Genomic DNA, 66,391 nt, shown 5'->3' on the forward strand with positions numbered 1-66,391 from the left:
TAAAACTAAAATTAGGATAATTATAATTTATAATAATTTTAAGAATAATAATTAAATATATAGCCAAATTAAAAAAAAAAAAATGTAGATAGACTTCTGTCGTCGATAGATTTTTATAGTTTCTCAATAATATATCAATATTGTTGATGGACTTCTAACTAAAATGTTACAATATAATAATTGTTATATTTACCACTATCCCATCCCGTTAAATTATTTTCTAAGAATCTACCCAAAATAATTACATGTATATCTTCTCTTTTGTATAATGATTACATTATAGACTACTAATTGAAATAAATCTATAGTAATCTAGAAATAAAATCAATACACAGATTTAGAAGATTTAGGATCTCTTTCAATAATGATATTATTAAAACAAAATGGAAAATTATACTAAATTATATGCTTAGATACTTTTGGTTTTTGAAAAATATAAGGATGGGTAATAAACACAAATTAAAATGCATCACTTTGGGGGTTTATAAGATTGCATGATTTCAATATATAATTGCTTTAACAAAATTCGAAATCCAAACTTTGAAGAGACAAATTATGGAATGAAGGAAAGGAAAATGACTCATAAAATAGAATTTGTGGAGTAAATTAATTTGAATGTGTTTTCCTTTTGATTGCATGCTTAGGAAGTCCCTTGGAATTGTGAAGTTTTTAATGTTGAAAAGCTACAAGAAAAGAAGTGTGTGGGAGGAGGATTTTAGCATTCTTATACCCAAAAAGTGGTTTTTAAATTTAGGGAAAACTGATTATTCTTAAGTCCTTTGATTAATTTTAGGAGGAGATGCATTTGGTCCCTCACCAACATTTCAATTTGGCCACTTTAATTCCTCATTTTTTTAAAACTAGTCTTAAAAATGTCACTTTTCCTATTTTCTACAACAATTAACTAATTTTACAAATAAAATATTATATTGAAAATTAAAAATTAAAAACTAAAAATACATTTTTTTTCTTTTTCACTGCTAATCATCTCTCGTCTTTCTTCTCCTCTCTCTAAAACTACAATACTCTCCTATTGTTAAACACTCAAGCCAACCGATTATAACGAAAGCTTGTTAAAATCATGATTTGAATTGGGTCGAATCCAGTCCAAAGTCCGCCTCAATTCAGATCAAAGAAAAGTTTATGCCCAAACCCAACTTTAGCCTAAACCCAAGCTCAATTATTTTAGGACCCATCAAAGTTGAAGGTGTTTTTTGGATAAATACCAATTTTTAATTTAGAATAATAAAATAACAAAATTGAAAAATATAGGGAAAAAAAAAAAAAAAAAAAAAAGCTGCTTCAATGATATCTTAATTTAGTGACAAACTTGCATATCAAATATAATTATTCCACGCACAACACAACAAATATCTTATACTCACTCAAACTCTCAAAAAAACAATTATTACATCTATCCTATAATTTTTTCCTATCAACACAATCAAATCAATTAAAACCTATCAAAATCTTAATTTCCCCCAAAAAGCCGAAATTCATCTCCATCAAAATTCCAAATTCAAAACATAATTTCGACAGTCGTTTCATATATTCTTCAACTCATGTGAGAAAGAAGGTTATCATACGTTGTCAAACCTTTCACGCCTTTTAAACCCTTCAAGCATTCAAACATTCAGCAAAAATAAGGTCACTAAAAATGATTCTTCAAACCCTTCAAAGCCAAAAGGATTCCAACTTCGTTCTTTGTAGAAACAATTCCAGCTTTGTCTCCTTCAAACCTTCAAACTCATCATACATTAGGCGTAAAACAAAGAAGTATTCGGGTTTTTCTTCTTGCAGAGGAGATTTGTCCTCTACAGAAACAATTCCAGCTTCCAGCTCCGTCTCCTTCAAACCTTCAAACTCTTCATACATTAGGCGCAAAGCAAGGAAGTATTCAAGTTTTTCTTCTTGCCGAGGAGCTTCTTCATCAAAAGAATTCCAAATTCGGCGCAAAGGTTTGTTTTCGCCTTTCTTCTTTCGTTCGCTTGAGTTCTTAATGCTTGGAAAAATTGATGCTTAACCTCAATACTTCGCGATTGTGGCATGCAAAGCAAGAATAACGGTAAATCGTTCACTATTATCACGAATCACATCCAAATGATCTCTGAACTATTTCTAAGGTTAGAAAGAAAAATGTAAAAATGTAAAAGAAAAATGTAAAAATGTAAAATGGTTGTTTTCGTTTTTAATATATATATATATATATATATATATATATATATATATATATATATATATATATATATATATATATATATATATAGATAGATAGATAGATAGATAGATACCCTTGTGAATCTAAATTGTTCGTTTTTTATTATTATTATTTTAAATTACATTACAATATATCAACAGATATTCCCTTGATCTTAGTAAAAACAACAAAAGTTGGTTTTATATTTATAAACATTATTCCATTTACAACTTGTAGCAAAATTAAAAATGAAAAAAGAGAGGGGAGAAGGAAGAACAAGAGCCAACAACAGATTAAGAGCTCTTGAGGAATTATTGGTTCCAAAAAATCACCAACAAAGGAGGTTGAAAATCTGTCAAGTTCGGACGAGGAATTAATGTAAATTTCTTTTCAATGACACAAAGCCTCTAAATGCTGATAAATTATTAAATGAATACCTACAACAGAGACCAAAAGATTCAACGGTTGAGGGATCGGGAAGCAAGTCTGGAAGTGTTAAATCTTCAAAGAAGAGGGGAAGGAATGAACCTTTAAAGGAAGAGAATGTTGTAAAGAAAAAACCAAGGATGAAGAGCTTGGTAACCTGTTTTATTTAAATTTATTTTTTAAGCAATACAATCCAATTTGTGAGATTGAGGTATGTGTAGGTTGCAAAAAAGAAATTCGTGAGACTGACAGGTGAAGAAGAAGAGGAAGACAAGGTATGATATCTACATTGTTGTACTTCAATTAATAAAATGTACTGTATTTAGTAAATTGATAATAGTAACTTTAACCAACAAATTTTGCAGAACAAGAGAATAGTACTAAAAGTGAAAATAATAAACAAGAAGAAGAAGACGAACATAAAGAAGAAGATGAGACAAATAACGTAGTTCAAAAACAAAAGAAATAAAGGAAGAATCAATAGACAATAGTAAGAGAAAGAAGGTTACGTTGAAGGGAAAGAAGGTGACAATCTATCACTTCTGATAAATATAAAGGTTTTATGGAATATATAAATCAACTGACAGTTTATAACAAATCATACGTAAAAATGGCTAAAAAAGAAGAAAATGGCAAAGAGGAGAAAAGACGCAAAAGGAAAGCACCAATAACACATGAAAACGCGGAGGTATATGTGATAAATTACAGAGTATTTGTGCATTATGTATACGTAGAACATATTGTATGTGGTTTCTGTTTAGGATCAATTACACTATATTTGTGTTCCATTATCTTGTATTTGTGAATATTTGTTGCTTATGACTCCATTTATACTAGAATATGAGGAATCTATTTGTGGTGAATTACACTATATTTGTATATTCTAGTTGTGTATGACTCTATTGGCAGTGTTATATGTTAGTTGAAGTTATGGATTGGAATATCTTTGAAGTGTACCAAACGTATAAATTTTGTTGCATTGTTTTGTTTGACTGACTAATAGTTTTGCTATGCCTTATTTAAGTCTAACTTTTCTAGGTCAATGGTTGGCTAGGTTGTTATGAAGTATACTTAATTATATATATTAACATCTTTTTTAATATGAGTGGCCTTTTACACTTAAAATTTATTACACATCAACATTAGGACTCTGTATATCTGATGTGTTCTGAAAGGAGAAATGAACTCCTGAAGATAAATCTCCAAACTAAGAGCACAGTAATTGATAAAATAAAGGAGAAGCTTGGAGATGCACTGACAAACAGATTTAGATAGGATTTTTTGGACATTTCCTTGATTTCATCTATCACAAACCAGTCCTCTCAACTCCTGCTACACTTCATTAAAATGATGTACAAACCGAAATCAACAAGCCCACTTAATTTCTTAATAGGAGGGAGGGTGTTCAAATTTGGGTTGAGAGAGTTCATACTAGTAATTGGACTGAACTGTCATGAAGTTCTAGAGATTAATAAAGAAGATATTAAAGGGGTTGATAGTTGAAGAGAGTGTACTTTGAAAGCCTAAAAACTGTTACCAGACAGTACTTAAGCGTTATGTTTAATGTAAGCACTGTCGAAAATGATGATGACCACCTAAAGATGGCGAAGTTGTATTTTCTTGAGAGCTTTCTGATGCCAAAACAAGATAACCTAAATATAGAGTGGGATCACATTCTAATGGTTAATGATGATGAGTTTTTTGTTCACCCACGGTATGTAATTCTTCAATAAATAGTTAGTACCTCTACTTATTCCTTATTTTGATACTTAGAAAATAATTTTTTTTCTTTTTGTAACATCTTGAAATATGGCCTATGCTTGTTACACCCGATGAAGTGACATACTTTGCACCCTTCCTTGAGCCCAAAAAAAAAAATTCTACAAAAGACTGAAGATGAAATTAGAAAGAGCTAACCAACTGACTGAGTGGCTCAAATGTCATTAAATAGAGGCATGCCCTCTACAAGTCAGATGGACGGATTGACCAAACTTGTAGAAAGAATTAAAAAAACAAAAAAAAAAGCCAAGAGAGGATGAAAAAAAAATATGGGAGAGATTTATGAATTTTTGAAGTCTGTAGTGCAGAAGATAGATAGAAAGGATGAAAAGCTAGGAAACAAATTGAATGACATTATTGAACAAATGAAGAGTCGACAAAGTAGTTCTTCTAGTGCACGACAGACTTCCGAGTATATGGTAAGCAAGTGATATATATTGTAAGTGTCTTTGTCTGATTATGTATATATTTAACATGATTTTAAAATACATTGTAATTTGGACATAGGCAACAAGAGACCTTGAAGAACAACTAAATAGAGAAGAGAAGGACAAAGAAGAAGAAGAAGAAATGGATCTAGAATCAAATGAGCCAACCGTGGTTAGGGAAAAAGTTGAGGACAAAGACGATGAAGGGAATGGAAACAAAGCTGCAAATCCAAACCAAACTTCGAGAGTGTCATATGATGGACCAAGTAAATTAAACACATTAGAAAAAACAACTGACCAACAAGGAAAAGGTGGAGAGGGCTCACCATACAAGGTAAATAAATAAACCAGATATTGAAAAATATGTTGACAATGGAGCAGCACCAGGTTATAACTTTCTTTACCGATGAAATAAAAGAAAACCAGAGTGAATGGATGGAAGAAGATCTCTTGTTGAAAGATCTTACTCAGTAGGGAATTAGACCTAAACAAAGACCATCCAAGAAAGAGGATCTCAACCGCTTTCTTGGAGAGATAAAGAAATGCAGTAGGATTAGTTCCATTATGGAAGTTCTTGTCTCAGTAGTGCCTGGTGTTGACGCTGCCCACTAATGGTTAACGGTTAAAGGATTCATACCATTCTCCCCAAAAAAAGGTTATTGTCCGCATCTATTATAAGAGATTGAACATAGATTCTCGTCATACTCATTGGACACCACGGAAAAGAAAGAACTTGGAAAAGCGCGCTCTCCCCTCGACCCCTCGCTAACCTTCGTCGAAGTGAGCTCTCTCCCCCTTTTCCTTGTTGGTCAGTTGTTTTCTTTGATGTGTTCAATTTACTTGATCCCCCATCCGGCACTCCGAAAGTTTGGTTTGAATTTGCAACTTTGTTTCCATTCCCTTCATTGTATTTGTCCTTACCTTTTTTCCTAACCATGGTTGGCTCATTTGATTCCAGGTCCATTTCTTCCTCTTCTTCTTTTTCTTCTTCTTCTTCTTTATCATTCTCTACTCTGTCTAGGTGTTCTTCAAAGTCTCTTGTTGCCTGTGTCCAAATTACAATGTATTTTAAATCATTTTAAATATATACATAATCAGACAAAGACAATTACAGTATATATCACTTGATTACCATATACTCGTTAGTCTGTCGTGCACTGGATGTCGACTCTTCATTTGTTCAATAATAGCGTTCAATTTATTTCCTAGCTTTTCATCCTTTCTATCCATCTTCTGCTCTACCAACTTCAAAAATTCATTGATCTCTCCTATATGTCTGTGCATTATCTCTTGGCTTTTTTCAATTCTTTCTACAAGTTTGGTCAATCCATCCATCTGACTTGTAGAGGGCATGCCTCTATTTAATGACATTTGAGTCACTCTATCAGTTGACTGGCTCTTTCTAATTTCCTCTTCGGCCTCTTGTAGATTTTTTTTTTTTAGACTCAAAGAATGGTACAAAGTATAACATTGTCACTTCATCAGGTGCAACAAGCATATGACAAACTTCAAGTTGTTACAAAAAGAAAAAAATATATTTTCTAAGTATCAAATTAACAAGGAATAAGTAAAGGTACTGACTATTTATTGAAGAATTACATACAGTGGGTGAATAAAAAACCTTTTGCTTCAGGTCCTTCCATTTTGGTTGTGTATCTAAAGCCCAATTAATGATTCTAGGCACCTGATTTGAAATCCTTCTTGTAAAGAAATTGGGCGGGGTAATTAAAGTTGGGATTACCTTGTACGCCTAAACAAGGATTGTGAAAATAAACCCTCCCATTGAAATTCTTGTCTACCCCTTGCTAGACGCACCTCTATTCATAAATTCGACCAGAAGGTCAAACGCCACCCTTCCCCATGGATACCTATCAAATAGCTCATCATCATCAACCATTAGAATGTGACCCCACTCTATATTTAGGTTCTCTTGTTTTGGGATCAGAAAGCACTCAAAAAATACAACTTCGCCATCTTTAGGCGGTCATCACCAGTTCCAACAGTGCTTACGTTAAACATAACGTTTAAGTACCATCTTGTAACAGTTTTTAGGCTCTCAAAATACACTCTCTTCAAATGTCCAACCCCTTAAGATCGTCCTTATTAATCTCTAGTATTTCATGATAGTTCAGTCCAGTTACTAATTTAAACTCTCTCAACCCAAATTTCAACACCCTCTCTCATATCAAGTAATTAAGTTGGCTTGTTGATTTTGGTTTACACATCCCTTGATTATGGTGCAGCAAGAATTGAGAGGATTGGGTTGTGGTTAAGAAATCAAGGAAATGTTAAAAAATTCCTTGCCTAAACTTGTTAGTCATTGTATCTCCAAGGTTCTCCTTTATCTTATCAATTGTTGTGCTCTTAGCTTGGAGATTTATCTTCGGGGTTTCATTTCTCCTTTCAGAACACATCAGGTATACAGAGTCTTAATGTTGATGTGTAATAAAGTTTAAGTTATCATTGTAAAAGGCCAATCATATTAAAAAAGATGTTAATATACATAAACAAGTATACTTCATAACAATCTAGCCAACCAATGACCTAGAAAGGTTAGACTTAAATAAGTCATAGCAAAACTATCAGTCAGACATACAGAACAATGCAACAAAATTTATAAGTTCAATACACTCCAAAGCTATACCAATCCTTAACTTCAACTAACATATAACACTACAAGTAGCAACCAGAATGCACAAATATAGTGTAATTCACTACAAACAGATTCCACATACTCCAGTATAAATATAGTCATACGCAACCAATATTCCTAAATACAATGTAATTGAACACAAATTTAGTGTAATTGATCCCAAACAGAAACCACATACAATACGTTCTACGTATACATAATGCACAAATACTATGTAATTTATCACACATACCTCATCCTTTTCATGCGTCATTAGTGCTTTTCCTTTACGTCTTTTCTCCTCTTTGCCCTTTTCTTCTTTTTTAGCACTTTTTACCTATGATTTGTTATAAACTGTCAATTGATTTATATATTTCATACAACCTTTATATTTATCAAAAGTGATAGATTGGTACCTTCTTTCCCTTCGTTGCATCCTTCTTTCTCATATTATTGTTTATTGATTCTTCATTTGTTTCAGTTATTTCTCTGGTTATTGAACTACGCTCCTCATTCACATCTGTCTCACCTTCTCCTTCTTCGTGTTCGCCTTCTTCTTCTTGTTTATCATTATCACTTTCAATATGCTCCCTATTTAGTAAGATTTGTTGATTAAAGTTTGTATTATCAATTTCCTAAATAGTACATTTTATTAATTGAAGAACAACAATGTAGATACCAAATCTTCTCTTCCTTTTTTGCTTCTTCCTCTTTTTCTCCACGTATCGGTCTCACAAATTTCCTTTTTGCAACCTATACATACCTCAATCTCACAAATTTGACTGTATTGCCTAAAAATCAATTTAAATAAGATGGATTACCAAGCTCTTCATCCTCGGTTCTTTCTTCATAGCATTCTCTTCCTTTAGAGGTTCATTCTCCTTACCCTCTCCTTTGAAGATTTAGGACTTCCATGCTTGCTTCCGGATTCCTCAACCATTAGATCTTATGGTCTCTATTGTAGGTATACATATAAGAATTTATCAACATTTAGATGTTTTGTGTCATTGAAAAAAACTTTACATTAATACCTCATCCGAACTTGACAGATTTTCAACCTCCTTTGTTGGGTTTTTTTTTTTTTCTGAACTGGTAATTCTAGCAGCTCTAATATGTCGTTGGCTCTTGTTCTTCCTTCTCCCTTCTTTTTTGTCATTTTAAATTTGCAACAAGTTATAAATGGAATAAACGTTTATAAATATAAAACCAATTTCCGTTATTGTTCCCGGAATATCTTTTAATATATTGTAATGTAATTTAACATAATAATTAAAATAAATAAATAAACAATTTAGATTCACAAGTGCATCTATATATATCTTATAATTAAAATAAAAAATAAACATTCTACATTTTATATTTTTCTTTCTAACCATAGAAATAGTTCAAAGATCACCTGAATGTGATTTGTGATAATAATAAACGATTTACAGTAATTCTTGCTTTGCATGCCACGATCACAAAGTATTAGGGTGTTAAGCATCTATTTTCCTAAACATCAAGAACTCAAGTGAACAAAAGAATAATGGTGAAAACAAACCTTTTGCGTCAAATCTGGAATCATTTGGATGAAGAAGCTCCTCCGCAAGATAAAAAAAAAACTCGAATACTTCCTTGCTTTGCACCTAATGTATGAAGAGTTTGAAGGTTTGAAAGGGGCGAAGCTGGAAATTGGAATCCTTTCTGCAGAGGACGAAGCTCCTCCGCAAGAAGAAAAACCTGAGTACTTCCTTCCTTTACGCCTAATGTATGAAAAATTTGAAGGTTTGAAGGAGACGAAGCTGGAATCATTTCTACAGAGGACGAAGTTGGAACTCTTTCCGATTTGAAGAGTTTAAAGGGTTTAAAGAATCTTTTTTCGAAGACTCTATGTTTGTTGAACATTTGAATACTTGAAGGGTTTGAAAGGTGTGAAGGATTTGAAGGGTGACAACGTATGATAACCCTCTTTCGCGCACGAGTTGAAGAAAATATGAAACGACTACCGAAATTATGTTTTGAATTTGAAATTTTAATGAAGATGAATTTCGACTTGGGGGGGAATTAGGATTTCAATAGATTTTAATTCATTGGTTGTGTTTATAGGAAAAAAATTAGGGTATAGATGTAATCATTGTTTTTGGGGAGTTTGGCTCAACTATAGGGTATTTGTTATTTGTGGAATAATTGTATTTGGATTGAAGTTTGTCATTAAATTAGGAGCATTTAAGACATTACAATTTTTTTCCATATTTTTCTATTTTTCTATTTTATCTATTTAAATTAAATTTTGCTATTTATCCAAGTTAACTTTAGATTTTGCTATTCTTCTTATTAGCCCTAAATAAAAACTTCTTTTAACTATGGGGTGTTGGAAGTAGTTAAAAGGTTGAAATTTTAAAGGATGAAGCTTCTAAGCCCAAAAGTTGAGGCTCGAAAGATCTGAAGAATATACTTTTCTTCAAGCTTTGAAGATCAAGACAAACTAAAACTCCAAGAAAAACCTCTCCTGAAGGTCTAAGGATAAAGCTCACAATAATTCCAAAAGATTAAACTCTATGAAGCTATTGAAGTCCAAAACTCCAAAGGTTGATTCTAACTGATAATGAAGTCCAAGGATACCCAAAACCAAGCTCAAAGATCGATCCTACAAGAATCAATACATTCAAAGATCGTTCATCCAAAAACTCAACAAATGATAAACTTCAAATGACCAAATATTAGAGTTTGTACACATTACTTAAATCAATACAAATACAACTTTTAAATTCAACGAATAAATTTTTTTCGAAAATCTAGCCAAACAATGTTGCATGAATAAGCTCTTATTGTCAACACCTATTCCGAATATTTAGTTCTTTAGTTGGCTTCTTGATCTTTTGTCAATCTTTCCGTTGTTAGAATGCAATTAAAACTCAACATTGGGTTAAAGAAGGAAGTTATCATGAGTATATCAGTGTGAACAACTATCTCCATTGATGTGAACCACGATAATATTCGTCTAAAATAAACAATATTATACAAGTGTAGAGGGGTTTGCGTCGTTATCAATTGGTATTAGAACCTTGGTCTAGGCCCAAGCGTGCAGGTGAAATCCTCCTTAGATTTTGAACAAAGAAATTTGGTGGGCCTTCTTCAAGTTTTATTTGAAGAGAGGTTGAAAGGGGTACTTCGTTCAGGGAGAGGATTGTTAGGAAAGTGAATAAAATTCCGTGTTAAATAAGAAAGTGTGAATAACTATCTCCATTAGTATGAATCATTTTAAGGTGCTATCAAAAGCAAGGTCTAGAAGATTATCAATTTCCATCATATTTTCATTTCCATTCTAACCTAATCATGTTTCACATTCTTACTATTGAAGCCTAGTTTAGAGCCATATTCATATGGTGTTTTTCTATATAAAACGCTTGTCCTGAGAGAGATTTCAAAGGAAGAGAAAGCTTGTGCAAGACTTGGTGGCATTGAGTAATAGAGAAGATTGGAGATGCAAGGGATACAGGGTTTGGAATGCATTTTCAAGTCTTTGATGTAATAGATAACATAATTACAATATTTGACGATTTAAAGTGTATTCTAAACTGTTTTCATCGAAGTAGTTTAAATAAAAATAAAAAAAAAGAGTTTCTTAAAAAAAAACATTTTTTTGTGAAGTATATCCAAACGGAGACCCTAAATATGGTTGAGATAGTTTTTTCCAAGTAAAAGCCAAAGCACTTTTAACATGTGAAATTCAAACCTAGGATAAACTTGGTTTTCTGGTAGTCAGGTATAAATATTTGAACTAAAATGAAAATTTTATACGTTTTCACAAAAATAAGGTTTTCTTACACTTTCAAGTTTGAACAATCATTTCCTTGTCTCACAGTCAAACAATCAACCATTAAAAATGTTGGGCCGGGACAGAGAACCATAAGCAAGATTGAACATGAAGATTAAAATAAAACCTACCGATAGTTTTATGAGATATTCAAACCCAATCAAACATTGGAAGATTGGGGTAACTACAACGTAGGATATGAAGAAAAATCGAGAAATCAAAATTCAAATCCAAACTATAAATCAGAATAAGTATCATTGAAAAGATCATCAAATAACAAATATCAACTTTTTGGCACTGCAACACAATGTTGCAGAGGAAACACAATACGGCAACTATAATAAAATGATTTCGACTTTAAGATTTGAAATGAAAAAAATTGATTCAAAGGTCAAAAAATGAACTAAACTAAGAGCCATAAACTAAGATTTCTTTTTCATAATATAGTAAAGATCTTTGCTTTAAAGTTAAACTTTCATCTCAATGAAAGAAGACACGCAGACGACAACTCAACCTAGAAAGGTCTGGAAGTAGTCAATAATGCAGGAAGAAAAAATAGAGTGAGCACACAACAAAAGAAGAATATGACCCACGGTTTGTCGGCTGGAATGCAAGATAATTACAAAACTCATTGCAAGCATAAACTCGCAGAGGTATTAAACTTAAAACCAAAGTCCACACCTCTTCAAAGCCTCTCAACATCTTATTTTTATAAATTGTTCAATTCAGCTCAAGCAAAAAACTTCGAAGAGAAGCAAAATAAAGACTCACGAAAGATCCTCCCTCTCATCTTGACATGGCAGGTGAAAGAGGACATCCTCTATCATTGAACACCAAAATTGTGGCAGAGCCATCTTCGCACCTCAAAAACATTTTGCATGAAACAAAATGATAGGAATGGTATTAGAGGAATATTAAGGATAGCTTAATAATTAAGTAATCTTTTAAGATGTTTGGTTGTAAACACCAATATGGAAGGAGGAAGTTTGGTTCTATCAATTTGATTGAGATATATTGACGGAACACGGATGTACTGAAAAATATAAAAGATAATAGAAACACAAGGTTTTGTGGTACTTAGGCCCTCTCAATCTTGAGATACTCTCAAGCTCTAATTCGTACTCCAAAATATTGTTCATCTTCTCCTACTCACCGTATTTGTGGCCGAACTTTCCTAATTAACGACTTCACTAACTACTAATATACCCTTAATATCCCTCTAATATCAGTCCTATCACAAAACACCACTCCACTGCAACCTCAACAGTATGACAGAGTTCCTGGAAATATGATTGAACTGCTGCACATCCCATGAATCTTGTCAAGCAAAAAAGCTGTCTTCTTCAGGAGCCTAACCCAAGGTGAGAAATACAACCAGGCAGGAGGAGGTGGGAGTTGCAAAAAAGAGAGAAAGAACTACCAAAAAAACACCTTTGAAGAAATGGGGGCCTACAACTGGAAATCTTTGTTTCCAGGACAACTGAATATGAATCACAGCATTTATAGTTCCCCTAAATGACGTGCCAAGTAGAAAATTGTACGTTCTTGCAGTTGTAGTCTTCCACGATAGGGAAAACAAAAAACGACAAGAAGGGGGCCGATGGACGTACAAGAACCCCATTTGAAGGAGACGGATACCACAACAGATCTTTCTGTTCTACTTCAAGAAGAACAATGAAATGCAATCAAGAAAAATGACCTTCTCTGTGATTCTCTCTTATTTTTTTTGTATAAACAAACACTAAAGATGACTATCTTTATGTCAATTTCGTCAGTCTCCAAACTCCAAAAAATGTCCCCTTCCAACGAGATGGAAATGTTTATGTACTGGAACTTAACAGACATTACATCAGTGTATCAGAATGCATACCTGATCTGCGCCACATAAAAAGATGGTATTGGCACCAGTCAGTCAAGAAACTAAGAATAACTACACCAGTCAAGAAAGTATTGAACAAGTCTTTACTTGTGGTTTTAATGAGTATTGTCAAAACAGGTTACCTTAATCTTCCTTCATACCAAATGATCATCAAGCGAAAATTCGTTTCTACACCAACAAACCACCAAAGTACTTATTTCTCAGAACATTTGAACTTCACCATTAGCTCATCATACATAGATTCCTTTCTAACTTCAAAAAGGCTATGTTTTAGTTTGGCCAAAGTTGAGTTTTTCAACTTGATCGGTCTATCCATCATCTCGTGAGCATATTTGACAGCTTCTGGCAACCTCTTCTGATCTTGGAGCCATACAATCAAGAAATTACCAGTCTCTTCAAGATCTGAATCATAGTTTTTAAGCATGCATTTCCATACTTTTAAGGCTCCGTTTGGATCTTGACTTTCAATGTAAATCCTGATTGCAGCAGTACAATTAGCATGACTTGGAATAAACTCATTTTTTATCATTTCATCAAGGATAGCTGAAGCATCCCTTAACTTTCTTCCCTTTAATAAGAACTGAAATAACAAATTGTAAGTTTCCGCATTTGGGAATGCCCCATAACATATCATCTCATCTAACAGCCTTCTTGCTTCATCAGTATCATTTTGATGACAACAAAGAGCTATCATTGAATTGAACATATATGTATCAGGCTGAAAATTAATACACTGTATGATTTCATTCCAAAGATACTTCCCCGCTTTGATGTCGCCACACTTTACGCACTCATCAAGCGCAAGCTTGAAAAATTTAAATCCTGGATAGCACATCTTATCCTTTAATCTTTCGAAGGTCACTAATGCCCGTTGTAGCCCATTGGGATCCCTCAACAATACACACAAAAAAGAATTATAGGCAGGGGTATTGGTGGGATCCCAACCAATCTCCTCAATCATCTCTCCAAAAGTTTGCTTGGCACAGACTGTATTTCCTTCACTTTCCCACCCTTCTAATACAATGGCATAAGAATCAGGGTCAGGCCTAATTTTTCGCTTAGCTATTTGCAAAAACTCATCTGCATCCTTAGTGTTTCCATCCCTACAAATAGCACTTAGAAGGGAATTCAATGCAACTACATCGTGAGGACAACCATAAGTATCCATAACCTCAAAAGCCATAATGGCATCCTTAACACGATTAGCAACAACATAACTACTGAACACAGAAGCAAAAGTGGCCAAAGAAAGCAACCCTTCTGACTTCATGGACTTAATAGCATCCCACATTGGGTCGAAATATAAATTCTTACCCAACATGTCGATGATCAAATTCCAAGCATAGGGGCTGTGTTGGTCGTTGAGTTTGCGGCCGGACCACCGGAAGAATTTGACAGAGGAACCTGGGAAGCTGTAAGATAATTTGAGAACCTCCTCAACATCTTCTTGAGTAACATGAATGCCAGTGTCTTCCAAAGCCTTTTCAACGTTGAGAGAAGGGGAATTGGCGATGATTTCACACATTAATTTGATCTTAAAAGGCAAATTAGGGAAATCGAGATAGGAAAGAAAATGTGGGGTCGAATTCTTGTGGGGTGGTTGGGGAGAGGGATTGTGGAAATGTGTTTGATGAGAAAGTGAGTTTGAAGGAATGGGAGATGGAGTAGCAGAAGAAGGGGAAGATGAAGGTAGATGCTTCTTACTGCGTTGGTGGGTATGGTCGGAGAGACGTCGTTTGTTGGTCTCTCCCATGAAAGTTGAGATGAAAATGTAACAAAATGTTAGGGAAATGAAGGGTTCCACAACAAAGAGAATAGAATCAGAGACACATAACAAAGAGGGGAATTCTGGGAGGAGTGTGAAGTGTACAAATAGGTAGAAGAGAAGAGAAGAGAAGTGAAGTGAAGTGAAGAGAGTTGAAATTGTGGTTGTTTCTAGGGTTTTGGATTTGGAGGAACACGAACAGGGGATGATGGGTGATTAAACAGTTTTCTTTTCTCTTCTTATTTCCTCTTTTTAAGAGAAAGAGAGAGAGAAAGGTGATTAAAGAGTTAATCGTAAACAAACAAAAACAAAATTAAAATGGTTTTTGTCCCAAATTTCAAAATTTTGCCATTTTAATTGTATCCTCCACATATTTCATATCAATATAAATTGTTCATCGAATCATCCTCAAAATATTTCATTTCAAATGGAGAGTGAGATTACTATTGCTATTATAAAAAGCTTTACCTCATGTTCTCATCCCTAAACTTTTTAATTTATTCATATTTTGATCTTTAAACTTGTTAATTTGTTCTATTTTAGTTCCTCAACTTTTACAAATATTCATTTTAGTATTCAATTTTTTAAAAGAACATATTTTAGTTTCTACCGTTTTTTAGTTAAAGGCTAAATAGTAAATTGATATTTTATTGAGTTACAAGTTGTTAGATTTTGATCATCATCGTCATTCTTGTGCATTGTCATTCTACTTCACTCTATCAATATATTTCATACAATTCAACGACATATATTTTTTTAAAAGGACGAGTGTTGAAGACTCCTCGAACAGAAAATGGTAATTTTGCTATGTGTCCATTCAGTTGAGGATTTTTCTCCATTAAGAACCGAGTTTTTCTCTTTTTTTTTTCCATTTTATTTGTTATTTTTCTTTTCAACAATGTTTATTTTTCACTTTTTATCTCATTTTTTAATTTTATTTTATTTTCATTTAAGATGATAAATATTTTGTTAGAAATTTAAATAAAGAAAATAATCCATAGATACACAAGATTTAAATAAAAAACCACAAGTAAAAATGTTATTTGTAGCAATATTTCGATATTAAAAAAATTAACATGAGATAAAAGTTAATTTTCATAAATCTAACAAAATACCAAACTATTTACCTTCGGCCTAACAAAAGTTACTATTTTTTAAAAATATTTTAGGTTTGCTTCTCCGTCTCTCTTCTCCGCTACCTTTTATGTCTTTCTTTTTTCACTGCTATTTCTTTTCATCGTCTTCTTTCTTTACTATTCTTTTTTTACGTCATTTAATCTTCCTCTTTCTTCTTTTCCTATTATTTTTTCACGTTATTTAATCCTTTCATTGTCTTTCTTCTTTTCCTTTTCTTTTTTTCCATTTTCAAAATTATTCTATACAGTGTAAATATTTTGCCGCTTTATTATATTTTTTAAAAGACTTCTTAGATAAATTCATAATAAAATTGAAGTTTTAATTTTTATAGATATATATTGAAACCAATATGAAACTAAAAAAAATGAAAAATATTTTTTTATTAGTTTTTAAGAGGATTAGTGTACAGTTTTAGGGGTTTTTTGTAACTTTTTTTATATTTGATTTGATACTTATTAGTTTATTAAAATTAAAAATATTGGTTTTGCTATTTGATTTTTCTAATGTGAACAGTGAAATGATACAATAGGTGATCGAGTGTTTTAGTATTAAGAGTCATGTACCATATAAATTAGCAGTACAATATTGTATGAGAGAATTATGCTTCAGATTACTTGGGAGCCATACAAAAGTCAAAATTATGATAAATAGTTTGTTCAAGATAGACATATGACAAATCGTAAGAAAGATCAAGAGATATGATAAACGAAGAATCTTCTCATATGATTTCACATTGTATTGATATAAAAAATTTTATTTTACCTTTAAGTATTTTTCAATTATAAATAACTACTAAAAATACAATCGTAGAAATTATACTAATATACTATTTAGCCCTTACTTTTATGCACCTTGTCTATGGACACACAACTCTCAACCAATATTTTAATTAAAAAATTAGCTTGGTGAAACAAATATAGATATATTTAAAGATTTTGTTGCTCAACTTAGATAATATAACATTATTCGAAGATTAACCACCTTGGATTTAGTTGTGATTTCTAAATTTTTTTTATTTTTATTTTGATTATTTTTCTTTAATTTGTTAAAGAACATATTTGATTTGGGACGGTAAAAATAAATTGGTGTTAGGTCAAATATTTAACACTCGATCTAAAAAACAAATTGATTTTTTTTTTTTTTTTGAATCTTAAACATAAAATCCATTTTAATTCAAATCTAAAAACATATTCTACACATTACAAATTTTGTTAAGATTGTATAATTGACACACAGTCATAATCTATTTATATTTACAAACACATCCTATGATTCATAACATATCTAAGTTTATTTAAAAGTAAGAAAAAATAAATTGTTGTTAGGACGAATATTAAAAGGAAAAAAAAACAAATTAATGATTATCTAAAACACAAAACAAAACAAGTTAGGTCCTAAAAATTGGGAAAAGAAAAACAAATTAGGACCTTCTAAAAATAGGAAAAAAAAGTTGAAAAAAATTATTAAAAAAGGTCGTAGATATCTAAAATTTGAAAAATAAATTTTAATTACTAAAAATTTATCACCTTCAATTAATACAAAACGAATGAATTACGTAAATATTCATAAAAAATGATATTAATATAAACTAAACGAATTACTAACATAAATTATACGTAATGGAATTTCGATTAATAGTTGGTCATTACAAATCTATCACGTCAAAAAAACGTAAAAATGAATTGAAAAATTAAAAAAAAAAAAAAAAGAAAGAAAGAAATTTCATCAATTTGAAATTACAAATAACACTTTTTTAATAAGTTTCAATAACAACAAAATCAACCCATTTTTTTCATAAAAAATGTGAATAATGGTAGATTTTTTTCGTTGCAAACATAAATAAATGAGAATTGAATTAAAAAAACAACAATTTGAATTTTACCTATAATTGAAAGAAAGAAAAAGGAAAAATAATATTCAAATAGAATAAAAGAATTAAAATTTAAATGAAAAAGAAATAAGAACAAAAAAAAATTGGGTCCAATCTTGAAGACTCTACCAAAGAGAGAAGAAAAAAACAATGAGAGAGAAGAAAAACAACGCTATTTTGATAAATAGTTATCAAACAACATTTTGATAAATATTTTTTGAAAGTACTATATTAATATAACTTTTTTTTGTGCATCTTTCTCTCCCTCCTGGTTATTTTTTTTTAGTTTTATGATTCATCCTAGAAATATCTTCGATGAATTTATTTTAAACAAATGTTTATTTTACCTTGTCATGGATCTTAAACAACAATACATCAGTTATATTTTTTTTATTTTACTCCACGATTCTTTTCATTTGCTTGAAGATTTTAATTTGATAAATAAATAAATAAAAGGTTGGGGAAGAGAGGTAAGAGATTTAAGATCGGGAGAAAAATAATAAAATTAGTTTTAAAATTAGTTTTATTTAATTTGAGTGCGTTAATTGTATGTATATGTTGGCATAAAAGAATTATAAAATAAATTTGAAAGATTTATTTGTATTTATTAACTTAATAAATAGGATGAATAAAGTCTAATTATTCAAATATAGAAAGTTAGGCCATCAATTTGTTAAAGAGTTAATTGAAATTTTAACGCGCGCCAAGTTTTTTTTCAATAGTTTTGGGATCAAAACAAACACTTTTAAAAGTTTAGAGATCAAAATAGAACAAGATACAAAATTTAAAAGTTTAGAGACCAAAATAGAACAAGATACAAAGTCTATGGATCAAAATAGGATTTTAACTTTTAAAAAAATTAGACAAAACTAGTGGATTCTAAAAATATTAGAGGAAATGGGTTTTTTTTTTTTTTATCTTTTAATGAATTTGGAGACGAATTCACACAATTTTTTTTAATCTTTTATTCTAGATGTGACTAGATAAATAGCAAAAATTAAATGTTTACTTTAGATAAATAGCAAAAAGAAAGTTTAATTATTAAAAAGGTAAAATTGAATAAATAATAAAAAATAAAAGTGTGAAATTGTCAAAAATACCCTCATTTGCATTAAAACATACAATGTCACTAAAATAACCTATTGTTGACGGTGACGGATGCAAAAAATTTATGTAGGCGCACTATATAATAAACACACTAAAAAAATGTTTAAAAAATATTAATAGTTTCAAAGGTTAATTAATTAATTTAATACGTATTACAATTGTTCTCTACTAGTTTTCATGTTTTAAAATCGATCCATGATAAGTTTATTATTCAACTTATCCCATAAATCTTTTTCAATATAAGCGATAAGACAATCACATAGATTGAAAAGTATTAAAACTAAAAAGATTAAGAAGAATTTGAACTTACTTGTGAATTGATATGATACATATATTCTAACTATGAATGGAAAAGATTATCTTGTAGCCTATACTTAGTGTAAATGTGAATTTAAAAATTGCATAAAAAAAACAAAAAAAATGGAAAAATGGAAAAAGAAAGAATAAAACCTCTTTCATGGAATATTGTTGAAAGAGTGGAAGTTTAGATCACATATTTTATTGCATTTGATATAAATATTTGTTAGATAACAAATGATGGCTAGGAAATAAGTTAGAGTTTTGTTTTTTCCCTCTTTTCAAAAAATTTAGAAAGAAAATTATTAATGTTTGGAATAAAATCTCTTTTGTGACACTTGTCAAGTAAATCATTGAAATTTAGGAAGAAATTGGATATTTGGAAAAAGAAAATTATTGATGTTTGGAATAAAACCTATTGTGACAATTTAGGAAGAAATTTGATATTTGGGGAATAATTATTGATCTTTGGAATAAAATCTATTTTATGAAACTAATTGCAAAATACAAAAATTAAACTCATGCTTTGATAGTTACAAGGTACAAAATATAAAAATACAACTATGCTACAGTTATAATTTGTCTAAATTAAAGCATTATTTAATATATATTGTAATGTGACACTTCAAAACTAATATTAAAATACAAAAACTGATAATGTGAGGAGGACACGTCGTGCTCCTACTTGCCTCTTAATAAATCCTGCAATGATTGTTGGATCGGTATGGAACCTAAGAGGGGGTGAATAGGGTTTAATTAAATTTTTTAACAAATAAGCCTAAATTAAACTAATTAAATAATTTTTAAATTAAATAAAAAATTAGCAAAATTATGTTAAATAGTAGGGTTGATAAAAAGTATGTAATAGAATATGCAATCAAACTCAAGAATATGTAACTAAAATTAAATGAAAAAACAATTTGAAAAAAGTTCAGAGAAGAAGCCACCGTAATTTTATAGTAACAAACAATTAGAAACAAACTCGACCTACATCCACTTTTCCAGGTAGCTATTGGGATTTTGATTGAAAATCTTCTTTTAACTCTTTCCACGGATTAGAGTAGAATTGCTACTTACTTCTTTTCGGACTCAAGAGCAAACCTGATCCTTTCCATAGGTCAGGATCCAAGCGTCACAATATGTTGAAGTTTTAAATCACATAAAAGAAAACTCTCTAAAATAGTTGTATACAATTTTAAGCTCACAATAATTAATTCTCACAATACAATAAGAATTTTCTCAAGTACAACATGAAAAGCAATGAAAATTGGAAGCTTTAGAGATAATAACAACGGTTGCTTTTGCACTTTTTGAGAATTGTAAAGTTGAACAAAGTTCTTAAAAATTTGGGGGAAAATAAAGTATTTAAAAAGAAGGGGAAAATATTGAAATCCAAAATCATTTTGAGTCATTGCACGTAAGTAAAATAAAATTGAATAGTTGAGATTTAAACTCAATTGGTCGTTAGACAAAAACACAAATAATAGTATAATAATGTTTCTTATTTAAAATAATTCGTTTAAAGCCCAATAAAACAAGTTTACCATTTTTTTTAAAAAAAAACACTAGTCGTTAGACACAAATATGAATAATAATATTAAATTCATTTTCCTTTTAAAAGTCAACAAAAAAAAAAAAAAAAAAACAAAAGCAAAAACAAAAGCCACATGTGTTCCTACTCCATTGCTCTAAGTTGATTTTTCTAATTGGTTCAAATGATCACTTGGTCGCCATGTCACAATCTCAGGTATTTTTTCCGTTAAACTTCTTTTAGCAATATTTTCTTTGTTTGAACTCCGATTTCGGTGATTCACGAGGCGTCAGAATCATTGTTCCAAGCTCTACATTATGGACTATTCAAAATAATAAAATTGTCAATAAAAAATTCAAATTTTGCTATCATTAAAACATTAATTAATTAATTTGAGATTAAGGGCCAAAAAGTTAGCACCTATAACTAGGTAACCTGATCAACCCGGATTACCCAACACCATAAAAGTTGGGTTTGGTTGGGTTAAAAAATTAGAAAAAAAATTGAGTCGGGTTGATCAGCCCAACACGATTATGTATATATATAACCTTAAAACCTAAAAGTAAACCTTCTTTTGAATAGAAATTATTGCAATTTGAATGTATAATATATATATATATATATATATATATATATATATATATATATATATATATTATTGTTGGAATTTCTGTACTAAAACTCGTAGTTTGTAATCATATTCTATTCAATAAAGTCATTATTGAGAAATTGAATACTATAATCTTAGATCCAAGAAACTAAGATCCCAAGGCTATTTTTGAGTAAACTTAACTTTATGTAGAGACATAAACATGGATTAAGTTCGAGTAAATAGTCTAAATAGTCTATATTATATGATAAAGGTTGGACGCCTTATTCAAAGATACTATGGATGCGACCTGCTTTGTAGTTAATACAAACGATGTAATATTGAATCGTTCATGTAGAGACATGAAAGTGGGGTATCATATGTAAAAGGTTTACATAAGACATAACCATGAAATAGTCATTTTTACGTTATAACACCGTTTACTGTTTAAAAATGACTATCTCGATTATTAATGACTTAGATAACTTAATCTTAATCCTGAGTTAATTGTGAACTCCTGTTCACTTGAAATTATACTTAGATCTGCATAGGTTAGGGCAACTCATTAGTGTTGGCCTAATAAGCCTCCCATTTCAGAGGTAAGATCGGGTGGATAGTTGGGAACATAGGGTGCAAGACGGAATTCACTCCTACTCGCTTTAGGGTTAATTAGTAGATAGGTTGTTTCCTTAAGGACTGAATCCAAGTCTTGAATAAATGGGTCTCACCCTCTATTTTGCCCGAGAGGGATTCGATTTATAGGCTGAACCTTAAAACCAATTGTTCAATAGTGGATCAGTGGGACTTAAGGAGAAGATGTAGTCTTGGAGGCAAAACGATATTTTTTGACCCAACCAAGCTTACGAACAACCTATGAAGGATTAACTTACTAATCATGGTTATATCAAATGGACACAAATATATCTATAGTGAAGAAAGTGCAACTACAGGACTTTAGTAGAATGACATGTTAGTTAACAAATATTGATTACCTCGGTATAAAAGAGTTTAGCCAGTTAATCTCGAATCGTTGGAGCTAATGATCTATAGGTCCATTAGGTTCTCCTACTAGCTCATATGGAATAAACTTAGAACAGTATGACAGAATGAATCGAGTTATTCAATTTCTGAGATGAGAGAGAAACCAACAAGTATATGTGATATAACCATCAATTTTTTTTAGAATATCAATAAAGCTTTATGCTTAAATGTGATTTTAATATTAAAGATATGAATGTGGATTCATACTTGGAAGCTCGAAAAAGATGGAAATAGTCAAAGTTGTAAAAAGTCAAAATGTTAACTTTTGACTTTGAAAAGTTAAATTTTGACCGACAATATATTCAAATGTGATTTGAATCTTAAGAAAATAAATGCGAATTCATGCTCGGAAGGTTAAAATTGATCAAGACGGAAAAAATTGTAAAAAATCAAAATGTTGACTTTTTGGTTTGAAAAGTCAAAGTTTGATTTTGACCAAATGACAATTTTACCCTTTGACCTTAGTTAGTGGGAAAATCCAACATTTTGTTAGATAAATCTAATAACTATTGCGGACTAGGTGTTAGCAAACTATGAAAACATTAAGCCCACTAATGATTAGTGGGTTATGTGTTGTTGACTTATGTGTTTGCATGTAAATTCTTTATAAATTAGGTTTTTAGGGTCTCAAGGAAAAGAATTTTTTTTTCTTAAAAACAAAGTTGGGCTGCTGTATTAATAAAATAAAAGCCTAATCATTTTTTTTTCTATATTTTATTTTTCATCTTTTTTCTCTCTCTCGATTTCCTTCATCTAATGGGTCCTACAACCTAGTTCTGAGACTATAGAATAGTAAGTTTTTCTTAAAAAATTGAAGTTTCGAACGTAAGTTTTTCTTAAAAAATCTTATATTTAATCTTTTTCGATTTAGGATTTTTTGTTAATTATTTGAAATAAGGGTAGAATTTTGGTCTTTCTTCCACAAGACTCATTTAATCTCTATCATATATATGTATATATAATATATGTATAGCATATATATAATATATATAGATGTGATATATATAATATACATACAATATATATGGCAATTTGTCTAAACTATGGAGAGATGAAAAGAAACCAACTTGATTTGGGTTGGGCTGGGTTGACTCGTGCATATTGAACCGATAGATTTCATTTTTTATCAAACCAAAAACTTTAGGTTGGTTCATAAATTTTCTCAAACTTGGTCTAACTCTGCTTATGTACACCCTTACTTATAACTAAACCAAATACCAAAGTAATTAATACATCTACCAGACATAAAAACTACTGTATTTAAACATTTTATAAGAAAAAAAATTAAATACTACCCAAATATATTTAGTACTTAAAGACAAAGAAGTTGTCACTACAAGAAATTTTAGATCTTTTGGTATAACTTTACATCATTAGGAAATAGTGTAACGCCCTAATTTTTCAGACTAAGCTGAGGTAATTATTTTAACACAAAGACATTTCGTTAAGCATAAAAGTTTGTAAAGCTGGTTTAAACTCATATAGACATAAAAAATAAAAACTATGTTCGGGCCCTATTTCAAATAAAATAAAAGTTCACAAGTATCGTTTTTAAAATCACCAATAAACAAACAATTGTTCTAAACATGAAACTCATTTCAATCATTAAAACTTAAAAATAGTAAAAACGTTAATCGAAAGCATTTGAAAGAGTGTTTTTTTTAAAAAAAGGTAATTTTATTATACTACAACAAGGAGGACCTCACATCCCGAGGTCAAGGCAACAAAGCATAAAATTCTAACAAAACAAAGATAGACTCGAATCATAACAAAAGTACGTACCAGAAAACCACAGTCACAAAAGGACAAAAAGACCACCAACTCAAAATAGTCCCACCGTATAGGGAAGGTCAACATAACAGAAAAAAGAAAAAAAAAACCCCACAGCCTGGGAACAAGCAGAAAAAATCAAACAAAAACAAAAAGATCAAATTAAAAAGGAAGATTAGCATCTTCCCGCCAAGAGCCAGCACGAGCACGAATCCAGGTACAAATAAGATGGAAAATGACAATAGGATCACGAGCCTGACCACCATGTAGACGATGATTCTGCTCGTTCCAAATGAAGTAGATAGTTGCGCACCAAAGAACGCGCCACAACTTCCTCCTCACACCTTTCCCAATACCCCGATGACAAATCCAAGACAACTCAACCCCCCAATGCCCAATCCTATGAGAGGAAGCCATGATCCGAAGAACCCTAGACCAAACATCCCCCATACGGACACGAAAAGAACAAGTGATCGCGAGACTCCATACCCCCCTGACAGAGAATACACGACATCAGTACTGAGCTATCCCACCTATGTAATCAATCTCTAGTGTCCAACTTATCTTTAATGGCCAACCACACACAAAAGGAATGCTTATACTTCCCCCACCCCACAATAAACCCGTCCAACGAACTCGACCACCCCTAGGACGGATAACTTCCCATGCACTCGCAATAGAGAAACCACCCTGACGACCAAGAACCCAGACCCATCTATCCCTAACACTAATACACGGACTAACCTCCTGAACCCTGTCCCATAAATCAATTAACTCTATAGACACTCGCGGCCAATGCCAATCCCCATCTGGTCCAATAAAATCAGAAAGTCTAGCCCCTCCCTCCGACTTGCTGCATCATAAAGCACTCTTTCCCCAACCTACTCAAGAATGGGACCACCCTGTAACCACGGATCAAGCCATACTCTACATGTACTACCATGTCTCACCTCCATCCTCACTTGATGCTTCAGCTTCTCACGCTTACGTAAGATCGCCCGAAGACACCAAGACCGACCCACCCTACTATCCACTTCCCACAACGACCTCCCCTTTAGAATATAAGCCTCCACCCAAGCCACCCAAAGAGAGCCCGAATTTGTCAACATTAACCACAAAATCTTCAAAGTACTCGCAAGATTCCATGAAGGGCCATCTCGAATAGCAAGGCCACCCTCCTCAAAGGGTAGACACACTTCTACCCATACCACCTTAACACCTCCTCTTCCTTCCTCCTTATCCCTCCAAAGATAAGACCTTAGAATTTTGTCCACCTTGTTATGCACATACGCAGGAAGAACAAACACACTGGCCCAGAATACTTGAAGGCTACGAAGCACAGAATGAATAAGCTGCAATCTACCAGCAAATGAAAGAACTCGAGCAAACCAAGATCGAATACGACTAGTGATACGTTGAATAAGAGGAGCACAATCACTAGAACGTAACCGACCAGAAAGAAGAGGAAGCCCAAGATAACGAACAGGGAGATTTCCAAGGACAACCCATACTAGCAGCCAGATGAGAAGCAACCTCACTATTAACTCCCGCAACAAACATAGAGCTAACCCGAAAGTTCACCAAACTTTTGAAGACACTCTCGAATAAACCTGAGAGAAGATTCATCAGCAGCACAAAATATCATAAGATCATCAGCAAAGGTCAGGTGATTTAACTTCACCTTTTCACAGCGATGGTGAAAAAGAAAACTCTGTGGAATCTTGTTCAACATACAAGAAAGAACTTCCATCATCATAACAAAAAGGAAAGGAGATAAAGGATCACCTTGTCTTACACCTTTCCTGCCATGAAAAAACCCCTCCAACAAGCCATTAATCATAATAGAGAACATAGGTGAAGTAACACAGGCCCTAATCCAACTCACAAACTTCAAAGGAGTACCAATAGCAATCAACAAACCAAACTATAAATCCCAATTAACAGAGTCATAAGCTTTTTGAAGATCAACTTTCAAAGTACATCGAGGATTACCAGAATTAAGATGATAACCCCCTACCAGCTCCTGTCAAAGCAGGATGTTCTCAATAATACTCCTCCCCGGGATAAAAGCAGACTGATTACTACTGATAAAAGAAGGAAGCCACACACGAAGCCTATCAGCCAAAATTTTAGAAATGCATTTGTACAACACATTACAACAAGAAATAGGCCGAAAGTCCTCCATACGCTCAGCCCCACTACGCTTAGGAATGAGGGTAATAGCAGTAGCATTAACTCCTGATGGAAGATAACAAGTCTCAAAGAAATGCAGAACCGCATCGCAAAAATCTTCTCCCACCACAGTCCAGGTACCTTTGAAGAAACCTGAAGAGAACCCATCAGGACCGGGAGCCTTTCCATTATCCATAGAGAATAAGACTCTCCTAACTTCGTCCCGACTAATCGGTAACTGTAATGCCTGACAACACTTCTCAGGCCACCGAAACTGAACAATATCATCAATTACAGGGGTCAATTCTCGATAGCCGAACCTGAGATCCCAAACTGTTACGAAAATAATTAACTGCCAGCTGAGCACCCCATCATGAGCAACCCTAGATCCATCGGAATCAACTAAAGAAAGCAGAGAATTACGACTCATACGCGAGCGAACAGATCGATGAAAAAAGGCCGTATTTTGATCACCAAGATTTAACCATTGAATTCTGGATTTCTGACGAAGCGAAGCTTCTTCCAATCTAACTGCTGTCCAAAAGGATTCAGTAGCAAGGCCTGCTTGACGACTCAAAACATCCGACATAGGATTACGTTCTACCTCTCTCTGAGCCCTATCCATGCCCTCCTTAGCAATGCGAACCTCCTCACTAAGTCTCTGGATGTGTCTACCAAAACGCCTACGGAGGGCAGGTTTGAGATTATGGAGATTTCTCATAAGGCTCACTAGAGGAGAGACACCCTCATGTCGACTCCAAATCCTAGCAACCACCTCAATAAAAGAAGGATCCTCCACCCAATGATTGAAGAACCGAAAAGACACCACTTTACTATTTAATTGAAAGCTAGGATAGAATAAAATAGGAGAATGATCTGAAATACCCCATGGTAGCACATTTACCAACAAAGTAGGCCAAGTAGATAACCAAGCATCATTCACTAAAATACGATCCGGGCGATGCAACATCCCAGACCCATGAACCTTATGTCCACGTAAACCAATTTCCCTGCACCGAAGGCTCTACTAAATTAGCATCGCGAATAGCCAAATCAAAATCCTCCATCTCATCCCGACTAAGAGATCCCCCAAATGCTTCAGAATGAACTCTAATAGCATTAAAATCTCCCATGACAACCCCTGGTCTCGACCAAGCAGCAGTAATCTCCACTAACCGACGCCATAATAATCGTCTCTCAATATTACTGTTAGAGGCATAAACACAGAACACCTCCACACAAACACCGGATAACAGATCTGTTAACGTACCTGTAATAAACTGCTCATCCACCGCACAAGTAGAGAAAGAAAAGCGATTCTTCTTCCACATCACCCAAATCCGACCCACACCACTATTACTGTAACTACAAGAGTAGTCCCAAGAATTACCAAACCTTCTAGAAATAGGAACAAAATTACTTTATCGAACTCTAGTCTCTAAGAGGCAACAGAACCCCACAGAGGAAGACCCTAGAAAATCAAAAACAGCCTTACTCTTCATCTGGTGGTTTAGACCACGAACATTCCAAGTGCACCAACTAATCATGAGGATTATTAAGCATAGGTAATCCTTTAGGACCAATAATAGAACTACCACCACTTAGAACATCATTACCTTCATCGACCTGTAAGGGTGGCGGTGAGCCCTCTATTATATTTAATGCCCATTTGTCAGCGTCACCCACCTCCAAGAGACTACCAAAAGAGTTTGGCATAATCACCTCATTTCTCTTACCACGATCTTTAACAGAGACTAAGTCACTCTTCTTGCGAGTTACAAGTGTAAATTCATCACTTTTCCCCACCTCCTTCTTCACTTGACTACTATGTCTATTAGGAGAGCTTCTAATTTCACCTTCCTCTAACTGTTTGAACGATTCTAGAACAACTTCCCCACATGGTTCACTATCTAGACCATCCCCTTTTCCAGGTACAATCTTATGCACAACCTCCTCCTAAGTGATTTTACTCTTCACACTTCTAGGACATTTACTACCAGAATGCCCAAAGGCACAACACAAATTACACTTCCGAGGTTTCCATTCATAATTAACCGAAACATTAAATTCCACTCCTCTGAGACTAACAGTAATTTCAGCAGGCATATTTGACTTTCCCTTTAATTCAACACAAACACGAGCATATGAGAGCCTACGATGCTCTTTTGTGGCCAAATCTAAAGAAATAGGTTTACCCACAGCACTCGCTACAACAGCCAACCCAGCTTCTATCCATAACTCCATAGGTATTTTCCCTAATCTAATCCAAACCAGAACTGAATTAAACACAAAGGATTCAGAACAATACCTGGAGTCCATTTTCTGAGTAACATAGGCTTACCACCGAGATGCCATGGTCCACGAGATAGAATCTACTCCACTGATTGTGGCCGTCTAAATTGAAAACATATGAGGTCATTTTCCAAAATAGTGATACTGGGCATTTCAATTTTCCCCCAAATTTTCTCAATCAGCCGATGAATAACAGCATAAGGTAGCTTGGCATCTATTAGTTGACCTACCAAGGAGTTTTCCCACACTTTAATTCCCTGATCAATAACCTCTTCAGTTGGAATGACAACAATTTTTTATCCCCAATAGTTTTGGGTGGAGTATAGAGAAGAGATCCTTCCGAAGAGGTCTCAAATAGCGAAGCCCAAGTGCATTTAGAATCGGTAGACTGCTTGTTAATTCCATTCTCAACAACAATATTAACATTTGCATTCTGAATTTTCGAAATGCAATCAGAAATGTTCGGCTCTTCTCCTCCAGGAATTAATAATTTTTTAGCTTCAATTTGCAGCCCATTTGACTTCTGCCCACCAAACGGAGATCCACGGAGACCGTCTGCCACACCATCTATGCCAGGCCCATTTAGATTAGGCCCAGAATCAAACGGCCCATCGATCGCATACCCAACGTTACGGAAATTCGGCGCATTCAATTGGTCCTTCTGAGCCGGTCGGTTCAGCGAAAATCGACCCGCCCCTAGGTCAGTCGTCTTTCGTTCTCTTGTCGCCGCCTCGTGTACCTTCTGCAACCCTGCCAACGCTCGTTTACGAGCCTTTAAAGCGTCTTCAACCAACAAATCGCTATTAACAGACATCTTCTCACAGTTAAATGACAATATTAATAAGGCTTAATTCACAGATGCCCCAAAAAAACGCCGATTTCCAATCAGAAGCATTTCTCAAACAGATGAAATTAAGCAACCAAACTCCAGATCTGATTATTTAACAACTTAATCGGCACAATAAACCATTCAAATAGATATCAATAACTTTAGTTCACCCAACGTAGCAAGTTCGAACTTAAGTGCAGAGGAATGTACTGAGATTTCACCGACAAACCCAGATCGACGGCCTTCAGCTGAACATAAAATCAATTGAAATTTCGATGAACACCAACCCAATCGATAATAAACTTGAGGGATGATGAAATCAATGATAACCCAACAAAACTCAGTGGTTGAATCGGAAGAAGTCGCCGGAAAAACGCCCCCGCACGCTACGAGTCGCCGGTCGCATGAATGCCAGATTTGGAATTGTAGAGAGACGCGCGTGTTCCTCACTCGCCCGCGTTTTGGAATTCTCTTTTTCCAGGACGAGAAAACTATTTGAAAGATTGTTCCCATATGGAAATCACGAGTCCTTTTTGTTCCTCGTCGATCTACCTTTCGTATTACGTTTGCTTGAAAAAGTTAAACACAAAAAGGATGAGTATAAAATATACCAAGTAAGAGACCCATTACTAGTTCCTTTAAAGCTAAAAACGGTTAGCTTCCTATTAGGAGGTACCCTGCATTATAATAGTCTTGTGATCTCGTAGGATACACGTCAATCAGTTTAGTGATCACGTAAGATGCACATATCAATCGAGTCACCCCGTAGGATGCATATATATCAGTCTAGTGATCCCGTAGGATGCACATATCAGTCTAGTGATTTTGTAGGATACACATATCGGTCTAGTGATTTTGTAGCACACCGTGCCTACAAGGTAGGATACCTCCTCTAAATATAGCAAGTAAAAAATAAACACATTAATGCATATCATAGTTCGATCAACAGTATGAGCCATAAATATATTTTAAACTGCGCACAACATTCAACCCATCTCAGTTCAATATAAACCATCAACATATTCTAATCTACCTATAGCAGTCAAGTCCTTTCAATCAATACATTCGAACTTCCATTCTAACTTCATTATAGGGTTCGTTAGTAGAAATCCTTTACCTTAACTTTACCTAAGCTCCTTGATCGAATTAAAGTCCAACAAACCAAACCTAAACATAATGATAAGAAAATCAAACACTTTCATAAACAAATTGTAATGACCCAACTCTTTATATTAAGTTGGGGTTATTATTATTAAAAGAAATAAAAACTTTCTTAACAAAATGAGGAATTAACACTAATTTTAACTGAAAACTTGAAATTCTCGTTATAATTATAAATAAATAAAAGCATGAAGAAATAAGATCTAAAAGAAAATCCTAATTCGGGCCCTATCTAATTTTAAAGAAAAATAGTCAAAGAACAAAAAAAAAAAAAAGATAAAAAAAATAAAAATAAAAATAAAATCAAAACTGAAAGGTAGAGGTGGAAACAAAATATTTCCCTATGGCAAGTCGATGTGACTTTTGTCATTTGCCAGGTTCCTCTACCTCTATGTTAGGGTTATTTTAGACCTAACATTATTAGACTAATTTTTCCTAACCTTTATCTATTTACTTACTAAAATGTCATTTTTATGCAGAATATGAAACTTCACCCTGATACGAGTCCAACGCCACTGAAATCACTTAAATCGAAGTTGTAACGAAGAAGAACGGTAAGAAACAAGTTTAAGGGCAAAACCGAGAAATTGGAAAAGATCGGACGAACCAAATCGCACCACGTGGCATCACCAGATCACGCCACTCATCTGCCTCAAAGTCGCATGTTCGCAACCCGTGCGTAGTCTGCCACTTGTCGAGCCCTCATCCGAGCGCGCCTCCCTTGTCGTGAGTTCGAATCTCAATAGCCGCGTTTCCTTTTTTTTATTTTTCTTTTCAATTAGGCCAACCCAAGACCCGACCCAAGCCCATTCGTGACCCAGTTCATCATCTTCCCAAAAATTAATTGCAAAATGGCAGTTTTTAACCTAGTTTCATTTTTTTCTCCCTTTTTCTTTTCTATAAAAGCCCTCATATTTTTTGGGAGAAAGGGGAGAAATTCGAATGTAAAAAAAAAAAATCCTCTTTCTCATTCAATTCTTGTAGCAAAATTCTTGAAACTTTATCAATAAAAAATTACTTTTGTCAAAGAAATGAATTCTTTTCTCAACAACTCTTCAAGAATTTCATCAATCTTCATGGGCTAAGGTAATCTTTTGAGACTTTTTCTCGGGTTAAATTACCATGTTTTCTTTGGGAATTAAATTATTTTCTATATCTTTTCAATTTTTTATTTGATTGCTTGTTTCCCTTTGCAATTTCTTTTGAAATTTCAGTAAAATAAATAAGTTTTTCCCATCAATTTCCATTGAAAATTTCTTTACAAACTCTTAAAGTGCTGAACTTAAATTTTGATTTGCAATGGTTTTTTATGACGAATTAATTGTTGAGATTGTCTTTAATTTTCTACTGATTGATTCTTGCATAACAAGTTTGAAGTGGGCATTAATTTTGCTAAGGGTAGTGGTTATCCCCTCCTTAGCAAATCTTGAATAGGATGAATTAAACATAGAAAGAGTGGGTATAAACATATACTCAATAAGGGACCTACTACTAGTCCCGCTAGGTGTCTGTTAATTTTCCATTAAAGTTCTGTAAAGAAGTACCCCTAAACTGGCTCGTTCTCAAACATACGCAATCTAATGATCCCGTAGAAACACATCTGATCTTCGGTGAACCCAAAAGAATACCTAGGAAAAAACTGGTCTTCGGTGAGCTCGAAGGAACACCTAGGACAAACTGGTCTTTAGTGAACTAAAGGGAATCGGCTCGAGTGGCTAGGCTCATGGCTTAAAATGAGGCACGGCTCGTGCAGAGAGCACACGACTTGCTCTCGTCTTGGTGACTGGCACACGTGGCTCGACAAAAATAGATGGACGACTCATATATGCGTGCGGCTTGGAAGGAAGGAACTCGGCTTGGGTATGCCTTGGAGTTCGCGTGTGGCTCGGGCTACAAGGATGCGCTCGAACCTGAGGAGATTGACTCGACAAGAAAAGATAAACTTAGATATGGTAGAGGAGATGTGACTGGCGGCGTGCAGTAGCATTGACGAAGGAAGATGAAGACGCATGATGATCACTTGTGACAACTTTCTTGACGACTAACGAAGGGAAGACGATAGAGATGAGAGGCGATGGACTAATCGGTTTGGCAAAGAGGTGACCGTGACCGTGACGATGGACTAATCGGCTAGGATTTTCTTGAAGGAGAGATGAAGTTAGGGTTTCTCAATGAAAAGGATGAAGTACACGTTTCCCAAGGAGGTCTATTTAAATAAAAATAAAAAATAATATTATTATTTTATTCTTTTCTATTCCTTTTCTTTGAAAAGGTAATACTATTATACAACAACAAGGAGGACCTCACAGCTTGAAGCCAATGCAACAGAGTAGAAAACGCTCACAAGCACAAGGAGAAACAGAAAGCATAAAAAAGAACCAAAAGAAAGAATAACTTCATAAAAAGACACAAAAAACAACAAACTCAATACAATCCCATAAAACAGGGATAAGCAACAACACAAATAATAATAAAAACCCCACAGCCTGAGGACAAAGCAAATAAAAATAAAAAGAAAACAAGTTAAATAAAAACTGGAGCATCCTCACACCAAGAAACAACACGAGCACGAATATAGGTACGAAGAAGCTATAATAGGACAATAGGATCATAGGCCTGACCACCATGAAGATGATGATTAAGCTTTTTCCAGATAAAGTAGATAGTAGCGCACTAGAGAACGCGCCATAGCTTCCTCCACACACCCTTCCAAATACCCTGACTGCAAATCCAAGACAACTCAACCCCTCAATACCCAATCCTATGGGAGGAAGCCATAACCTGTAGGACCCGAGACCAGACATCTCCCCTAAAGGATACAAAAAGAACAAATAATCTCAAGACTCGACATCCCCTGGCAAAGAATGCATGACAACGAAACCAAACTATCCTACCTATACAATCTATCTCTAGTGCCCAATCTATCTTTAATGGCCAACCGTGCAAAAAAAGAATGCTTGGGGACATTCCCCCCAGCCCACAATAAACCTGTCTAATGAACCCGACCACACCGATGACGAATAGTATCCCACGCACTCGTAATCGAGAAACCACCATAATGACCAGAAACCCAGACCCATTTATCCCTCACACTAAGACAGGAACATACAGCCTGAACCCTATCCCATAAATCAATCAACTCTATAGACACTAGCGGCCACATTCATTCCCCATCTGACCCAATAAACTTAGAAAGTCTAGCCTCCCTATAACTCACCGCATCATACAATACTCTCTCCCCAACCTACTCAAGAATGAGACCCCCCTGCAACCACGGATCAAGCCACACTCTACATCTCCTGCCATCCCCCACCCTCATCCAAACATGTTCTTTTAGACTATCACGCTTATGCAAGATAGCCCGAAGACACCAAGATCGACCAATCCCAGTATTAACTGCCCACAGCGACCTCTCCTTAAGAATATAAGCCTTCGCCCAAGCCATCCAAAGAGAAGCTGAACTAGCTAGCAGCAACAAAAGAATCTTCATAGTACTCGTAATATTCCAAGAAGGCCCATCACGGATAGCAAGCCCACCCTCCTCAAAAGGAAGACACACTTCTGCCCACGCCACCTTAACGCCCCCTCTACCTTTGTAACAACCCAACTCCTTATACTGAATTGAAGTCATTACTAAATATAGAACAAGTGGTTTAAGTCGAAGAATTTTATTAAAAAGCATACGGTTCAAGAAATTCATTTATAAAAATGTAAACAAGGTAGTCATGCAAAAAAATGCAAAAACGTTCTGAAGTCCTACTCGGGCCCTATCTACATAAAAGATAGTGAGAAATGAAAAGTACTCAAACTCAAATGCTAAAATCTGAAATAAGAAATAAGCGGAAGCGGTAGTCCCTATGGCCCTCCTCGGTCTCACTTCGGGTCGCTCGCCAGCTTGCCCTTGCCCTTGCCTCGTCCTCTACCTGAAAACATAAAATGGAGAGAATGAGTATAAAAATACTCAGTAAGGGACCCACTACTAGTCCCACTAGGTGCCTGTTAACTTCCTGTTAGAGTCCTGATAACTGGTACCCAATCTCTGGCACGTTCCCGAACACGTGCAATCATGCGCTCCCGTAGGAACGTAACTCTGGTCTTCGGTGCCCGGGGGACACCTAGGACAGTCGGGATGCGAGGACCCCGTCGAGTCACTCGAGTCATGTCTATATCCATGCTAGACTGGCGTCCCGTCGGACCACACAGTCCTCAATAGGTGGTGATCCCGAAGGACACCCATGCAGGTACGACTCTAACAGAATCAAGCTAACAGGTACCCTAATTGCAGTATACATACACATGGCATCAGCATATAACATGTCACATAAATCACCTCTACACTCTCCGTCCCGACATTCGTCGTAACCATAATAGATCTTGCCACACATAACAGGCTATAGCACAACTATATCGTCATTTGCATCATACTAACATTTATTTCAGGCATCGTACTGTCAAATTCTCAATATGCAACATAGGGGCATACACAGTCTCATACTTCTAAACATGAAACTAGTAGTAGAATCTCTTACCTGGAGATCTACTTGTCGAGTCCTAACCGCGAGGCAGTACGCTTTCCAAGCGACGAAGTCCTAACTGTTTAATAAGTCAAAATTTGTAAATAGGTCGCCAACGACTAACGGTTCGAGACTCAATTGAAATAACTTACCCTAGAAGGAGGTTGCAGTGCTCGAGCCCCTACTGAAGAAATCCCGCGCTGCAGTAATTTCTTGGTCCAAGACGTCCCTTGAGAAAATAATTTAATTTAGACCCAAATTAATTTAACTAACGTCCGAGCATGGAGTCTTACCGGAAAAACCACAATAATTAATTAGATTACCACAATTTAGGTGGATGGAGCCAAATTAGTCCTGGCGGCTCGGCTGGAAGAAGACAGGACCGGCTCGGCTCGGGCAGACGCGGCTCGGCTCGGTACAGGAATTACGCGTGCGGCTCGGCTTGCAACAGGGGGAGACGCGGCTCGGCTTGCAACAGGGGAGACGCGGCTCGGCTACACAAAAGCGCGCGGCGCGGCTTCACACGCGGGCGCGGCTCACGCACGGATGCACGCGGGCGCGGGTCGGGTTCCGGAAGGTGGCGCGCGTCGGTTCGGGTTGCGGGGCGGGTCTTCGGTCGGACCTTTGCGCGCGAGGCTTCGGCTTCCGGATTTCGGGTGGCGCGGCGGCTGCTGGTGGTCCGGCTACCGCGGCTTCGCTCGGCGACGGCTACCGACTGGCGTTTCGGCTGCGCTTGCGTCGGATCGAAGCGGCGCGACTCGGCTGGCTGACGGGTTGGCTGCGGACGCGCGGAGGCGGCTTCGACTCGGCTTCGGCGTGCGAGAGACGGCTGCTCCGACGGACGCTCGGCTGCGCAGATCGGCTTGGACGATTCTCCCGGCGCGGCTGGAAGCTCGGCGACGGCTCGGTTGCGACTGCGGCTCGGCTGCGCTGCTGAACAGAGAGGGGTGCTTGGCGGCTCGGGTTCGCGGCGGCGGCGGCGGCGGCGGCGTGCGGCGGCTAGGGTTTCAATAAGAATTTTTTTTTTCCCTTTTTCTTTCTTTGAAAATTTTTTCCTCTTCCTCTTTACGCACGAGTCCCAAGGCCTCTTTTTAAAAGAAATAAAAAATAATAAAAGGAACCTCTAAAACCCTCTTTCCTCTCTCCTCAATTAACCACCTTTGACCCTTTCCAAGGCCATTTATTTGTTAAGCCATTAATTTATTTCACCCCCTAACTTCAAAATTAATACATAAAAACTTTAGTTTAATACTAATAATAAACACACTTAGTATTAATGTTAATGGTCAAAACAAAAAGGAAACCGAAATTGTTGGGCGTTACAATCTTCCCTCCTAAAAAAAACTTTCGTCCTCGAAAGTTCTAATCCTCGAACAGCTCGGGGTACTGGGCTCTCATATCCTCTTCTTTCTCCCACGTTGCCTCTTCCACTCCATGGTTTTGCCAAAGGATTTTGACCAGTGGAATTTCTCGACTGCGAAGCTTCTTGACCTCCCTTGCCAGGACCTCGACAGGCTGCTCCTCGTAGCTCAGATTCTCGCTAATCTGCAGTGGCTCGAAGTCCACCACGTGTGTTGGGTCTGCAACATATTTCCTCAGCATGGAGATATGGAATACGTCGTGCACTGCAGCAAAAGATGGGGGTAGCGCCAAGCGGTAAGCCACGGGGCCAATTCGCTCCAATATCTCGAACGGCCCTACGAAGCGTGGACTCAGCTTCCCCTTCTTCGCGAACCTCAGAACACCCTTCATAGGCGCTACCTTCAGAAAGACCATATCTCCCACTTCAAACTCGAGGTCCTTACGTCGTACATCAGCGTAACTCTTCTGTCTGCTCTGGGCTGTCAGCATACGAGCTCGGATCTTCTGTATGGCTGCGTTGGTCGTCTGCACTAACTCGGGGCCTAGCATCCTCTGCTCTCCAACCTCGCCCCAGCAGACAGGGGATCTACAGCACTTGCCATACAGAGCCTCGAACGGTGCCATACCGATAGTAGCCTGGTAGCTGTTGTTATAGGCAAACTCCATCAGATGCAGATGAGAGTCCCAACCTCCTGAAAACTCTAGTACGCAGGCTCGCAGCATGTCTTCCAAAATCTGGTTCAATCTCTCTGTCTGACCATCAGTCTGAGGGTGGAATGCCGTGCTGAAGTCCAACCTTGTACCTAATGCAATTTGAAGTCCTTTCCAGAACTTCGATGTGAAACGGGCGTCTCTGTCTGAAATGATGGATACGGGTACTCCATGTAGTCTCACAATCTCTGTCATATATAGCTGCCCCCACTTACTGGCAGTGTAAGTGGATTTCCCTGGCACGAAATGGGCCGACTTCGTGAGTCTGTCGACCACAACCCAGATCACCGTGTAGCCCCTTAGGGTCTTGGGCAGTCCCGTAATAAAATCCATCGACACACTCTCCCACTTCCACCCTGGCACACTCAAGGGTTGCAACAACCCTGCTGGATGCTGCCTAGGTGCCTTCACCTGCTGGCACACCAAGCATCTACTGACAAAGTCTGCCACATCCCTCTTCATGCCCCTCCACCAATAGACACTCCTTAAGTCCTGGTACATCTTCGTACTCCCAGGGTGCATGGTAAACGGGGAACTGTGAGCCTCAGTCAAAAGCTCCGTCTTAACTGCGCTGTCTTCCGGCACACACAGGCGTCCCTCAAACATAAGGCCATCGTCAAAGGATATGGAGAAGCCTTCACCTTGCTCTGTCTCTACCACGCGACGCTTCTCTGCCAAGTAAGGATCATTCAGCTGAGCAGCAATGATCTTTTGCCTCAAGGTTGGTTGAACTGTCAACTGAGCCAACTGTGCGGTAACCTCACCTATTGAGACTGCAATCTCCGCCCTCTCAAAGTCCCTGAGTAAGGGGGTCTGCTTGGTGATTAGCGCTGCTGAATGTGCAACTTTCCTACTCAGCGCATCAGCCACTACATTTGCTTTACCTGGGTGGTATAGGATCTCGCAGTCGTAGTCTTTCACCAACTCAAGCCACCTCCTCTGCCTCATGTTCAACTCCTTCTGGGTGAAGAAGTACTTCAGGCTCTTATGGTCGGTGTAAATCTGAATCTTCTCACCGTACAGATAGTGCCTCCATATCTTCAGTGCAAAGACTACAGCTGCCAACTCCAAGTCATGGGTAGGGTAGTTCTGCTCATGGATCTTCAACTGGCGGGAGGCATAAGCAACTACCTTACCCTGCTGCATCAGGACACAGCCTAGTCCCTTCTTGGAGGCGTCACTATAGATTACAAAGTTTCCCGAACCATCGGGCACTGTCAGGACCGGTGCAGTCACTAGCTTCTGTTTGAGCTCCTGAAAGCTCCTCTCGCAAGCTGGGCTCCAGACAAAAGGGGTTCCCTTTCTGGTCAACTGGGTCAACGGGCTGGCTATACGTGAGAAGTCTTCCACGAACCTCCTGTAGTAACCTGCCAAGCCCAGAAAACTTCGAATTTCACTAACCGTGGACGGTCGAGTCCAGTTGGTCACTGCTTCAATCTTTGCGGGATCTACTGAAACTCCCTCACTGGAAACCACGTGGCCAAGAAACGTCACCTTCTATAACCAGAATTCACACTTGGAGAACTTGGCATACAACTTGTTGGCTCGAAGGGTCTCCAAAACCTGGTGTAGGTGCTCCTCGTGCTCCGCCTCAGTTTTTGAGTAAATGAGGATGTCGTCAATGAAGACTATGACGAACGAGTCTAGAAACTCCTTAAACACCCTGTTCATCAGATCCATGAATACTGCAGGAGCGTTAGTCAAGCCGAAAGACATCACAACGAATTCGTAATGTCCGTACCTCGATCGAAAGGCCGTCTTGGGGATGTCACCGTCCCTAATCCTCAACTGGTGATAGCCTGATCGCAGGTCGATCTTGGAGAAGACGGTGGCTCCCTGCAACTGATCGAACAGGTCATCAATCCTGGGCAAGGGGTAGCGGTTTTTGACTATCACCTTGTTCAGCTCTCGGTAGTCAATACAAAGGCGCATTGACCCATCCTTCTTCTTCACGAACAATACTGGGGCTCCCCAAGGCGACACACTGGGCCGGATGAAGCCTTTGTCCAGCAACTCCTGTAACTGGACCTTCAACTCCTTTAGCTCGGCTGGAGCCATTCTGTAAGGGGCCCTCGAAATTGGGGCAGTGCCCGGCTCTAACTCGATGGCGAAGTCTACCTCTCTGGGAGGCGGAAGTCCTGGGAGTTCGTCTGGGAAAACGTCGGGGTACTCTCTTACCACTGGTTCGGAAGATAGGGAAACTTCTGGCTCTCTCACATCCACTACGCTTGCCAAAATACCCCAAGTACCCTGGCTGAGTAGTTTACTAGCCTTCATGGCTGAGATGACCTTGGGTATACATACCATACCTGCCCCCCTGAATTTGAAACTAGCCTCGGAGGGAGGGTTGAAGACAACTTCCTTGCCATAACAGTCTATATTTGCATGGTTGGCTGACAGCCAATCCATGCCTAGTATCACATCAAAATCCTGCATGTCTAACACTAACAAGGTCACGTCTAACATACGATTCGCTATCTCTACCCGACATGCCTTTATTTGTTCTTTGGACAACAGGACCTCCCCGGATGGAGTAGAAACCGACAAAACACTACCCAAAGGCTCTACCTCCAAACCCACATGCTGAACGAAAACGGAGGATATAAACGAGTGGGATGACCCAGAGTCAAATAGCACAAAAGCATAGTGCCCCAAAATTGGGAGCGTACCTGTCACCACAGTGCTAGCTCGCTCGGCCTCCTGCCGGGTAGTGGCGAAAACTCTCCCCTGCTGGGCCGCAGAAGGCTGGGGCGGTGTCGTCTCAAAGGGTTTCCGAGGACACATATCAGCAGTGTGCCCCGGCTGTCTGCACCTGAAGCAGACTCCACTTCCAGCCAAGCAACGACCTCCGTGGACTCTCCCGCAGGTAGTACAAGCGGGTAGCTCTCTCAGAGTCCTCCCGGCTGCTGCAAGCTCCCGTCGGTGTCTCTGGAAGACACCTCCTGACCTCAATGTTCGCTGCGGTGCTACGTCAGACTGCGTCTCAACCTTTCTCTTCTGTCCCAAGGCTGACCCTCTGCCGGCAGCCTTAGACGCATCGGCTCTCTCAGGCAGGCTCAAATCCAGTGCTATACGTAGTGCATCAGCATGCGTGGCTGGGCGGAGGGCTCTGACAATGCCCTGAAGGTCTAGCCTGAGTCCTCTAACGAATTTCTCCGTCCTGGCAGCCTCATCTCTTACCATATCGGGAGCAAAGCGGGACAGCATATCGAACTCGGCGTCGTACTGCTCCACCGTCATGTCGCCTTGCTCCAAGTTTAGGAACTCTTGCAGCTTGGCGTGCTTCACATTGGCGGAGAAAAACTTAGCATAGAAGTTCTCCTTGAACTGCTCCCAAGTTATTTTGCTTACATCGCCCCCTAGCATTCTCTCCGCGGTCTCCCACCAGGCGGTGCCCCTGTCCTCCAAGAAGAAGACTGCACACTGCACCTTCTGGTCTTCTGGGCACTTCATGTACCGGAAGATAGTCTCTATGGACGTCAACCACATTTGGGCCTTTGTGGGGTTGTCCATGGATCCGTCAAAGGTCTTGGGATTATACTTCCTGAAATCCCGTAAGTGTTTCGCCTCGGCCGACAGTTGAACTGGTACTGGTTGAGCTTCCTCAGGGGCTGGAGGAGCGACGACCTGAGCCTGAACAGGGGCGGCCTGGGCCTGAGCAGGGGCGGCCTGGGCCTGAACGGGGGCGGCCTGGTTCTGCTGGGCGGCAAGGAAAGGCGCCAAAGCAGCTTGCAGCATGTCCTGATAACGCTGCTCCATCGCGGCGAGATCCGCCTGGGTGACCGGTGCGTTTGGGTCGACTGCCGGTGCAACAGGTGGCGCCTCCGGCTGGCCACGACCGGCTCCTCTGCCTCCCCTACCACCTCCTCGGCGTGTACCTCTACGTGGCGGCATTCTCCCTAAAATTCACCAACAAACTTTTCACCACAAGAACTTAACACCCTATATCTAGGTCTTAGACTATTCAGGCAAAATTGTAATCTTAACATTAGCAAGGCTTTAGACATACCTGGCGAGTGCCGAAGGACCGTATAGCCATAGGGTGAAGTAAAAACCAAAACAAAAATGACTTACATCGTAGGTCAGTCTACAGAACCTAAAACACTGCGCTCTGATACCAACTGTAACGACCCAACTCCTTATACTGAATTGAAGTCATTACTAAATATAGAACAAGTGGTTTAAGTCGAAGAATTTTATTAAAAAGCATACGGTTCAAGAAATTCATTTATAAAAACGTAAACAAGGTAGTCATGCAAAAAAATGCAAAAACGTTCTGAAGTCCTACTCGGGCCCTATCTACATAAAAGATAGTGAGAAATGAAAAGTACTCAAACTCAAATGCTAAAATCTGAAATAAGAAATAAGCGGAAGCGGTAGTCCCTATGGCCCTCCTCGGTCTCACTTCGGGTCGCTCGCCAGCTTGCCCTTGCCCTTGCCTCGTCCTCTACCTGAAAACATAAAATGGAGAGAATGAGTATAAAAATACTCAGTAAGGGACCCACTACTAGTCCCACTAGGTGCCTGTTAACTTCCTGTTAGAGTCCTGATAACTGGTACCCAATCTCTGGCACGTTCCCGAACACGTGCAATCATGCGCTCCCGTAGGAACGTAACTCTGGTCTTCGGTGCCCGGGGGACACCTAGGACAGTCGGGATGCGAGGACCCCGTCGAGTCACTCGAGTCATGTCTATATCCATGCTAGACTGGCGTCCCGTCGGACCACACAGTCCTCAATAGGTGGTGATCCCGAAGGACACCCATGCAGGTACGACTCTAACAGAATCAAGCTAACAGGTACCCTAATTGCAGTATACATACACATGGCATCAGCATATAACATGTCACATAAATTACCTCTACACTCTCCGTCCCGACATTCGTCGTAACCATAATAGATCTTGCCACACATAACAGGCTATAGCACAACTATATCGTCATTTGCATCATACTAACATTTATTTCAGGCATCGTACTGTCAAATTCTCAATATGCAACATAGGGGCATACACAGTCTCATACTTCTAAACATGAAACTAGTAGTAGAATCTCTTACCTGGAGATCTACTTGTCGAGTCCTAACCGCGAGGCAGTACGCTTTCCAAGCGACGAAGTCCTAACTGTTTAATAAGTCAAAATTTGTAAATAGGTCGCCAACGACTAACGGTTCGAGACTCAATTGAAATAACTTACCCTAGAAGGAGGTTGCAGTGCTCGAGCCCCTACTGAAGAAATCCCGCGCTGCAGTAATTTCTTGGTCCAAGACGTCCCTTGAGAAAATAATTTAATTTAGACCCAAATTAATTTAACTAACGTCCGAGCATGGAGTCTTACCGGAAAAACCACAATAATTAATTAGATTACCACAATTTAGGTGGATGGAGCCAAATTAGTCCTGGCGGCTCGGCTGGAAGAAGACAGGACCGGCTCGGCTCGGGCAGACGCGGCTCGGCTCGGTACAGGAATTACGCGTGCGGCTCGGCTTGCAACAGGGGGAGACGCGGCTCGGCTTGCAACAGGGGAGACGCGGCTCGGCTACACAAAAGCGCGCGGCGCGGCTTCACACGCGGGCGCGGCTCACGCACGGATGCACGCGGGCGCGGGTCGGGTTCCAGAAGGTGGCGCGCGTCGGTTCGGGTTGCGGGGCGGGTCTTCGGTCGGACCTTTGCGCGCGAGGCTTCGGCTTCCGGATTTCGGGTGGCGCGGCGGCTGCTGGTGGTCCGGCTACCGCGGCTTCGCTCGGCGACGGCTACCGACTGGCGTTTCGGCTGCGCTTGCGTCGGATCGAAGCGGCGCGACTCGGCTGGCTGACGGGTTGGCTGCGGACGCGCGGAGGCGGCTTCGACTCGGCTTCGGCGTGCGAGAGACGGCTGCTCCGACGGACGCTCGGCTGCGCAGATCGGCTTGGACGATTCTCCCGGCGCGGCTGGAAGCTCGGCGACGGCTCGGTTGCGGCTGCGGCTCGGCTGCGCTGCTGAACAGAGAGGGGTGCTTGGCGGCTCGGGTTCGCGGCGGCGGCGGCGGCGGCGGCGTGCGGCGGCTAGGGTTTCAATAAGAAATTTTTTTTTCCCTTTTTCTTTCTTTGAAAATTTTTTCCTCTTCCTCTTTACGCACGAGTCCCAAGGCCTCTTTTTAAAAGAAATAAAAAATAATAAAAGGAACCTCTAAAACCCTCTTTCCTCTCTCCTCAATTAACCACCTTTGACCCTTTCCAAGGCCATTTATTTGTTAAGCCATTAATTTATTTCACCCCCTAACTTCAAAATTAATACATAAAAACTTTAGTTTAATACTAATAATAAACACACTTAGTATTAATGTTAATGGTCAAAACAAAAAGGAAACCGAAATTGTTGGGCGTTACAACCTTCCTCCTTACCCTTCCAAAGATAAGACCTCAATATCTTATCCACCTCATGATGCACATGAAGGGACGAAAACTCTTGCACAATGGAATAAATAACAGAGACCATAACTCAAATTACGTTAGGAACCTAAAAATACCAGTACATTGGCAAAATCTAATTTACTTATGGCTAAACATGCTTTCAAGAAATAAATTACAAAGAATGAAGAACAAGAAACTTACGCACGTTGACGTCTCTGGATCTACAAAACTCTAAATTGGGAAACCACCACTTGGAAATCTTTCTATTCTCTGGGTTGAGATTGGTTTGTGGGAACCAAAATTGGAGAAGGAAATTTTTAGAAAAATTTTTCTTTCCGAGAGAATTGAAGCGTATGCCAAAATCACAAAATTGTTCTTCTGTGTTATGCAGATCTCTCCCTCTTCTTCAGATTTAAGAAGTGGGAAGTTGAGAGAAAACTTGGGAACGTGGGAAAACCACCCATATTCCCTATTAATTTAATAATAACTTATTGTAATTAAAATAATATTAATTAACTAATTAAATCATATTTAATTAATATTTTCATTTAAATCATATTTAATTAATATTTCATTTAAATAATATTTAAATGAGTATCTCTCACATAACCTATGGTTTTAATTTAATTAAATCAAATTAAACTAAACTATTAATTAATTCTCCAATTAATTGATTGCTAAATTAAATATCATATATTTAATTTAATCCAAATTTGAATCATATTCAAATATAAATTTCTCTCATAATCTATAGTTTTAATATGTATCATATACACATTAAATTTTAACATATAATTTTAATATGAAGCTAATTCACATTGAATTAATATTTGAACTTATTCAAATATTTTATTCTCTCATAAATTAATTTTGAATCATATCCAAAATTAAACTTATCTAATAAAGTTTAATTAAAATATAAACTTTATATTATAATGTATCACCATACATTATATTAATTCCTAAAGTAAATTTGAACATTTCAAATTGTAACCAATACAATTAAATCTCATAACCATTTACAAGCTAGGAAGGGGACCAATGAACCTACATATCAGAAACTACAACGATATTAGATTAATTGGCTAAACTCATTAACCACATTAATCAATATTCTTTAACAATGTGTACATTCCACTAAAGACTCACAGCTGAACTATTCTCACTGTAGATATATTTCTGTGTCCACGGATATAGACCAATACCAGTAAGTTAGTCCTTCACAAGTGTTCGTAACACAAGCTAGGTCAAATTACTGTTTTACCTCTAGATTACTTCTAGTTCTTAAATACTAGCGCTCTTCTAATGAACAACCTGTTTATGGTCCAACCACTAAACAGAAATCCCTCTCGTGTCATAGAGAGGGTAGGGCCCTTTGTTCAAGTCCTAGATACATCATTTAAGGGAACACTTATCTACTTACCCTAAAGTCGGGAAGGAGTGAATTTCATCTTGTGTGATTATGTTTCCAGCTTCCCACTCGGTCTTGTCCCCAAAATGATAGCTTATTGAGTCGGTAATCTAGCCACTCTCACCTGTACAAATCAAAGGACAATCCTTTGCAAACGAGAGTTCAAATACATTCAGGGTTAAGACTAAGTTACCTAGGTTATCCTAATGAAATAGAAACCCAACTAATTAACGAAGTTACATCTATGGTTACTATTTCGTGCTCCGGTCTTATGCAAAATTATTGCATAGGATATCCTCACTTGTATATCACTTACACGAACGCGTTGGATCATTGTATTTGTATCAAATACAAAGTGAGACGTATCCATAATGTTACCAGGATAATGTACCCAACCTTATCCCTAGACTATAGACCCTTTAAGCTGTATCTCGAACATTGATCCTTGTATGTCTCTACATAATGTTCAAGACTCATAAAACAACTTAGGATGTTAGTTTATTGGATTTAGGTTATTAATACAAAACTAATAATATAATCAATAACACTTATTGAAATTATAATAATAACACTTTATTAATAACGGTCAATGAATTATATTTACTATCTACGAGTTTTAGGACATAAAACTAAACAACAAACTCGCAGGTAGAACAAACACACTAGTCTAATCAACCTGAAAACTGCGAAGCACAGAAAGAACAAGATGCAATTTACCAACAAAAGATAGAACTTTAGCAGTTCAGAACGAATTTGACTAGTAATACGCTGAATAAGAGGAACACAATCATTAAGATGTAACCTACTAGAAAGTAACGGGAGACCAAGATAGTGAACAGGGAGATTCTCAAGGACAAAACCCAAACTAGCAGCCAGACAAGAAGCAACCTCATTACTAACCCCCACAACAAAAAATAGAGCTTTTTCCAAGATTTGCAAACAAACCCGAAAACTCACCAAACTTCTGAAGAGACTCACGAACAAAACTCAGAGAGGAACCATCAACAACATAAAATATCATAAGGTCGTCAGCAAAAGTCAGGTAAGTTAAAATAACCTTCTCACAACGCTGATGAAATTGGAAACTCTGGGGTGGCCTATTCAACATACGAGAAAGAACCCCCATCACCATAACAAAAAGGAATGAAGATAAAGAATCACCCTGCCTTAAAACCTTTCCTGCCATGGAAAAACCCCTCCAAGGAACCATTAATCATAATGGAGAACATTAGAGAAGTAACACGACTCTAAGCCAGCTCACAAACCTTAAAGGAGTACCAATAACAATCAACAAACCAAACAAAAAGTCCAATTTAACATAGTCATAAGCTTTTTGAAGATCAACTTTCATAGTACATTAAGGCTTACCAGAGTTAAGATGATAACCCCCAACCAGCTCCTGACAAAGAAAAATATTATCAATAATACTCCTCCTAAGAATAAAAGTAGACTGATTACCACTAATAAAAAAAATGAAGCCACATAGGAAGCCTATCAGCCAAAATCTTAAAAATGCATTTATATATCACATTACAATAGAAAATAGGCTATAAATCCTCCATATGCTCAACCCCACAACACTTAGAAATGAGGGTAATAGCAGTAGCATTAACTCCATGAGGGAGATAGCAAGTCTCAAAGAAATGCAAAACAACATCACAAAAATCCTCTTCAACCAAAAACCATAAACATTTGAAGAACCCAACAGAGAACCCATCATGAACAAGAGCTTTTCCGCTATCCATAGAAAATAAGACCCTTCTAACCTCCTTATGACTGATAGGAGCCTATAACGCCTGGTAACACTCCTCAGACCACCTAAACTGCACAATGTCAACCAAGAGAGACAACTTCTTATAGTTAATCTCCTGGGAACCCAAATTGTTACGAAAATAATTAATTGCCAATTGAACCACCCAATCATCAGAAGTTAACCTAGATCCATCCGAATCAATTAAAGAAAGTAAAAATTACGGCCCATATGACAACAAACAAAACGACGAAAGAAGGCCTGATCACCAAGTTCCAACCATCGAATCCTGGACTTTTGACGAAGAGAGGCTTTCTCCAATCTAACAGCCATCCAGAAGGCCTCAGTTGCAAGGTCTACTTGACAACTCAAAACATTTGACACAGGGTTATGCTCTACCTCTCTCTAAGCCCTATCCATGTCCTCCTATGCATGACACACCTCCTTATTGAGACACCGGATGTGCCCACCAAAATGTCTATGAAGGGTAGGTTTGAAATTATGGAGATTCCTTATGAGACTCACTAACGGTGAGATACTCTCATGGCAAACCCAAAATGAAGAAACCACATCAATAAAGGAAGAGTCCTCCACCCAATAGTTGAAGAATCAAAATGACACCACTCTTCAATTATGCTAAAAGCTAGGATATAATAAAATAGGGGAATGATCCGAAATACCCCACGGTAACACATTAACCAAAAAATTAGGCCATATAGATAACCAACCATTATTCACAAGAATACGATCAAGATGTCGCAACACATTCGACCTATGAACCTTACTATTCCAAGGAAACCAATTACCCTGCATCGAAGGCTTAACTAAGTCAGCATCACTAATAGTTAAATCGAAATCCTCCATATCACCCTAAAGAGGAGACTCCTCAAAAGCTTTAGAATGCAATCTAATAGCATTAAAATCTCCCAAAACGATCCCCATGCTCGACCAACCAGAAGTAATTGCAACCTCATTTACCTACCTCCTTCTCTACTTGACAACTAGGCCTATTCGAAGAACTCCTGATTTCACCTTCCTCCAACTGTTTAAACGACTCTAGTACAACTTCCCCACATGCCATATTAGTCAAATCATCCCTTTTGCTAGGAATAACCTTGCTCACGCCTCCTTTCGTTGTACCTTACTGTCTACATTTATAGAACACTTTCCACCAGAGTGCCCAAAAGCACAACACAATTTACATTTGTGTGGTTTCCACTCATAATTTATAGTAACAATAAAATTAGCCCTTCTGAGATTAACAGTAATTTCAGCAGGCATAGGAGAATCCACATCTAATTCTACACATACACGAGCATAAGAAAGCCTACGTGTCTCCTTAATGGCCAAATCTAAAGTTATAGGCTTACCTACAACACTCGCAACAAAAACCAAACCCGATTTTGTCCACAACTCCATAGGGACTCTATCCAATCTAATCCAGACAAGAATTGAATTGAAAACAAAGGATTTAGGAACAATATCTGAAGTCCATTTCCTAAGTAGCATAGGTGTACCCCCAAGATGCCATGGTCTGTGTGAGAGAATCCAGTTAACTGATTTGGAGCTCCTAAACTAAAAGCAAATGAGATCATTTTCCAGAATAGTAATCATGGGTATTTCAACTTTCCCCTAGATTGTCTATATAAGGCATTGGATCATAGCATAAGGCAATTTTACATCAATTAATTGGCCTACTATGGAATTTTCCCACACTCAAACTCCTTGAGCAATAACCTCCTCAAGGGAACTTTCACTAGACGATCTAAAAAGAGAAGTCCATGACAATTTCAAACCATCTGACGATTCTAAATCTCCAAATCTTTAAACTAATTAAACATTTTCCCAAAAAATATTTAATTAGTCATAATTTTCAGAAAATAACTCAATTAACCTCCAAAATAATTCTAGCATAATGAAAATTACTCCAAGATAACTAAAGTTAAAATTACTTATATTTTGGGTCGTTACATAAATTCCCTCATTCATTCAATTCATCCAAATGTGAATTCTATAACACATCCAAGTAGATGGGGAACTGAATTCCAAAACAAGCTTGTCCGAACCCAAGAATTCGAGTGCTACTTCCCTAATGGCACCTTCAAGCAACCAATATCAATCCAACCAATTAATCCAACATTAGAACTTAAAATAGCTATGAAAACAACTACAAACCCACAATTTCACCCTTACCCAACAAACCCACATCGACTTACAATACGATAGAGGTAGCGGTGGACAAACTAAGTCAAATGACGACGTGTAAAGTAGAATTAAGTGGGGCTCGAATGACTCAACAAGAAGCAGATCGGCGTGCGCGGGTTGGGACTGAAGCTGACAACTTAGGTGAAAAAAAAAAACAACAGATCTATCTTGATACTGCACGACTTGCTGGAACGGAGAGCTGAAGGAAGAGACGTTATGACGAGAAGCTTGCGACGAAGAGGACGTTGCTGATGCGAGACGACAAGACACTACGTCGTTTAGCTCAGGTCAAGAATGAACGACTAAAGGCAATGAGCTTCGGCTTCGATAGACAACGGATCTGTGACAGACGGTGAGGGCTAGCTCTATCTGAGTGGCTAGCGCATAAACGACGGACGACGACGACGACGTACCAGAGAGAGAGGCAGCGTGCGACTAGGGTGAAATGAAAGAGAAAAAGATGGTGATGAATTGGGCACGTGAATCAAATCCTAAATAATAAAGAAAAAACTTAATAATAATAATAAGATATAATAATAATATCTTATTATTATATTATTATTTCCCTTTTCCTTTTTCTTCTTCTTTTCTTTTTAATAAAATCAACTCTTCTCTTTTTCACCCAACTCAAACAACATAACCCATCATACATAAAGGAATGAGACTAATAAGTTGGAAAAAATACCTCAAATATTGGAGTGGGACAGATAGGGTGTCTCCTGACGCATCAGAAAAACATCAACCACTAGTCAACATCTCCCAACGTCGCATGTTGGGTAGGCATTGGGACATAAGTTAGAACTCTCAACACAACCTTATAAGCATCAAGAGTTGTTGGGAAATGTTGACGCTATGTTTAACTCGTAGGCAGTTCCCCAACAACTCTCGACACTTAAAAGGTTGCATCGAGAGTTCTCACTTTTAAAATCCCTCATATGATTTGTATCACATACCTGCGAAGAAGAGATCCCTATGATGCATAGTAGGCTTAAACCCTAAATAAATGAAGTTACTCACCATTATCACTCTGTCACTATGCCACCATCGTCCTCGTCACTTGCTTCTACCGACGCGCCTTCGTAGATCTTGAGCCACTAGCAGAACAACACCGACAGCTCAGTCTTGCATTGGAGAAATGAGGTCTTAGATGCCAACAAGTTTGATCTTTTGGCTTTATTTCTTTTCATATGAACAACTTTGAAGTTACTTGTTGATGTGTGATCTCTGTTACATTTATTGGCGGTGTATTCATGTGGGATAGGAAAATAATAATAATAGAGCTCATTGTGAATTAAATGAAAAAAGAAAAGATAAAAATTGGAAGGATATGAATATAGTTGATGAACCAAGTAAGTTGAGAATTTGGGTGAGAGGAAACAAATTTACGTTACTACTCTCAAAGATGTACCTCAGTTGCCGTCTACTAAACTTTAGTTTGATTATTACATGGATTGTTATCTCAAATTAAATCTTGTTTTGAACCATGTTGTTTGTGGCCTTCTTAAAAGTTTAAAGGTTGGTAATCTTATAGGATACATGTGTTGGAAGTTTGATGTACACAATGTTATGTACTAGACCTGACATTTGCTTTTGAGTAGGGATGGTCAGTAGGTATCAGCCCAATCCTGGACGTGATCACTGGACAACCGTTAAGAATATTCTAAAATATCTTAGAAGAATAAAAGACTCCATGCTCATATATGGTACAAAGGATATAATCCTTACTGGGTACACTGATTCTGATTTCCAAACGGATAAAGATGCTAGAAAGTCTACATCAGGATTAATATTCACTCCAAATGGAGGAGCAGTAGTATGGAGAAGCGTAAAACAAACTTGTATAGCTGACTCCACAATAGAAGCTGAATATGTGGCAGCTTGTGAAGCAGCAAAGGAAGCAGTATGGCTAAGAAAATTCTTGACAGATCTGAAAAGTGTTCCAAATATGCATCTGCCAATCACTTTATACTGTGACAACAGTGGTGCAGTTGTAAATTCACGAGAACCTAGAAGCCATAAACGGGAAAAACATATCGAATGTAAGTACCATCTCATCAAGGAAATTGTACATCATGGTGACGTTGTAGTGACCCAGATTTCTTTCGAGCAAAACATTGCTGATCCTTTTACAAAAGCCCTCATGGCTAAAGTGTCTGTTCACCTACAAAATTTAGGTCTACGATGCTTGTAAACTAGGACAAGTGGGAGACTTATTGGACATGTGCCCTAATTTATTATATTCATATGTTTATGGTACTCATATGTATTATTCTCTCTTATGGTTAAATTCAAACATTTTCATCCCACTAGGAGCTTTAGTCCAAGTGGGAGTTTGTTGGAATTTATGTCCTAAAACTCGTAGTTTGTAATCATATTCTTTTCAATAAAGTCGTTATTGAGTAATTGAATACTATAATCTTAAATCCAATAAACTAAGATCCCAAGGCTATTTTGAGTAAACTTAAACTTTATGTAAAGACATAAATATGGATTAAGTTCGAGTAAATAGCCTAAATAGTCTATAGTATATAAATAAAGGTTGGGCACCTTATTTAGAGATATTATGGATGCGACCCGTTTTGTAGTTAATACAAACGATGTAATCCTGAATCGTTCATGTAGAGACATGGAAGTGGGGTCATCCTATGTAAAAGGTTTACATAAGACAGAACCATGAAATAGTCACTTTTACATTATAACGCCGTTTACTGTTTAAAACTAACTATCTCAATAATTGATGACCTAGGTAACTTAATCTTAATTACGAGCTAACTGTGAACTCCTATTCACACGAGATTATCCTTAGATCTGTATAGGTGAGAGCAACACATTAGCGTTGGCCCAATAAGCCGCCTATCTCAGGGGTAAAATCGGGTGGATAGTTGGGAACATAGGGTGCAAGACGGAATTTACTCCTACCCGCTTTAGGGTTAGTAGATAGGTTGTTCCCTTAAGGACTGAATCCAAGTCTTGAACAAAGGAGCCTCACCCTCTCGTTGGCCTAAGAGGGATTCGGTTTATAGGTTGTACCTTAAAACCAATTGTTCAATAGTGAATCAGTGGCACTTAAGGAGAAAGATGTAGTCTTGAGGGTAAAATATTACTTTTCGATCCAGCCAAGCTTACGAACAACCTGTGAAGAATTAACTTACTGATCATGGTTATATCAAATGGACACAAATATATATATAGTGAGGGGAGTGAAGTTACGGAACTTTAGTGGAATGACCCGTTAGTTAACGAATGTTGATTAGCTCGGTATAAAAGAGTTTAACCTGTTAATCTCAGATCGTTGGAGCCCATGATCTATAGATCCATTAGGTTCCCCTACTAGCTCATATGGAATAAACTTAGAATAGTATGATGGAATGAGTTAAATTGTTTGAAATAGGAGAGGAGAGAGAAATCGACAAGTATATGTGATATAGCAGTCGGTTTTAGTTTACTAATAGAGCTTTATGATTAAATGTGATTTAAATATTAAAGATATGAATGTGGTTACATACTCGGAAGCTTAAAAAAGATGGAAATAGTCAAAGTTGTAAAAAGTCAAATGTTGACTTTTGAAAAGTCAAACTTTGACCGGCGATACATTCAAATGTGATTTGAATCTTGAGAAAATAAATGCGGATTCATGCTCGGAAGGTCAAAATTAGTCAAGACGGACAAAATTGTAAAAAGTCAAAATGTTGACTTTTTGGTTTGAAAAGTCAAAGTTTGACTTTGACTAAATGACAATTTTACCCTTTGACCAAAGTTGGTGAGAAAATCCAACATTTTGTTGGATGATAAACCCACTAACTATAGTGGGTTAGGCGTTAGCAAACTATAAAGACATTAAGCCCAGTAATGGTTATTGAGTTATGTGTTGTTGGCCCATGTGTTTGCATGCACATGTAACCTTGCATGTAAGTTCTCTATAAATTGGGCTCTTAGAACTTCAAAAAAAAGGCTTGGCATTATTTTTTAAAACAACATTGGGCTGTTTTTTTTTTCTATTTGGTTTTTCAAAAATAAAATATTAAAATCCAAACTCTTAGCCATATTTTTCCATCTTTTCTCTCTCTCCGGGTTTCCTTCATCCAACGGGTCCCACAACCTGGTTTTGAGTTTGGAGGATAGTAGGTCAACCCTAGTGGTGGTTCAAGCATCAATCGGAGCTTCAAACATAAGTTTTTTTTTTAAAACCCTTTATTTAATTGTTTTTCGGTTTATGATTTTTGTTAATTAATTGCACTGAGGGTAGAATTTTGGTCTTTCTTCTACCCTGCTCGTTTCATCTCTATCAATGTGTGTATATTAAATGAAATGGTTGTTGCTGTATGATATGTTATATTAACATTGTTAGATTTTAATGTTAAAATCTTATTCCTTGATAGGAAGCTCAAAGCAATGCATTTTTTTTCTAGTGAAGAAGCAAAAGTTAGAACCATTTGTGATGAAATTCAAGTTAGCATTAGAACCATTTGTGATGAAATTCAAGTTAGCAACCATGCTTGCTTATTACTGTCTTTTTTCTAATTATTATTTTCTCTTCAATCTTAAATCATGATAGATCCTTTTAATCAAACTTTCTCGAGATGTATACTTCTTTGATAGTTTGAGTAAACACTATATGCTCATTGTTAAAACTTGTTTTTTCTCCTTTTGCATTTGCATCTATTTTCGTAACCATTATGAAAATTATTGCTATGAGATGATAATGTGTATTTTTATGGAATGTTTGCTATTTTCCTGTAAACTCTTGAACAAAGTTTTCTTATTTCTTTGTTCAAATTTTCAGTGCTGAATTGTCACAAGAGAACATTATAGTAGTTGATAGCTCCTCATCAAATATTTTCCTTCTAGAAAATAATATTTTAGTAAGCTTCTTGAGAAGTTTCGGGATTCAAGGTTTCAAATTCTTGATGAAAAATTTCAGTTATCTAAAAGGGTACTATTGGTAATACTCTTGTATTAGGATGATATATATTTGTTTTGATAGGAAACAAATATTCATTAGTAACTTTTAGAAATTTAAACTTCCTAGTGCTCAAGTTCCATAACCACCTTCCATTGCCTAGTTGTTGAGTGTATAAGCCTAAATTTTTGTTGAGTTCCTTTTATTGCAAGCTTGAATGTAGTTTTGATTCCAAGTTATTTAGGAAGGTTATAATTGTTGTCAAGTGTAAGAGTTCAACACGGTGCAAGTTCGGCCACCGAGCTTCACCACACATTTCCTCCTAGTTGCACTGCTGACGATTGGTTAGCAAGCAATCGCGACCAGCCTCTAGCCAAGCCTTGCCATGAGCCAAGCCGCAAGCATCTCATATTCTTTGCTTGTCTGCGCTTGCTTTCCCTTCTTCGTTTGAGGTACATCACGAGTAAGAAGCCCAACCAAGCACCCCTCCTTGTTCGAGCTATCCATGCCGACCCTTTAGCTGCCCAACTATTACGAGTCCTCCATCTACCGCTCCTTCATTTGGATCATCACTTGTTCGTCTTGTTTTGGTTAAAGGGTGAGTCTCTTCTTCTTTGTTCGAGCTACGTTGCAAGTAAGGAGCCCAACCAAGCACCCTCCTTATTCGAGCCATTCATGCGACCCTTTGATTGCCTTATCTTCGCGTGTCCTTCATCCAGTATGACTATGATCGCCACTCTTCCATTCGAGTCACGTTCGTCGGTCTTGTTTTGGTCAAAGGGTGAGTCAGATGTGGTTTTATGGGTTTTTGGTTAACCATTTAATATCCATTTTGAGATCTAATTTGATGGATTAATTTTTAGTTTCTTGATATTTGAAGATGCAATTGGAGCCCTTTGGAATCGATTCTTGATTTCCTATCAAGTTTGGAGTTTGGTTCAACTCCAATTTGGGTAAGTAGAGATTAACTAAGCTTAATTAAATTGATTATTTTTGTTGGCAAAATTATTAATTTAACTTTGGATATGCTTACGTTAAGTTGTGGTTTAAGTTATATCAAAGGTTTTGAACTGTAACTTAATTCTTTTTTAGATAAAATATTTCCCACTACTTGACCATCAAATTAAAGAAGGAATTGTACTGATTGGATTGACTAATTAAAATGCATTGACGAAAATTAAAATGCATCGATAGGCATAGGTGAGGGTTTGACTGGGATTGTATTGATTTACTTATGTGATTGATTATGTAACTATGGAGTTGGTTGGATGATGTTTTCATGTTATGTTTATGCCTATTATTGGACTATTTTTTTTATTGTAGTAGTCTCATTTGAACAAATGGTGGCTGTTAGCTTTGGTGATTAGGTTAGTGTATCTTGCATGTACGATGTCCCTTGGGATTACCACCTTTAGACTAATATTGATGACTGATTGATTGTTAAGTGTGCCTTTAGGTTTACTTTATGATTGATGTGTGTTCCTGCAGGATCACCAAACTGATATGACCTAGGATATCTTATAATAGATAGTTATGATTCACCTAGCAGGACCAATAATGGATCCCTTACTGGGTATTTTTATACTCACCATTTCTCTATGTTTAACTTTTCAAGCAAAGATAAGGAAAAAACCAAGCTGGTGAGTGACAAGAAGAACCAGTGACCTGCCATATGAGGACTCTACGTTCTAGCTTTCGTTATTTCCATGATTTCTATAATTTGACCGTTAGATGTTTTTTTTTCCTTTTTGTTAAGAACTTGGTGAACATTTTATGTTACATTTTCTTTTAAACTAGATAGGGCTCTAATTATGTTTATTTTCTTAATAGTTTTTTATAGTTTGCCAAACTCTTCTTTTCAGATTGTTTGTTTTACATTTTATTTAATAAAATAAATAGATATTGCTTTGTTTTTTAAAGTTTGAAAATTTTATTTATCTTGAGTAATGACCTCAGTTTAAATCAAAAAAGTTATGTCGTTACAGTTGGTATCTGAGTCTAAGTTTTTAGGTTCTGTAGAGTGACTTATGACGTAAGTTTATGATATGTGTTCCAAGGGCTAATGCAGTCCTTCGTCACTCGTCAGGTATGTTTTCATGATAAATTATTTTGGTAATGTACATGACCTTGCCTATGTTAAACGTAACTAAGATATTATGGAATGGTATAACTAAAATGTAAAGGATTCCATAATATCTTAGTTACGTTTAGGATTCCATAATATCGTAGCCAACCCCTACTCAAGGTCAAGTTACACCACATGACCTACCAAATTAGTTGGTAGCTGAGGCTAAGCACTCGAGAGATTTCAAAAGGTATGACTCAGAATTTTGATGGATCATTGGAGGATCCCACATGGACGGAGTTATGATTATTGATAACTTGTAGAAATACAAGTTATTGTGGTCTTTTAGGTAAGATAATGGAGCCAAAATGCAAGATAAAATATCAAAACTTGTAGCTTTTAGTGAAAAATTATAATATCAGAGAATGCACTTTACATAAGTCATCACACATGATTAACTATGCTTTTGAGTGTTTTTGCGTAGGATGGTGAAAAGAAAGAATGAAGCGAATTGTAAAAGGAACTCACATAGTGCAAGAACTCAGCGATAAGAGGTTGTCCGATGAGTCATAAGGTGAGATGACAAAACATCTGTGAGGCCCAGATTGTGAATTACCTTACGCCATAAGACTACACGTGGCAAAGACAGTCCATGCGAGAAGAAGCACTATGTGGTAAAAGACTGAACAAAGAACCCCATCACAAAATAGACTTACTTCTCCAGAAAGTAATGACATCATTACCCACGTAAGAAAGTCTCAACGAGTTGATATTGCCGTCCAATCCAAATCCAAGATAAGGATATGACAGAGACACGTGGCGATTTAATATTGGACCTCTTATAACTGTTGAAATTAGTAATCATTGTCACACCCCCTCTCGGACTACCTGCTAGCTTAGACCGAAAGACGGCGTGAAGCTGGCTGACAACACTTTTCTCTACCGATATTTGTCGACTCTGTCGAATTCTTTAATGTGGTAAACTTGCTAATCTAGTATAAAAACTATTATACATGCAACACAACACAATAAAACCTAGACTAATCATATACATACATGAAGTGTAGCCCGGAAATAACTGATTGCACAAGTAAACCTGGAGACACCTTAACCAAAACATAACCAACAAAGGTTTAACAACCGCAGCTCCTAAAGCTTACACAAACTATAGAGTATCTATATCATATAAAGATATATACATCATAATACAACAGACTCTATGCACAACTTTAACCACGTACTAACAATCGATATTGGAGCTTCGACAGACTAAAGCAGTCTATCAGACACCGAGAACTCGATCTCTACCTGGAAAGTGGATAAAACATTTTGGAAGAGTAAGCTATGAAGCCCAGTGAGTGACAATACTTTAAAACTGTAAATCATAACTTATGATAATCTTTGAAAACTTATAAGTCTAACAAGCAAAGTGTTAAATGTAAATATTTTCAGAAAACAGCTCCTTCAAACATTTAATACGTATATCTATAAAATCTAGCAAGACATTTCCTGTTTATAAACTATTTAACTAACATGACTTCATTACGTTGTGTAGGGCATGCCCAGTACAACCAACGTTTATTAGTTCTACGATGTAATGGGGCTCATCCAGCACTCTTATCGTCTTTGTTGTAGTAGGACTCACCCAACACTCATGATAGCATTCTTGTCACGAAGTATACTCAACGTCAACAACGGAATGTAACCTGTGTGCACACGGTATCCTCTAGCCTCAGGCTGAAGATCTCAGTCATGTAGTCAATGAAAATATCATAAAGCATGTGAAAACACTAAAACATGTATGCTTATCTTAATCTTGCATAAACTCAAACTTACTCAGCTTGTTTGTGGAAAAACTGAAAATCTTAAAATAATTCTTGCTTGAACTATGCTTTGCTTAAACAAATACCATTTCAACCGCTTTTCAGAACTCATTAATTACGTGCTAACATGTGGATTCCATTTTGAAATCTAAGCTCGAAACTCATACTCGAAAACTAAACATACAAATTATATTTCATTTATAAGCTCGTAGTCAAGCATGTTAAACATTTAGTTATAAGAAACAGTTTTTTTATTAAAGAATTATTTTCAAAACTTGTTTTTGTCACTCACAGTCTTAGACTAGTTTCCCAGTGTGTAAACCTGACCTATTTCCTTTTGGCCTGTCAAACAATCAAACCGAGTATTAGAAACCTAAATATTATGATCTTCAAATATTATGCTTGACATGGCTCACTAAGAATAATGCTAAAGAAGTCTATCTTTTTTTCTAAAAAAATAAACCATACTCCACACATTTTTCAGAATTTTCTAGGTTCGTAGCATGAAATTCAAATGATCATAACTCTTTCAATACTTAACCAAAATAAGATTTCTTTATGTCAAAATCTTTATTTTGAGATCCTCTAAAATGTACTTCAAGACATGAAATTCTGATTCCTTGTGTATAATCTCAGATATCCCTCAAAACATAATCACTCTAACAATCACGTACACCACGACCCCTTTAACTTGTCCCTACAATTTAACTTATTTTTAGTCGTTTTTGGTTCACAATGTCTTCATAAGAGTTGCAATAAATTGAATAAGATTTCCAGCCATACCAAATAGAGATTCTAACTCCACTGGTACACCCTCAAATACTAAACAAACCAAAGATCTTTTGATTCTGCGTGAAAACAATCTGCTCTGTCTTCTCTGTCAAAACTCACCCAATGAACATCAGAATTTGCTCAAGCTTTCTTCATAAAGTTTGTTTGCAAATGAGTTAGATTTCAGTAAATTTAAACTTTACCTCTTAATTCTTTTTGCGTAGCTCAAATCGATCAGAATACCACAGATGTGTTTAATGAACTATAGAGAAGTTTGTCTTGCAAACTCCTTGTATTCTTCAACATACATCTTTGAACTTCTTCTTCTTTTTTTCTCAGCCTTTTACCCCTTTGAAACCCCTCTAAAATTTGGTGCAGAAATGGATGAGGGAAACTTGACGGTAGAGGGAAAGAAAAGAAGAAAAAGAGAAATAGAATTTTTCTTTTATAACCTTTCTTTTCTTTTTCTTTTTTTTTTCTTTTTATAAAAAGGGGTCTTTTTAATAATATAATAAAGCGGCAAGTTATTTACACTTTATAGAACAATTTCATAAACGAAAAAAGCTCATAGGCCCACAATGCGAAATACCAAAAATACCCTAAGAAACACGCGATTAATCGTTCCGCGTGCACGACTAATGTTAATAAACGATTATTAGACGGCATCATGTAGAATAATATACAATTGATACACGATCTTGTAAATTACCAAATACATAAACGATCAACAATAAGTGCTAAACAATAACAAAATAATTTAACGATCGCATAAATTTTCTTTAACGATTATCTTAAATGTGCATCTGATCACAATTGAAAATATAAATGACAAACATACACGATTTTGTACATTATATAAACAGTAATCATATATATAAACGATAAGGTAATAAACAGTAAAAGATGATGAAAATTTTTAAGTATACACGATCGTGTAGAGAAATTTCAACGACCGTTTATATAAGTATAAACGAACATTTACAGAAACTCCAATAACTCGTAAAAAAATGCCATCACAATGAAGGGGCTATAAAAAGGTGAAAGAACTTGCTCAGACTTTTTCGTTAATCGTCTTCCTCGTCAGTCGTTTATATCCGGGTAACTAGTTCAACAAAGTTGTCGCGATCGACGAACTGACTTGCATACAAAAAGGTTTGAACCTATATTCATTTCGATCTATCTCCATCATCTAGTTATATCTACCACGATCTATATCGCATACAAAGAGGTCTGAATCTATATTCATTTCGATCAATCCATATCTATCGCGATCTATCCCACATACAAACATGTCTGTTTCTATACTGATTGTATACATTTCATTGAATATAATTTATATTAGTCTTCCTTTTTACAAATAGATGGTGAGCAAGAATAAAAAAGGTATGAGTCTATATTCATTTCGATCTATCTTCATCATTCACATATATCTAGCACGATCTATATCTTATACAAAGAGGCCTTAATCTATATTCATTTCGATCAATCTGTATCTATCACGATCTATCTCACATACAAACATGTCTGTTTCTATACTGATTGTATATATTTCATTGAATATAATTTATTTAGTCTTCTTTTTTTTCAAATAGATGGTGAGCAAGAATAACCAAGCATCGTGTAGCAAATCAATAAGGTGTAAAGCAAAGACAGAAGAAAGAAAAATAAAGAAAGAAAAAGGAATAAAGGTAACAAACTAGAATGTGAGTATTTGTCTGTATAACGTTGTATATTTGTGTATCTTTTTCTTTATAGTGCTCTGCATTTGTAGATTTGTTTAAACTTACCCTTGTTTGAAATATATTATTTATTATGTCATTCAACAGGTGAAACACTATCCAAATGACATTATTATGGAAGATGAACAAAAAAACCTTAGGATTACTGTATACTACAACTTAGAAACATTGAATCAGATCAAGTAAAAAATAGACAAAAGAATTCTCTCTCGATTTTTGACAAACAATCATTTTAGCCAGTTCCTTAACATTAAAATGGCCAAAATATCAACACAATTCCTGAATTTTCTATTAAGAAAACAATGCCATACAAAGAAAAAACTAATGTCCTTGCTTTCAGCTTTAATGGACATATAACAGAATTTGGGTTGAAAGACTTTTGTTTTGTGATTGGACTAAAAGGTCACAAATTCCCTGAGTTAAATCTAGGAGAAAGAAAAGAAAATGGTCTGAAAAATGCACTTTTCCGTCATGATGACTTTATAACAAGAAGAGATATAGAAAGAACTTTCAAAGCGTTGTTAACCTCTATATCTTAGAAGCATTTTTAATTCTCAAACAGCAACACAACCACATAAATCTCCTACATCTAGACATATTGGATAATGAAGAAATCTTCAAAGGCTATCCATGGGGGAGGTTATCATACATCCTAACATATCAGTTTTTGAAAAAAGCATCATACAGTGACAAGGATGTTGTATTACACCTTCAAGGGTTTCCCCTAACTTTAGTCTATTGGGCTTTTGAGAAAATACCAAGACTTTCCAATTTAGATGTTGGGTTTGGAAGAAAGCTTGCAATGGAAGAGCCACCAATTGTAACATGGAAATGTTTGGAAACAAGTGAGTAGAGGACTCTAAACATCGACATTTTTGAATATGAGAATGTAAGTAAACTTAGAGCATGCTGCTATCTAGATAGACAATGAAAGATTTTCTATCCATGTCTATCTTGAATAGATGATGATATAAATCTATCACTGTTTATCAATACCTTTGCTACTACTTTTTCACTAACAATCTAATATCATTTTATTTGTAGTTCTCCATGATACCTTTAGACTCATCAGAAGAAGAGTCTCAAACAATTTTGAGATATTTCAAAAAATATTGAGAAGTAGGAAAGAAAAGAAAAAGCAGAGCAACAGGAAAAAAAGAGAGAAAGAAATGGAAAAAAAGATTGAAACAAATAAAATCTCAAATGAAATAAGTGAAATTAGAAAAAAAAATCAAGAAAAAATAGAAACAAAACAAATATTATGAAGATAAGGAATAAAAGAAATAAAAAACATGTTGACAATGGTTATGACAAGCTTGAATGTTCCACCACCATCAACCAAACTTCAACAACAACAGAATGAGAAAGAAGTTGCATATAGAAAAGTCGTGGAGAAAAATAGACCACCTACTTGTAGCCTTGATCTTCTTGATGATGATGAACAAGTTAATACAATGGTGAAATATGCAACAACAAATTGCCCTACGGTTAGTGACTTATTCATTTTGTACTCCTTTGTTTTGTTTAATGTTCCTCAATTTTCAAATAAAATAAAACACGATTATGTTGTTTCTTTTTCTTTACAGGAAACTGTTGTTTTGGAGACACAAAGTAGTTTGGAAACAATAGCAACTATAGATTTAGAAACACCTAAAACACAAATATTGCCGCAGGTTTAACTCTTTTCCAAACAATAAAAATAACTCATATAGACATATATAATTTATCTATCTGGATGTGTTTTCTTCATGATGTCTCTAAATATTCTTACTTTATGTGCTTGCAGATAGATGAAGAAGACGAAAATAACAACTGATTTATTCATTTAGGAACACAAAAAACACACGTATTGATACAAGTTTTAATTTGTTTAATATACAACTAGTTTCACGATCGTTTAAATATAACTAAACGATCGTTTAATATAACTAAATGATTGTTTAAATGATCGTTTATATATTTCACACCACTGTTCGTTTAGTTTGCAATTCTTTAATTTATATATTTTTTAATTCTTTGCTACTCAACTGGTTTCATGATCATATATACATATTTAAACTATCTTTATATTGCACGGCTTTCTACATTTTGTTGCACAATCATTTTGACAGCACATTCTCTTTTTATATTCAGATAATTGAAGTTAAAGATGAAGAAAAAGAAGAAGAAGTTGAAAATAGGAGTCAGGAAGACAAAACAAAACAAAGTCAGTTGTAATCATTGAAGAAAAAATAGAAAAACAAGGGGAAGAAAATACAAAAGATACAACAAAAGGAAAACAAAATTTTATTGAAGAAGATGAGTTTGATAAAAACGAAACTAAAACTGAAGAAAAAATTGACACTGATAGCAGTCAAGAACCACAAGAAGAAATTGACATTGATAGCAGTCAAGAGCCAGAAGAAGTTGAAACAAAAGGAAACAAGAGAGAAATTAAAGAAATGCAAAAAGAAAATAATGTTAGTCAGCAAAAAAAATACAGAAGTCTCAACACAAGAAGAAAGCATTAAGAAAAACAAAAGAAGAATGTCAACTCAAGAATACATTGATACTGCTCCATCATTCGACCTACAAATTTCTCAATATTTTAGAGATGATTTATTATGTTTGTAAAGCTTCAAATCTTTTCGAAAATTTCTTTATTTTATGCTTGAGAAATCTGTATTCCATTTCACTCTTTATATCCTACACTATATTGTAAAACGTATAAAGGAATCAATTACATTTATTACCACGATCGTTTAGATTCAATAATACCATAGTTTAATCGCATAAATACATAGTCGCTTAAATAATATACTCCACACGATCACGTAATATAATCGTTTTGACAATGCAATCAATTACATTTTTTAAAAGATCGTTTTCACTTAATTACACGATCGTTTATATATATATTAAAAATTACTGGAATGTGATTCAACATTTTAAGAAAAGTACACAAATTTACAATATTGCCCCTTTGGTAAAAACAACTAATATAGATATACCTCCTTCTTCGTTTTCTGTCACTTCGCAATACACAAATGCACTGATCACTCAACATTTCGTCTCAAAGATTTCCTAAAACATTTTTCTCTCAATCCATTTTTCTTTTCAACGTCAAAAGATATTTTGCTGAACTTTTCCTACTGTAACGTTAAGCTATGAAGCCTAGTGAGTGACAATACTTTAAAACTGTAAATCATAACTCATGATAATATTTGAAAACATATAAATCTAACAAGCAAAGCGTTAACTGCAAATATTTTCAGAAAACAGCTCCTTTAAACATTCAATATGTATATCTATAAAACCTAGCAAGACATTTCCTGTTTATAAACTATTTAACTAACATGACTTCATTACGTTGTGTAGGGCACACCCAGTACTACCAACGTTTACTAATTCTACGATGTAGTGGGGTTTGCCCAGCACTTTCATTGTCTTTGTCGTAGTAGGGCTCGCCCAGCACTCACGACAGCATCGTTGTCACAGAGTACACTCAACGTCAACAACGGAACGTAATCTATGTGCACACATTATCCTCTAGCCTCAAGCTCAAGATTTCAGTCATGTAGTCATTGAAAATATCATAAAGCATATGAAAACATTAAAACATGTATGCTTATCTTAATCTTGCATAAACTCAAACTTACTCAGCTTGTTTGTGGAAAAATCGAAAATCTTAAAATTTCTATGTTTACTATTTCAACCGCTTTTCAGAACTCATTAATTACGTGCTAGCATGTGGATTCCATTATGAAATCTAAGCTTGAAACTCATACTAAAAAATTAAACATAGAAATCATATATCATTTATAAACTCGTAGTCAAGCACATTAAACATTTAGTTATAAGAAACAGTTTTGTTTAAAAAACTAATCATTTTCAAAACTTGTTTTTGTCACTTACAGTCTTAAACTAGTTCCTTAGTACGTAAACCCGATCTATTTCCTCTTGGCCTGTCAAACAATCAAATTGAGTATTAGAAACCTAAATATATTGATCTTCAAATGTTATGCTTGACATGACTCACTAAGGATAATGCTAAAGAAGTCTATCTTTTTTTTAAAAAAATAAATCATACTCCACACATTTTTCAGAATTTTTCAGGTTCACAGCATGAAATTCAACTGATCATAACTCTTCCAATACTTAACTAAAATGAGATTTATTTATGTTAAAATCTTTATTTTTAGGTCCTCTAAAAATTACCTCAAGATATGAAATTTTGATTCCCTGTGTATAATCTCAGAAATCCCTCGAAATAGAAAGACTCCAACAATCGCGTACACCACGACCCCTTTAACTTGTCCCTACAATTTAACTTATTTTTAGTCATTTTTGGTTCACAATGTCTTCATAAGAGTTATATTAAGTTGAATAAGCTTTCCAATCGTACTAAATAAAGATCATAACTCCACCGGTACACCCTAAAATACTAAAAAAACTAGAGATCTTCTGATTCCATGTGAAAACAATTTGCTCTCTATTCTCTGTCAAAATTCATCCAATGAACACCAGAATTTGCTAAAGATTTCTTCATAAAATTTGTTCAAAAATGAATTAGCTTTCAGTAAATTTAATTCTCACCCCTTAATTCTTTTTTTTTTTTTTTTTTTAGCTCAAACCGATTAGAACACCAGAGATATGTTTGATGAATTATAGAGAAGTTTGTCTTGCAAACGTACTCCTTGTCTTCTTCAACATACATCTTTAAACTTCTTCTTCTTTCTTTATCAGCGTTCTAACCCTTCGAAACCCCTCTAAAATTTGGTGCAGAAATGGTGAAGAAATGGATGAGGGAAACTTGGCGTTAGAGGGAAAGAGAAGAAGAAAAAGAGAAATAGAATTTCTCTTTTATAAATTTTCTTTTCTTTTCTTTTTTTTTTATAAAAACCATTATATATATATATAATTATATACTTAATTTCTAATTTATTTTATTCCTTTTATATTAAAAAATTAAAAGAAAATATTGGGTTTACGATCATTCCGACATAGGTAGGCTTCACCTGAAAGGAGCTATAAATAGTGGGATCTCAGTCATTGGGGTTGTTTTTCTGACCATAAGCTTCCTTAGGAGAAAATTTGAAGAATCTTGAAGTCTCAGAGAACCACAATCAATCGAAATCTGGTAAGGGCCTATAAGCGACGAAAAGGGAATTTGAGTTGAAGGCTAGATGCAGAAGCTAGCTGCTTGTGATAGTGAGTGGTTATTCTTAGTAAAAAGGATTTCGAAAGTTTGCCTGAATGAACCTGTAAATGTACTTCTTTAAAATATTAGGATTATACACATTCTTCATTATGCTTTCTAATCTAAAAATGTACAATTTTATGCATGAACTAGATTTAGTGGTGTAGGAGTGAGATAATCATACCATGCATAAGAAGTGATTACTAAATAATTTAAAAGATGCATATGGTGCGTAATCTTCACAAATAAGAGAATGTCTTGCAAACAATCTTCTTGAAGAAAATGTACTTGGAGATATCTCTTTGAGTATGTGGGTTTGCCTAAAAGCATTGTGTGTATATCCACACACACACATGCACACATACATACACACTCACACGCGCACACACACACGCACATGCACGCACGCACGAACACAAACACACACACACACTCTAGGACTCTTATTATTGCTTGAACAAGAAAATGATTGAGTCCTAAGGAATACATGGAACTTAGTAAAACTGAAATAGAATGACTTTATATCATATACATTATGATACTCCATTCTTACTGTGTGATTTGGAATGGAATGCCTTATCTATACTGTGTGATTTTGGAAGGGATGCCTCATACTTGCTGTGCGAACTGGTATGAGATGTCCTTTGCTTGCTATGTGATTTGGCAATGAAAGACCCTTAGGGGTAATGAGATGAACAAAGCTTGCTAAAAACATTGAGTTTACTCCGCATAGCTACAACTTGGAAAAAGAGTGGTAAACGCTTGAGCCAAGATAAGGGTACAAAGACTTAATTTAACTTACAAAATTATTTTGTAGGTTGACTATGTTTTAAATTGCATGTTATTATGCTTCTTTCCCTTGAATAATCGTCTC

General features: G+C 36.2%; 3 protein-coding genes across 3 annotated transcripts; all 3 read right to left on the reverse strand.

The window, feature by feature from the left end:
- Nucleotides 1-11,799: 11,799 nt before the first annotated feature.
- On the reverse strand, nucleotides 11,800-15,148 carry LOC103499319 (pentatricopeptide repeat-containing protein At1g77360, mitochondrial-like). Its single transcript, XM_008462294.3, has 2 exons — nucleotides 13,260-15,148; nucleotides 11,800-13,133 (listed from the first exon to the last, which is right to left on the reverse strand). Exon 1 carries the CDS (start codon nucleotides 14,888-14,890, stop codon nucleotides 13,331-13,333), a length of 1,560 nt encoding a protein of 519 aa, XP_008460516.1. The 5' UTR covers nucleotides 14,891-15,148; the 3' UTR covers nucleotides 11,800-13,133; nucleotides 13,260-13,330.
- A 9,977-nt stretch (nucleotides 15,149-25,125) lies between these two features.
- On the reverse strand, nucleotides 25,126-29,522 carry LOC103504100 (uncharacterized). The gene is made up of 7 exons (XM_051089545.1): nucleotides 28,978-29,522; nucleotides 28,472-28,676; nucleotides 27,957-28,372; nucleotides 27,419-27,781; nucleotides 26,352-27,264; nucleotides 25,814-26,168; nucleotides 25,126-25,754 (listed from the first exon to the last, which is right to left on the reverse strand). The coding sequence occupies exons 1-7, from the start codon at nucleotides 29,520-29,522 to the stop codon at nucleotides 25,126-25,128; spliced, it is 3,426 nt and encodes a 1,141-aa protein (XP_050945502.1).
- Nucleotides 29,523-33,942: 4,420 nt separating this feature from the next.
- Nucleotides 33,943-43,613, reverse strand: LOC127150855 (uncharacterized). Its single transcript, XM_051089546.1, has 3 exons — nucleotides 42,343-43,613; nucleotides 38,803-41,184; nucleotides 33,943-34,289 (listed from the first exon to the last, which is right to left on the reverse strand). Exons 2-3 carry the CDS (start codon nucleotides 41,177-41,179, stop codon nucleotides 33,943-33,945), a joined length of 2,724 nt encoding a protein of 907 aa, XP_050945503.1. The 5' UTR covers nucleotides 41,180-41,184; nucleotides 42,343-43,613.
- Nucleotides 43,614-66,391: the final 22,778 nt, after the last annotated feature.

The sequence above is a fragment of the Cucumis melo genome, chromosome 9, assembly GCF_025177605.1.
Source record: "Cucumis melo cultivar AY chromosome 9, USDA_Cmelo_AY_1.0, whole genome shotgun sequence".
Taxonomy (NCBI): domain Eukaryota; kingdom Viridiplantae; phylum Streptophyta; class Magnoliopsida; order Cucurbitales; family Cucurbitaceae; genus Cucumis; species Cucumis melo.

Bases quoted from the DNA above. Each gene is read 5' to 3' on its own strand.
- LOC103499319 (XM_008462294.3), bottom strand. From the start codon at position 14,890: ATGGGAGAGACCAACAAACGACGTCTCTCCGACCATACCCACCAACGC.
- LOC103504100 (XM_051089545.1), bottom strand. From the start codon at position 29,522: ATGTCTGTTAATAGCGATTTGTTGGTTGAAGACGCTTTAAAGGCTCGT. The intron at 28,373-28,471 runs GTTAATTATGAA...AAAATCACTTAG, and splicing joins GAGTGGAATTTAATGTTTCG to GAGGAGGTTGTGCATAAGAT. The intron at 27,265-27,418 runs GTTTACGTGGAC...ATTCTATCCTAG, and splicing joins CCTTCGGTGCAGGGAAATTG to CTTTCAATTAAATAGTAAAG.
- LOC127150855 (XM_051089546.1), bottom strand. From the start codon at position 41,179: ATGCCGCCACGTAGAGGTACACGCCGAGGAGGTGGTAGGGGAGGCAGA. The intron at 34,290-38,802 runs AGTGTGAATTCT...GTTGTTACAAAG, and splicing joins GTTGTATGCCAAGTTCTCCA to GTAGAGGGGGCGTTAAGGTG.